The 72,089-nt window shown below is 41.8% G+C and overlaps 1 pseudogene; it reads left to right on the top strand.

The window, feature by feature from the left end:
- Positions 1 to 33,429: 33,429 nt before the first annotated feature.
- On the top strand, positions 33,430 to 58,247 carry LOC132487999 (RNA/RNP complex-1-interacting phosphatase-like; annotated as a pseudogene).
- The last annotated feature ends 13,842 nt before the right edge of the window (positions 58,248 to 72,089 follow it).

Raw genomic sequence — 72,089 nt, 5'->3', positions numbered from 1 at the left:
CTGTCTTCTGGGGGGACACTCAGTTAGAATATCTTGGAGTGAGATCCTGGCATGGGCATTTTTTAACAACTCCACAGGTCAGGGAACAAAGAGGTCAGAACCCCTCAAGGATGTTATTGGAGCAACGGGAACCAGGGATGTTCTGGGTGATGGTTCTGAACACTCCTCTCCAGCTCATGCCAGGGGTCTTCTATGAAGGTGTGTGGGAGGATCTTGCTGGCTTAAGGGCTGAATCTGAGAGGACAGGAAGGAAGGGAGAGACAAGAGGTAGAAAAATAGTAGGCTGTGTTCAGGGTATGGATCTTTAACAGTAGAGTCTGGAAGTGAAGGTCTCCTGGGGGTGACAAGGACTAACCAAAGAGGGCAGAGAGATCAAGGTCCTGGTGAAGATGGGGTCCATTTCCTAGGTCATCAAGCTGGTGGGTGGGGGACAGGTCTGGGTGGTGGGGGTTACTGGATGAGTGTAGAGGCTGGTTCCAAGCAGTTCATTCATAGTGGAAGCTGTTCTTTCAAAGGGCACATCAGGAGCCAGGCAGGAACCTGGCCAATCAATCTAGGGGAAAAGGATGGAGTACAGCCTTAGCATGGACCAGCATGTTGGAAAATCTGAGGAAATCTGAGAAGAGTCTTCAAACCTCAGAGAAGAAGGCATGAAGAAAATAAGGGATTTGGTAGGCAGGTCAGCATCCAGGAGGTCACTCAAGTAAACCAGTTCCCAGGGACAGGATGTACAGCTGTGTGAGTAATTCCAAGGGTGAGAATATTCATGTTGTCTTTGGTATTGTGCAGTACACAACCTGCACAACTGCATGTGGTGACACTCCTTGTAGTTCCCAGGACTGCAATTCTAGTCCCTACCTATTGGTAGGAATGAGGATTTAATAATCTCAGCAATAAGCCCATCCCCACTCCATACTCTTCAAGGCTGATCTCAGCCACTTTGCAAGGCTGGGGCCATGCTGGAGAACTGACTTCCTAAGGGGGCATTTGGGAGCTGAAAGGTAAAGAATTCTTCCTTTTCCTTCTTATCTCTGAGGGTGTGTAGCTAACCTTGTAAACCCAAAGACAGAACCAACTCTGTAATTTGCAGTGTCTAGTACAAAATAAAACTGTGGGGACCGTCACCCCCAAAGCAGAGGAAATGTCATTAAAGGTACTAAAATATAAAGATTTTTCTTTTCTTTAGCAGACTCTTGACTTGTCATAGTGGTTTTTATTTTTCATGTTGTTCTAAGTAAAGTTAAAACTTTACATTTTTAGCATGGATTTTACTAAATCATCTTCCTATAGTACAGTGCTCGTTTCAAATGTAGTAGCATTTAACTCTTATGTAGAACCACCAAAAATTACACAGTTTGTATTTTGTAGGCCCTATCTGCACATGTATTTGGTATTGCCCAGAACAGTGGAAACACTGCACAAAACAAATGCATCTGTTTTTATTCCATGCTCATTCTGCCAACATGCTCTACTGCATCCCCCTGATGAGTAAGGAAGGCTTGAAAGGAAGAGGAACTGTGGGGTGGGAGATCTCTGCCTTTCCTTCTATGTCATCATTTTCAATGTAAGTGATTGCCTAATAGAAGGAAGTCACATGAGTAAGATAGGGTTCCTTGGATGTTGCCCGTTCTTAGAATGCTATTGCCTTCTTTCTGCATTTGAGGCAAGTTTGGGTTTGAAAGGAAAGAGTGGCCCTGTGGGATTGTGAGTGTCCCTGCCCCTTTCCTCTGAGTCAGAGATGAAACACACTGACCTTGGGCTCACTTGGAGTCTCTCTGAAACTCCCACACATTGTGGGTCCACCGGGATTCTGTGCTTATGGGCACAGAGATCACTGTATCCAAAGGAGCAGCAAGGAAGGTGGATGCACATATTCACTTACAGAACACAAGTTCAAAGATAAGTTGGTAAGAATCTCAAGACAGCCACTGCAAAGCATCAGACCAAGTCCTGGGGTCTTTTGAGTGGTGGAGGGCCCTGAGTGACTGCACAGGTGGAACCCCTGGGAAGCCAGACCGTCCAGAGGCACTCAGTGCCCATCACCTGTCTGGTCCAGGACCGTCAGAATCACAGACATTCTCATGGGTCAGTTGCACCCCAGAGCCTGAATTTTTTTTTTCTGGGAATAGCAACAACATTTATCGGAAAAGCCTCGTTATCTTTTTAATAGACTTCTTTTTATTGGAGTATAGTTGATTTACAATGTTGTGTTAGTTTCAAGTATACAGCAAAGTGAATCAGTTATACATATACATATATCTACTCTTTAAAAAAAAAAGAGTGAATCATGTGCTTTTAAAGCCAAAGGTCACCTTGGTTATAATCTGAACCAAAAGTTTCCAAAGTGTTTTGTTCATTTGTTTTCATTTTTAAATGAGAGAACTTTTCCTTCAAACCAATTCCTACACTATCTTAGTCTATTCAGGCTGCTACAGCAAAAATACCATAGACTGGGTGGATTGTAAACAACAGAAATTTGTTTCTCATGGTCCTGGAGGCATGAAGTCTGAGATCAGGTGCCAGCATGGTCGGGTGAGGGTCTTCCTCTGGTCCCAGACTTTTCCCTGTATCCACACCAAGCAGAAAGGGGTAGGGAGCTCTGTGGGATCTCTTTTATAAGGGCACTAATCTCATTCATGAGAGACCCATCCTCATGATTAATTACCTCCCAAAGGCTCCACTTCCTAACACCACCACATTGGGTGTTAGAATTTCAACATATGAATTATGTGGGTGACAACTACATTTAGACCATAACTCACATCTATCCAATATATAAAATAGAGCAGGGTGGGGAAAACAGAGGCTGCCTCACTCACTCTCTCCCTGATCCCAGTTACCCCTGACACATGTGCATGACTCTGTGGATACAGCTACAGAGATACAAAACAAATCGAAACAAAACAAAAACTTATCTGATCCATGCAAATTTCTTATGTATAATATATAAAGAAATTTTAAACTCAAAGCAATTTGGTTAGGCTCTTAAAGCCATTTAGGGACCTGCTGCCTTTTACAGTTAGGTCTCCTACACGTGGTTCTCAAAGTAAGGTCCCAGGACCAGCAGAACCAGCCTCATCTTGTTAGAGATGTAAATACTTGGGCTTTTCCAGTCCTGTCACATCAGAAGCTCTGGGAACGGCAGGGGGCAGTAATCTGTTTTAACAAGCGCTCCAGGCAATTCAGATGCAGGCTCAAGTTTGAGAACCACTGGCTTCCATGTTCATTGTACTTGTGTAATTATCTCCAGGGTAGAAAACTGATTATCGGAGCCTGTCTGGTCCACTGAGGGAAGGTTCTGATATTGTTTTCTTTCTTATCCTGAGAACCAAGTCCTGTTACCTGTGAGGGTATAGGGTGAGGTGAGGAGAGACACAGACGGCCCTGGCTAAACACACACTGTGTGCCAGACCCCTAGAGATGCACTATCTCAGTAACCACCAGAGCAAACTCTGATGGTGGTCAATAGCATCTATCCAGGAGAGGAAACAAACACAATCTTTGGGCTTAACTTCAAATTGCTGGTGGAACTGGTGTGCCACCTCCCAATGCTCTAGTTTACTCAGAAATGTACCTTCTTCTGTGTGTTTCCAATGGTCCTCCTTCATCCCCTGCTGCTGCCGGCACCACCTTCACCACTAGCATGTGCCAGGCTCTCAGTCAAGCTTTCTGCCTGCAGATCTCACTGCTCCTCACCACTGACTCAATAACATGCCCATTTGTCAGAAAAGCAAACTGAAGTGAGGAGAGAGGAGAGGGCAAGCCAGTCAGGGATCAGGCATTCACAGCTCAGCAGTCGAATCCATTGGTTAGCTTCAGTTTCTACTTGTTTCACACTGTTCTGATGTTTTGATTCATATTGTTTGAAAATTGTAATATAGCACATTGTAAAATTTCAATTTTAATTAAAAATGTGCATAGTAAAAAGGATATAATTTTCCTCCCACTATTGACCCCAATTCCTCAGAATGCCTCCCATAGGAAACCACTTGAACCAATTTCTTATATAACCTTCAAGAGATAGCCTGTACCAGTACAATCAATACGAGTATCTGATCTGCCTTATTGCTGCACAGGAGTTGGTGTTCTGTAGGTATGGATTTTTGTATGCACATGGCAATGTAATTTGGAGCATGTCTTGTAGTAGTTGTATGTATCTGCATGTATATATCTATATGCATGTATATATGTATCTGCATGTATGCATCTGTATGCATGTATCTGCATGTATCTGTTTCAATCTGTATAACAGCAGCATTGCATTCCTATGCACCATCTTTATTTAAACAGTCCCCTAATGTTGGGCATTTAGGTTGTTTCTGGTCCTTTGTTATTGCAGACAGTTTTGTGATGGTTGGTCTTGTGTCTATGTCTGAGCACATATAAGTGTTTCTGCTTATTCCCTGGCCATTCTTCCCCTAAGAGATCAAGTCTAGTCTGCTAGATTCCTTCCACATTCCTTCTAGCATTCCATGGGGATAAGCTTTCCCTCATGTTTAAATATTGGCTCTTCAACTAAAACTTTCAATCCCTTGAAGACAAGCGTTTTATTTTTACCCACTTTGGGTGCCTACTTTTCCCTCTCTCTGGACACCTTCATCATCATGTGCAGGAAAGTTCAGAAAAAGAGCCCCTTTATCTGCACTGAAGCATCAGGGGTCAGTGCTGGTCTGTCATGGTGGCCACAGCTGTTTCTGACTGGGTGGAGGGGATCACACCACTGTTGCCCTTAGAGATGCTTAGATGCACAGCTGCTGAGACCACTAGCCATGAAAGTAGCCATTGTGCCAAGTGAGCCCCAAGAACAGGTCTTGGACAAGAGTGAAAAACAGCTGGACGAGTCCACGGCCACATCTCACATGTGGGCAGGGGAAAGTGAGGTCAATCCTGGCCAGCACCAGGAGAGAAGCTGTAGAAGGACACTGCACATGTCCTTTTGGGGAGGGGCTCAGTGCACACATTGCATTGGAATCAATTGTCGTCTAACCCTCTGAGAAAGCCTTGGTAGATAAAAGGCTTGCCAAATTGGAGGATGTTCTGGACTTTTTCCTACACTACTTTTGTGAGCTGACATTGGTAGTCAGGTGAGGGCTTGAGTCCCAACACCACTAAACCTGCACTTTAGAGACAGTCACTTCAGTGTGCTTCCCTACGTAACCCCCATGGAAAGTGGCAGGATGGGACCCATGTGCCTTCTCAAACAATCTCTCTATACACCTGCAGTGAGGATGTTGCGTAGATGCTGTGGGAGCTGAGGACCACATTCCTCACACTAAGTCTTCATGCCCACAAGTATGGCAGAACGTGGAGGTGGGTGGGTGTGGGTGCATGTGGACAGCCTCTCTGGCTGTTTTCAGCTTAGCTAGGGACCCTGATTTAAACACGAATATTTTCACTACAACATGCTTACGGAACCTGTTTTCTCATGTGGTGTCCACTTTGCTTCATCTCTCCAAGGTCTTGCCCACCGAATCTGTCCATGTTGTGTGCTTTCTTCACTCACGGGTTCAGATAGCCATCAATCATTCACTCTCTTAGCAGTGGGATAAGGAACTCTAGCTGTTGCAACAGACAAATCGCAAAATCTTGGTTTCAGTTCTTCAGTTCCCCAATGTGGGAGAAAGAGAGAGAGAGAGAGAGAGAGAGAGGCAGAGGGAGGGAGGGAATAAGGAAGGGAGGGAGACAGAGGTGGAGAAGGGATACTTTCTCTTAACTTCCTCAGACTGTGAGAGGAGCATCACTTCTGCTCACGTTTCCACTGGCGAGAGCTCCGTAACGGGGCCCTAATCATAAGGCAGCTGGGAAACTCCTTCCTGTGAGCCCAGGAGAGAAAACGATGTGATGGACACAGCATTAGTTTTACCACACTTTGCCTCTGCCGAGGGGCTTGGGAAAAAGCCATCACACTGAGTGCCTTCCCCGGCTCAGAGCGAGTCCTTCAAAGATCGTGTTTTTAAGCAACGTTGACTTCTGCGTGGGCTTTCCTTGTGAACCCATGACTGTTATGGATGGAAGAGAAGTGCAGTCATCACAGACAGCCCTTGCCTATGAAACCAGAGTAGCTATTTTGATTAATGTGGCCAGTTAAGCTAAACAAAGAGATTGGCCATTACTGGATAAAATCAGTCACTCCAGAAGCCCCAGGGAGACTTCTTCCTGGAATCAAAGCAAATTAAATCCACAGCTGTGGATGGAGGGGCTGTACAGAGAGACAAGTCCCTCACCCATTGCAGCGGGAGGAAAAATATGGATTCCATTTCGGGAAAGTAAATCGGCAATATATATCATTACCTTTAAATTTCCCATGGGGTCTGACATAAAGATCCCACCTCTACCCTAAGAATCCATTGCTAGAAACCCTGCAAATATTGGAGGAGAGTAGGGGAAGCATAAAGAGGTCCCCACACCTTCACTCAAGGTAGGAAAGTTTAAGAACTACTTAGCTGCGCAAGAAGCAGTTGAAAAAAAAAAGAAGCAGTTGCATGTTTTGTAGGATAGGCAACTCGTGGAAGACTACTCAGAACTTAAAATTATTTTTATGAAGACTTTTTTTATTACAAAGATTTTTCAAAAACATTAGGAAATCCTCTTGATGTGATAATAAATGGAAAATTGTACACATCATATGTTTATAGTCTGAGCACAGTTGCCTTGAACATAACATTATAGAAATAAGTATAATCACAATAATAAGAGCACTTACTGAAAATAAATCCTCCATGAATGAATCTCACTTAGTTCTCAGCCAAATCTAGGAAGTAGGTGGCTCTGTCCCCATCTGATGGTGAGGGAATAGAGGCTCAGACCGGAAAGCTCATTAACCCAACTGTGGAACTGATGTTGGCCTTGAGGTCTGTATCCAAAACCCACACTCTCAGTGAGGTAGTTCATCTGTGCAAATCCATTTGGATTCAAACATAGAAATTGGGGCTTCCCTGGTGGTGCAGTGGTTGAGAGTCCGCCTGCTGATGCAGGGGACACGGGTTCGTGCCCTGGTCCGGGAAGATCCCACATGCCGTGGAGCGGCTGGGCCCGTGAGCCTTGGCCGCTGAGCCTGCGCGTCCAGAGCCTGTGCTCCACAACGGAAGAGGCCACAATAGTGAGAGGTCTGCGTACCGCACACACACAAAAAATAAAAATAAAAAAAATAAAGAAATTGGAGGGATGAGTATCCCAACATTAATAAGGGTGGTTAATTCTATATTGCAGAAATGACAGTAATTTGGAGGTTTTCTTCATTATACTTTGTTTTCATCAATTTCTGCATCAAACATCCATTACTTTAAAAAATTATATATATATATATATATATATATATATATATATATATATATGTATGTATATATACACACATACATCCAGGTGACGCTTGAGCAACATGGATTTGAACTGTATGGGTCCACTTATACATGGATTTTTTTGAATTAAATTCTGTACTACAGTAGTACACAATCCGAGGTTGGTTGAATCCACAGATGAAGAACTATGGTCACAAGGGCTGACTAAAGTTATATGCAGATTTTCAACTGTGTTGAAAGTCAGTGCCCCTAACCCCATATGGTTCCAGAGTCGACTGTCTACCTTGCAACTTAAACAAGTGAGCTCACTCAAGAAATTGCAAACAAACCACTCTATGCACAAGGGAAAAATGGGCAAATGTACCCACCGAGTAAAAGTATGATTGGGTTGTGAGATGTGGTTATTTTCTCTCTACTGTTTTTCTATGTTCCATACTTTATGACTCACAACTTTTAGAGGAGAAAAAAAAAAAGAAGTAACCATGTTTACAAGCCTACATTAGTATTATGTCTACCAGATTTCAAGAGACAAACACGTCTCTCTACATTGGAAAAACAAGTCAAACGGCCATGCTGCAAAACGAAAGACAAGAGTTTTGATTCACCAGGAAGGAGACATGAGGACAGTGAACATGTTTGTAATGGAACTAAAATGATTCACAGCAGATGTGTATGTCCTGGACTCAGGGCTCCATAGCACGGCCGTGTCCTGCTGCCGTTAGGGCAACCTCAGAGCTAGCATCCTTGGAGGAGCGGGACAGGACTGAAGGGCTGTGTTGAAACTCTCCCAGGCTGAGTCTGGAGGGTGTGCCTTGCAGTTTGCTGTACCTCTGATATCAGGGCTCTATTTACTAGGGAGTTTTAAGACATAGCAAGTGAGCGAGAGAGAAAAACACAAAGAGATAGAGGGATATGACAAGACCGTCATTCACTTGTCAGATTGGACATGCTACCTCTTCTTTTCTTCTGGAGAATGTCTACCTGCACTCATTAGGATGAAATTTCAGAGCATTATGAACCAAGAAGCCAACGTTGTCTGCCCTGGGGCTCCTGGTCTCCTGGAGTTGGGGGACGGGGACATTTGTGTCTCTTGTTATTGTTGTTTCCTGTGTCTGATTAGGTGTCGGGACCTGGCTCATCTCTCTCTCTCTTTGTTATATATGTTCTATATTTTATTTGTTGAACATACAACAACTTTTAATATAGACAAAAGGGGAGAACTAACCCTTCTCACAGGCCTACCTAGTTCATTTTAGAAATAAGACGCTCTGATGATGGAGAGGCAGAGGATGACGTCTACCTCACCGGCCAGGCTGACTTGCCAATTATCTGCTCAGCACGTGCAGAAGTTACTCCTTTCGCAGATTGAGCCAAGAGCGCTGAAAGGTTTCAAGAGGTATCCTGACAGAAGCTGGGGTCTAGATCCAGGTGAGGGATTGCCTGGGGCACAGATGGCATCAAATCCTTCCTTGTGAGGCTCTTTGAAGAGCATGAGAGCAAGGCTCCGAGACCTAAGCATCCCAAACCCCAACACTCATCTCCTCTCCGTCCAGATGCCAACTATGCAGCCAGGAAGTGGCTTCTTTCTGATGGCGTGGAGTGGAATCCAGAGTGGTCCGAGGCAGCCTGATCAGGAGGGCAGAGGCAAGTTGCTGTAACTCAAGAGAAGCTCAGCCCTTCTTGGCCGAGGACTTTGGGACAGACATTTCCTCTCCTTGAGCCAGACCCGCCTCACTGAGAAAGTGGAGACCAAGAGATACGGCATCTATCCAGGGTCCTGATGCAGATAGGCTGCCTCGTAAACGTTAGGGCTCCTTCCTTCACTCCTCTCCTCACACTTCTCGGTTCCTGGGCTCTGGTAAATTTCCACCTGAGATAATATTTTCTCTGTCATCCCCAAAGTCTCCTTCTTAGCTGAAGTGGTACTAACATGAAATAGAGCTGGTCAAGTCTCCCGAATCATTAGTCTCACCCCTATCAAACCAACCTGGATTTGAGGCTGACTGAGGCTACGGTAAAATGCTCTCACATCTGAGAACAAGAGTATGGTGAGGCCGAAAAGATGCTCAGACTGGAAGTGAGAGGTTTGGTTTCCTTGTCTTGATGCCTTCTGGTAAGTTAGTTGCCCCTTCTTGGCCTCAGTCTCCACACCTGTAAAATGAGGGGCGTTTTGAAAAAGAAAATGAAGCCATGTGTGTGAATATGTTTTGCAAACCTTAGTGCATTCACTCTCATCTCTGTATGCTTGGGAAGTCCTTTTAGTACAGTTATTAATAGGTTTGAGTAATTTTTGAAGGACCAAAACGGCCAGTTTCCTCATCTTGATTATCTGGAATTTGACTAAAACAGTCAAATGCTTCTCCACTGTTTCAGGGCTACTTCCCTCCATGTGGACTTGGGACCAGCCTCTGACCTCTCCAAGGCTCCCTCTCTCCATCCATAAAATGACCAAATACTTCCCACTTCCCAGAAGACTCTAGGATGCCACAATACTCCCACTCATGTGGTAGTGTCGGGTAAACCCCAAAGCTCTCAACAATGTGTTAGTAATGAGTGTGGGTTACTATCCCTGAAGTGAACATGGATTTAGTAACTGGGGAATTAACCTAAGCACCTATGGGGCTCCTGACAGTAACACACAAGCTCTGTGATATTTGAGGGCCGGGCCAACTTTCTATCATTGCCGACACACAGCAGGTTTTCAAACAATAGGCATTTAAAAATTGTATGCATTTATAATATGAATTATCTGGTCAGACTAATTTGTTGCTCCTTCTAACTGGTCATGTTTTATATCAACTTTTCTACTTTGTAAAGTCTGCCTTAATTTCATTCTAATGTAGCAAGTCAATCGCAATATTTCATATACCTCAAGAAACCTTGGCCATTACAAATATATATATATATATATATATATATATATATATATATATATATATTTAAAAATATATATTTTTGTTTCAAGCTATTCCTGTATATGTTTTAAAAAGCAGAGATACTAACTCCCACTCAGCTGAGCATTGGGCTCCTTCACACAGGTGATATTGGTCCGGCTCTTTCAGCTGCTGAGACTGGTACATTTCACAATCTTGGCACTGAAAAATCATCTTTTCAAGAACATCAACAATAACTACAACCCACCTTGCTTTTATCTCTGCCTTTCATTCCTAAGAGAATTCCCAGAATTTGTTTTGATCAAAAACACGTACATAAATAAGTTATTTCCTCTTTCATGATTATTTTAGAGAAAGCCCCAAATTGAAATTGACCTGAAATACACACACACACACACACACACACACACACACACACACACGAGATGCTCTGTTTGAGATATCATAAAATAGGATCCTATATAATACAAAGTAAAGTTGACCCTTGAACAACATGGGGGTTAGGGCTGCAGACCCCCACGTGGTTGAAAATCCATGCTCTGCTATCTCTGCCTCAAAAACAAAGGAATTGATAAATGACTCACCCCAGGGTAAGATGCTGAAAACCGTTTGGATAGAATCAGGACTCATACTCTAGTTCTTTTGATTCCACATATTGTGATCTCTAATCAAACACAAACTTTCCCCCACCCTTAGGTAATTTAAAGATCTGTTAAATGAAGATACAGGTACTATGTTTATGGAAAAAATCCATGTATAAATGGACACACACAGTTCAAACTCGTGTTGTTCAAGGATTAAATGTATATCTAGGAAGATGCTCTATTTCCCAATAGCCAGGCACTGTCCTTAAAACAAGGGGACGAGCTCTCAGCTTTTTATTTTTATAGTCCTGTGTTTGTATCCTGATCTTACCAGTTATTCATGATTTAGGCAATTTACCATCATTTACTGATTTTAGGGTAATATTTTAAAAAATATTTTAACATCTGAAATGGAATGCATCTCACTACTGATGGCATCTTACAGTTAGAATTGTCAGTATGTTTTTCTCTCTTTGTGATACATAAAGTGATGTTGCATTTTACAATGCACTTAAATTCTATGAAATTCACTAGCTACCCTTTCTGAATTTCTATTTCAACCTTAGCAAAATTGCTAACATGAAGTTGTTGTGAGGATTAAAATCATTAATGAATTCAGTAGATACCTTAGTAGGGGCCTTCAAGAAAAGGCATACTGTTATTATTGCCACACTAGCTTATTAATAATAGCAATAATTTAAAGAACAAACATTCTGCTGGCAATACTTACTTCCATTGCATAGATGAGACTATTTAGGCTTAGAAGAGTTAGGTTATTCACCCGAGGCCAAGACTAAATTCAAGTACAGCCTCTGTCTGACTCCAAAGTTTGCATTCATCCCACTCAGGCTGCCTCATTAGATATAAATACTTTTTGCATTTCATGTTATCCACACACGAAATGTAACCTATTGTTCACAGGCCATCAATCTGTGCTCCTTCCCTGGCAAGGAAGGAGTAAGGTGTAGCCTCCAATACCCAAAGAATGCCTCCACTCCATTCTACTGACTCTGCATGGGCTCTAGAATGTGGGTATTTATTTCTAGATACCCCCAAGTCTTGTGATTATTTAATCACCTCAGACCCCTCCACTAATCACTCTAGGTTGCATTATGCGACCCAGCAAATTCTGTTCACTTTAATATACATGAGAAAGAGGGAGGGATATTTCTCACTGAAGGTTTTCTGGAAAATTCTGCTGTTATTGATTTTTTTCCCCTTAAATCTTATTCTTTAAATACTCCCCCTACCCCACCTCCCCCCACACACATGCACACACATATATATGATGAAAATGATTGCTCGGGCCATGTTTGTTCAACCTAACAAAAATATAGCATATTGACAACATTATCTGTCATTCCCACATTTCACCTGGATTAGAAAACTGATTTCAAAAGCCTGCGGATGACATCAGTTCACAGGGATATCTTTTATTCATGCACATTAAAATAAAGACAACCATATGCAAGGGTTTCTATAACTTGGGAAAGGAAAAAAAATATGAGACTTGCTTCAGCAAACTTGTTAAGCTTTGTGTGTGGGTGATGTGGTCCTGCCATCAGCTTTCCTGCATTGCTCTTATCTCTTATATTTTTAATGATCAGCACACATTCCAAGTCTTGTTGGGCTGGCAATGCCCTGAGAGGTCATCACTTTCCAGGGGAGAAAACCGAAGGTCCAGTAATTTAGGGACTTGTATGGGATCACATGTTACATTCTATATAAGATAAGACTCGAGCAAAACATATCTGTCTTGCGGTTCTCAGCTTGAATCCAGGTCCTGAAAGGGATGGATTGGGCAGCCATGGGGAAAATACTGCATCTGTTTAGACTTTTTTCTCTTCTGGGAAAAGGAGATCCTAGTATGGGCTTACAGGGTTATTGCAAGGAGTGCCTAAGATAACCTACATAGAGGTGCGGCCACAGTGCTGAGCACAGTTCTATAGAGCTAACTTGTTTGATTTCAATTTCTGTGTGTCTCATTTCCCCTGCTGCAGAAACAGTAGCATAAAGTGACACATTTGTGATAGATTTCAGGTTACTGCATAAACCATGAAAATATCTGAGTTGTCTCTTTCTGTTCTCTTTTATTGGACAAGAGTTATCTATTGCAGTTGAACTTCAGTTCATCTTCAGCAATCTTGGGAACCAAAGGCAGCACCTACCTTGCTCTCGGTCTGGGTGTAACGTGTCAAATCTGACAATTCGCTGTCTCAGTTCATTTCAGGAGGCAACTGGTCCTGTTCTAATCCTGTGACTTCCAGACACCAGAGTAAATGTTTCTGCCTCAGAGTCCTGGGTGGTCAGTAAGGCAGGTGTAACTCAGCCAAACTGGAAAACACACTTTGATGTTTTCCTTTTGGTCTCCTCCCTTCATTGGGGGTGGGGCGCGGACACACACCTTTGGCAGTTTTCCTCTGAGATGAGAATATTATGCTTTATTTTGATACTTGCGCTCCTTGATGATCCACTGGGCACACACAGTATCAGCGGATGCTTCAGGCTTATCTTTCTATCAGCCTGCTAGATGTTTCGACTCAGGTCAGGCATTCCAAATTGAACTTGAATACCATTTAAAATCCCTTTGGGGGGCTTCCCTGGTGGCGCAGTGGTTGAGAGTCTGCCTGCCGATGCAGGAGACACGGGTTCGTGCCCCGGTCCAGGAGGATCCCACATGCCCGTGAGCTGTGGCCGCTGAGCCTGCGCATCCAGAGCCTGTGCTCCGCAACGGGAGAGGCCACAACAGTGAGAGGCCCGCGTACAAAAAAAAAAAAAAAAAAAAAAAAAAAAAATCCCTTTGGGGGCCTGATTCCCTAGTCTGTTGAGCCAAAAATATGTAAAACAAGGCTGTTCACTGAGCTTGATAAAGTAGCTCATTTAGTCCTCATAGGAATTGTCATGGAGACAGTAAGATGTCCTGTTTATGGATGAGACAGAAGCTCTAGAATTTTCATTGCCTGATTAGGTCATACAGCTCATAAGTGGCAGTGATGGAATGAGAGCCCAGGTATAACTGATGTCCAGCCTGACCACACCATGCTACCCCCTACACCTCCACTTTTCAATACTGGAAGGAAGATACACTCCCTCAAGGGGCTGTGGCAAAGGACAGGACGCTGGACAGAAGACTCAACCCAGGGCGGAACCTCAAGAAATACTTTTTGTAGTGGCGACTTATTTATTGATTCACAGCTCCGAGGGGACTCTTCTCTTCACTTTGATGCCTGTTGAGATGGAAGGCTCAGAAGGAAGACCAGATGGGGAGGAGGCATAAGGAACTTCTCTCTGGATTCTTCTTGTTCCTTGTAGGTGTTGCTCCAGCAGCAGCCATTGGCTCCGGTCTCTATCTTTTTTTCCCACTTTCAGAAGTAGGCTTTTTATGACTCCTTAGACATAGAAAGAGTAGCCGAGCAGTGCCCAGTTGGCAGGGGTCTGAACACTACCGTCCTGGCGTCCTTTTAGATTCTTGGCTCTGGTATCCCCATCACTTCCTTTTGGTTCTCTGAGCTCCCAATTGTAACTGCTGCTGTACATATTACCTGGTTATTATTTCTGGGTAATATCAATTGTCTATCCACTCTTCAAGGTTTCTGGTTCTTCATATTAAATGCCCTCCGTTTGAAATACCTAGGGTGGTTTCCGTGTTCTTTGCTGGACACTGAATAATGTATATGTTGAAAGAGAGGAAGCTGAACAAGATTCACTTGGTCCCCTAAAGGAGCTTGCAGACCATGGGAGGGATGGGCCTCCATTCTATGCAATGTAGAAGGACGTGAACACTAAACAGAGGTGTGACCCAGGTGCAGTGGGAAAAGACAGGAAAAAGGTGATTTCTTGAGAGTGGAATTCTTTAATCACAGGGTTTGATTTGATTATTAAAAGATAATGAGGATCTTTCTGAGAAAAAAAGAACACAAATATAAGTTCTTATGGGGTCTCAGAAACAACTTATATTGGGTGATAATTTCTAAAGTTTCCTTAAACCAATTTTTGGAATGAGATGGAGTACATATCAATCCTTTAATAAATAACTTCCAAGTAAAAGCTAACATTTAAAGGGCACTTCATATGAGCCAGGTACCATACTGGGCTGCAACTTGCACAAACCCATTTCATGCTCACTCTGGCCCTCCAGTGTTTTAGAGGGAGAACAGCTGAAGCTTAAACAACTGGAGTAGCTGGTCCAGAAGGAACTCTGCATCCAGAGGCAGCATTATGTCACCTGCAAAGACAGGGGTGGATTGTCATCAGATGACCTGGATATAATTTCACCTGTGGCCTCTCAAAATAAGGTCACATTGTAAGGTACTGTAGGGTTAAAACTTTAACAGAAAATTGGGGGGAGACACAAATCAACCTATAGCACCCATCCAAGGAGCTTTCTTTTTTTAAATCTTGGGGTGGTAGCAAGAACTGGTCCTGCCTGACTATTCATCATTCCAAATCTTTCTGCCAACTTCCATCCACACCAGAGCTGTTGAAACTCAAATGCAAAACTTTGATATCTTAGTTCTGTAGGTCTGCTCTGATAGGTCTTCTCCAGTGCAGTGGCTGCCTTGCATCTGGTTGCTTGGGCTGGAGTGAGAGGCCTCAGAATACAGGAAGTATGTATGATACAAGTGTGTCTATGTGTGGTATACAGGAGTTGGGGGGGGGCATGTCAAATGATTTTTGAAAGTATTATCCTGCCAAATCAGCAACTGCCCATTCATTTTTCACTCTGTGCCAGACACTGTACTAAATGTTTTACTTTTTTTTTTTTTTGCATCTAGCTCTCGCAATAGACTTGTGCATTTGTAATATTAGCCCCATTTTACAGATGAGGAAACTGAGATTCAGAGAAAGACCTGAGATCAAATGCAAACCCAGGTCTAGTTGACCACCCACTGTTCTTTGTGAGTTCTGTTTCCCTCTACCCCTCTTCCCTGATGCTCAGGGAAGGTAGTAACAGTGCTGAATTCTTCGAACTTTGTGGTGAAGTGTCCCAAAGTCTCAGACTTAACTTCTGCTCTTTCAATAACATTCTCAAAAAAGAGGGAGTAGGAGGCAAGGGAGGAGCTAGGCTCTGATTTGAGCATGACTTTTACATCCCTCTAGTGTGCATGATATACCCTCACTCTGGTGGCATTTTCTTAATTCTTTGATCCTATTAATTTTCAGAAGACATCCTTGTGGCAGTCAGTACGATTCCCACCTCATGGATGAGCAAACCCAGGACACATCAAACACCCAGTGCCCCCAATTAATTAGTAGAGGGACTGGTATACACCTGTGTGAAATTAGGAAAGAAGAAAGAGGCTGCTACACTGCTCAGATCAGAAGTATATTTTACTTCCTGGAGGAGATGGGAGACTCAGAATGTTTGGGAGAAGACTAGGGCACTTGGGATTGCAGAGGACAGCTTTGGCTGGCTTCTAGCATTCCAGGGTAAGCCCGAGATCACTGCCCTGCCAGAGAGGTCCATAATCAAGATGTTTAGCTGTCATGTCAGCCATCTGTGCCTGATGAGGGTTTCACATTTCTCCTTTTCAGAACACACACACACACACACACGCATGCATGCATACACACGGAGTCTACCTTTAAGGGAATGATTTTGATGCACCTTCTAACTAACCAAAAGTAACATCTTGACAATTTTAATCGACGAATTATACACTCATGGTCATCTTGAAAAGTGCCCCTTTGGGGTCTTTATGTCTTGACAACTGTAAGAGTCTTCAGCTGGAAATTTGGGATACAGAGAGAGAATTTCAATGACCCTGACCTTGGGAAGTTGAGAGCCGTAATTTCCTTCCAAGGGGCCCGGAGGAGCAGAGAGGAGCCCTGGAAGGACGAGGGTGGCTGCCTCCAGGGCTGGAGTTGCTCTGCCCTGTGTCTGCCTGGAAACAATCAGGAAGAAGCCAGTGATCTGCACCAGAAGGAAAAGAGTAACGCAGATGCCACAAATGTGCGCATCTTAGAAATTTAAAATTGCCTGGCTTTGCTGCTTTCTTTCGTTTGTTTAGGCCCTTTAATTGGAGACTCTTTTGTTTCTTTTCCCTCCTCTCCTTTCCCCTCCCCTCTTCCCTCTTCTCCTTCCATTTCCTTTCTTTTTCTTTTCTTTTTTTTTTTTTTTTTTTTCTTTTTGCGGTATGTGGGCCTCTCACTGTTGTGGCCTCTCCCGTTGCGGAGCACAGGCTCCGGATGCGCAGGCCCAGCGGCCATGGCTCACGGGCCCAGCCGCTCCGCGGCATATCGGATCCTCCCAGACCGGGGCACGAACCCGTATCCCCTGCATCGGCAGGCGGACTCTTAACCACTGCGCCACCAGGGAGGCCCCCTCTTTTTCTTAACCTACAGGAACAAACATTCCATCTTTCAAACCCACAAGGGGTGTTGTTTTGCTAACACGTGCTGAGGACTTATTTAAGGACTGATGATCTGCAGTTATCATTTCGGCGAATTTTTCCATAAACTCGAGATATCATCCCCATTTTACAAATGCAAAGCCTGAGTCCCAGAGAAATAAAATCACTTGCCCAAGTTCACTCAACTAGGAAATCACAGCTCCCTGAATAGACCCAGCTCTGTCTGACTGTCGAGCCCTCCCTGTGACGGGGTGTCTCTTGTTCTGCTTGACCTTTCCCAGCCCAGGCCAGAGCTAGTGGAGGCTCTGCTGCGGATGGGGCCAGGCCACTCCATCTGGGTTTAACTAGGAGACCAGCAGTCTGGACAAAGTCATGAGGAGCGTTCAGGGGCAGCTCAGGCCTGACCTAGAACAAATGTCCAAAGCCAAAGCCAGCAGGTGGATGAGCTTGGATATGGGCTCCAAATGAAGGCTTTCTCTACCTGGTGGCCCTGGTTTTTTGTGCTTCCGGGTTTCTGGGAAGGCCTGGGAGCAGGCTGCACAGACCAAGGGGGGCTCTTATTTTTCTGGGAGCAGGAAGGAAGCAAAAGCTAAGAGGGTCTGGCAGGTGGGAAGACTCAGGTGGGCTCCATCATGGCCACGCAAAGTCCCATTGCCAATATTGACATAGAGATTCTCTCCAAGAGCCCATACCTCTGTTCTCAAGAGTGCAGGACCTCCACAGAGATAAGTCGGGCAATGATTAGCTCTCTCAGAACATCATCTCTCTAGGATTAAGTTGCTGGATCTATAAATTAAGCATCGTCACGATTACCTCGGAGGATCATTTTGAGAATTCAGTTGAAAACCTGTGCTAAGCCCCCCGCCCAGGGTCTCACTCATAAAAGTGATGATGCTTTTTTTCCTTTTTCTCTTCAACAGTGATGACCATGCCAAGTTTGTGCTAGGTTAGGGTTGCCAGATAGAATACAGATGCCCGGTTAATTTTGAATTTCAGATATTCAACAAAATATTTTAGCATAAGTATGCTCCTACTATGGCATGGGGCATACTTATACTTTAAAAACTCATTGTGGGCTTCCCTGGTGGCACAGTGGTTGAGAGTCCACCTGCTGATGCAGGGGACACGGGTTTGTGACCCAGTCCGGGAAGATCCCACATGCCGCAGAGCAGCTGGGCCTGTGAGCCATGGCAGCTGAGCCTGCATGTCCGGAGCCTGTGCTCCGCAATGGGAGAGGCCACAACAGTGAGAGGCCCGCGTACCGCAAAAAACAAACAAACAAACAACAACTCATTGTTTATCTGATTTTTCAAAGTTAACAAGGTGCCCTGATATAAATCTGTCTGCCCTTTCTAGGTGCTAGGGAGGCAAAAGTGGTGAATACAAGAGACGTTATTTTCACTGGTAAGGGGATGACACACAGTCTATTTTCCTTCTATCTAAGCCTTCTCTCTTCCTCCTGAATTCTCTTTCTTTTCCATTTTCCAGTTTCCATTTCCTCTTTCTTAATTTGTGAGTAAGCAGAGAACTTTCACAGCCACTGGCTTTCTTGCAGGGCTCCTGCTGTAGATGCTACTGCTCCCTGCTGCTTTGGCTTTGCCTGGTCAGCCCTGCCACAGGCTGTATCTCTCCCTTAGAAATGGCCAGCTGCATGCCCCTGACAGTTCATCATTAAGGCCAGTTCTTCTCCTGTCCTTTGGTGACTGTGGCTCTGAAGGACAGGCCATCTTGACTCCCCACATGTCCTCAGGACCAAGACCTGGGGAAGGTCCTACAAATTCCAAAAGGACCCACTGAAGGTTGGTGTGTGGGCTGCCAGAGGATGCTAGGTGAGGTGGGCTGAGGAATGGTCCCCCGAAGATGGCCCCAACCTAATTCCAAGAACCTGTGAATGTTCCCTTACGTGGCGAAAGGGATTTTGCAGATGTGATTAAGAGAAGGATCTTGAGATGGGGAGATGATGCTGGGGGGATTAAATGTAATCTTGATGATCCTTATAAGAGAGAAAGAGGCAAGAAAGTCAAAAGAGGTAGAAGGGGATGTGATGATGGAAGCCGAGGTTGAAGGTGGATGAAAGGGGCCACTAACCACTGAGTACAGGTCACCACTGGAAGCCAGAAAAGGCCAAAACAGTGGATTCTCCCCTGAAGGCCCCATAAGGAACACCAGCCTGCTGACACTTTCATTTTAGACTTCTGATCTCCAGAACCATAAGGGAATACATCTGTGTTGTTTTAAGCCACTAAGTTTTGGGTAATTTGTTAGACCAGCTGCAGGACAGTAATCCACTTGGGACTTCCGGAAGAAAGACAGCATCCAGACGAGGCTCTGTCCATGTTGGGCTGTGTGAAGGCAAGTGCTGTTCCTGGGACATGCCATCCACCACGTCAGCCCTCTGCTCAGCTTGGGGGCCAGGCAGATCCTGAACCTGGATTCACAATGTGTCAGATCCCAGGCAGTTGAGATGGAGGCAATGCCTGTGCGGGGTTATTCCTGATGCTGGTCCCGTCCACAGTGGTATCTCTGTTACTCTAGTATCCATTGATACTCACAGCACAACTTTCTAGTCTATGAGTCTCAGAGAGGTGAAGAAAGAGACCTGGAGTCACACAGTAAGCCAGGGGTCCAGGGGAAGTTTAATCCCAGGTCCGGAACGTTCATTACAGCCGCACATTGGTGGCATGCTGCTTCCCCCAAGCCGTTCAGCTATCACCTCCCTTGCAGCTGAAAGGCAGTTTCTGCCAAAGACTGCCACGTTTACATTTTGAGCTGCAGCTCAAGACCCCAGATTTTGCTCCAGGCCCCTGGGAACGAACGCTCCTGCGGTTTTCCTTGACTGGGGAAACTCACATGGAATGAGAGCCATGGGGCCCTGGCCCTGGAGAAAGAAAACTTTTTGATGTGACCTTGACCCCATGCCCGCAAACTGGGAAGCTCATTCAGCCATCTGACCCCACTTTTCCTCCCTGAAGAAAGAGGTCAGTGTTCGCTGGCTGCAGAACCAGAAATGCCTTTGACGTGCACTGAACTTCAGCTAATAATCAGATCCAGGCTCGCGGGGCAGGGGGTGGAATGACATGGTCGTTTTGACTTAAAAGAAACATTTTAACTTCACATTTGCCAAGTTAAAGAGAAAACCTCAGATCGCTTTTCCCCCAACACCCCTCTCCCCAAGCACCACCCTCACTCCGTCTATCTTTAATTTTGATTTGTAATATATAGGAAACCTAACCCATGGCTGTCACGCTGAGTGTCATTTGGCTTCAGACTCAAACCACTGTGCAGTTTGGCCCCTGCTGGAGGGAGGCTGGATTGCAGGGGTGGCACTGATACTCTCTGGGTCCCCACTGATCGGCAGCTGTTGAGTTTGTCAGAGCGCTGCCCAAACCGTGCTTGGCTCAGACCTGGGTGAGTCATCCCCTTCCTATGGGGAGCCTGGTGGCTTCTGTATGGGCCTGGGGAGACAATGGGAGAAAACAGGGCTCATGCAAAGCTAAACCTTTTCTGCATTGCATGGTAGGTGTCATTGCTCAGGGCACCTCCCAAGTTACATGCTGTTCTACACTTTTTCCTCTCTGCCTGGTAGATCCTTCTCAACCTTCCTGTCTCCGTGTAATATTATCATTGATGGATTGGAGTAATGGAACCAATTTGTCAAAGCCCATCCTGTGTTCAGGCTCTTTGGAACCCTCCCACACTGTCTCTGGCTGGGCCATGTGTCTGGCTTTGGTGAATGAAATAATAGCACATATGTTGCAGACAAAGGCCTAAATTGAAGACCTATTAAGTGCTTGGCATTCGGGCTTGCCCTCTTGGAACTTTGTGCTTGACATGGAAACAGGCTTGGAGTAACCTGCTGGAGGGGAGGAGATGGAAGACAGAAAGGTCCCAGTCACCCCACACAAGGTCAACATACACCAGCCATGTCGGGTCAGCACACCTGTGTCCCCAGAATCATGAGCAAGCAAGCTCAGCCCAGCCCAGAAGAAGTGCTGGCTTTGCCAGCCCAATCTGTGAACCTAAAGACGTGTGAGCTAAGTGGCTGTTATCTTAAGTCAAAAAGTTCTGAGTTGGTTTCTTATACAGCAAATCTAGATGATACACTTAGCCTAAGGCATTTACAATGACTTGCCAGGCTGGGTCATTTGTCTCTCTTCTGTACTGTTCCACATTTGTACACTTTTTTGCACACTTATCTGGCTCTCCAATTAAACTGGGAGCTCCATCAGAGCAAGCCCTGTATGTCTACAGATCACCGTTGAAATCCCGTGGTCTCCAGCAGGGCATGGCACATGGTAGTTGTTCAATAAACATTTGTCAAATCAGTCAACAACTGAATAAGGAAATCAGATCTAGTTTTGAGCCCCAAATCTTCCAGTATTGCTTTGTCATTTTCACTCATGCTACTTAACTGCACTGGGCCTCAGTTTCTGCAACTATGAAACGGGGCTAACAATAGTCCTAGTGTCGCCTGGAGGGATAAAGGTGATATGTATAGCTGCCTAAGGTTGTCCCAGACCAACACTCAGGGGTGGCTGGGAGCACATCCCAACAAAGGCACTCTCAATGTTTTCTATGGGCTTGTCAATGTCATGTAATTCTCACAATAGATTCCTTTGGTCGCAATTTGCCAGCAGTGATTGTATATTCAAAGTGGAAAGTTTGGCCTTGAGACTGATCCCTGAACATATTGGTGTTTTGGTGCCTTTTGCTTTTCTTTCTACTTTGGGGAGATGTGGAACCCCAGAAGCCCACCCTACCAACACATCAACTGCTTCTCCTCCACCCCCTTAGATGTTCCTTTTATAGAGAAAAGTATCAAATAAATAAGAGAGAATCATGGAGAAGAAAAGGAGCCTTGAACACATATGTCATTCATTTACTCCAGAAAGAGGGACTGGGGTGAGCAAAGACCCAGAGCAAGAGGGATCCTAGACTTATTTTAAAAGCTGAAATTAAATACGATTGGAGCTGAGGATGAGAGAGACCATTCTGGGATCTGAAGCCAGAGAGTTGGGCAGGGGATAGATCACCCAGGGCCTCATAGGTCATGTTAAATATTTTTCACTTTCTCCTTAGAGCTGTGGAGAGCTAATAAAAGGTTGTATAAAGATCCGTTTTAGTCCAAGTTTAAATCTGGCTCATGTGGCAGAGCCAGTGACCAGAACGCTTAAGAACAACTGCCACTAAGTCTCATGTTGTTTTGTGTCCCTGATCCGCTGTGGACAGTGTGAGCCATTTGAACTATTCTGTGTGGGCTGTTTGCAACACATGCAGTCGTTTGCGAATGATTCATGGGAGCCTCAGAGTGCATGTAAGACGGGAGTAACAATGACAAAATCGGCGCTGCAGGAAGGACTGCAGATGGCACTTTCTGGACCTGCCCTGTGATATCACTGTTCTAAATGCTTTGTAAGTATTACCCATGAATCCATCTTGCTGACCTTAGACAGTGTGTGTGTGTGTGTGTGTGTGTGTGTGTGTGTGTACACGAATGTGTGCGAGTGTGCTGGGCGCTGCTCCAAGAGCAGTGTATGCATGAACTCATCTAACTCTCAAAACAATCCCAGGAGTTATTGACAGTTGTTACCCTTGTAACACTGACTTGGAAACGAAGCCCAAGAGAAGGTCAGCATTTTGCCAAGGTCACTGTTTGCAACGCTGAGATTTGGACCTCAGCAATCTGCCTCAGGAGCCTGTGCCCTTAGCCCCTAGGAGCATCACCTGAGCAGGAATTAACACGGCCACTCCCATTTTGCATAGAAGGGATGTATGTACACAGTCTTAGGGCTGGTCCATGGTGGAGCTGAGATTTGAACCCAGGGAGGTTGAAGGCAGACCAGGCTCTTGGTCACCACTGTATGTACTACTTTCATCATCAACATTTGCATGAACATATACAGGGGTGAATGTCTCATGCATGTGTGTATATGTAGTATGTATTAGATTCTTTATTTTTCTGTATTTTATTTAGGTCCCTTGGAAAAACTCAATAGTGGAAGCTGTTACCATTTGCTGCCTGCAATAAGCCAGGAAGGACTGGAGTTAGAACCTGAATAGAAGATGTCACTTTCTGGTTCTTCCTAAAAAAAATTCACAAGCCTAGTAAGTTACAGAACTAGGCAAAACTCAACCCTAAGTGTACTACCCTCTCCTGTTTCTCCTATAGAAAAAAAAAAAACAGGAAAAGAAAAACTTGACTATCTACATATTAGGGCAGCTCTGTTGCTTTGCAAATTGGATTTTTTAAATATTCATAATAAACATTCTGCAGTGATCTACAACTCAGATTAGGGCTGCATGAAAATGAGGCACGGACGCATCATCAGTTGAGCAGCCAACAGGAGCAGTTGTGCAGCTGAGAGGTTCCTCCCACGTGCAGGGCAGGGTGACCTTTCCTGAGTCACCAATTTACCACCTGGGTTTGCACAATAAGCTGTCAATGTTGCATCTAACCCTGCTTTCTCTCAGGCATATCCATAGGTACATAGGCGCTTTCTCAAGTGCTGAGAAGTGCGCAGAGTAGCAGTGGGGTGCCTCTTTTTCCCAGACTCACAAAAGGAGGTTTGACAGTTCAGGCTTTCTTGGGAGGTCAGAGGGCTGACCTGGGGGGGGTGATTGTTTCTATGCGATGTCAGAGGTTAACTCTAGTTTTTTAAAGGGATGTTAATTGAACTACAAATCAGGCATGATCCTAGGGAGAGGGATGCACAGGGAGACCATGCTTATCTCTTGCCTCAAGGAATTTGGGCTGAGCTGGGGAAACTGACACAAAGGGAGGGGAGGTCACAGACCAACACATACCCCCAGCAACTTGGCAGCAGGCCAGGCATCAAGGGTCATGCATGCAAAGCCACGAAAGGACCCCAGAGGATCTTGGGGTTTGGGGGGGATGTTCTATTTTCTGTCCCTGCAGGAGGGCAGAGATACTTGGTTTTAAGTCTAAGAGTCTCAGCGGGCAATTATATTTTGCGGAGAAGAGACTACAGAGTCATCATTTGGGAACTTGCTCCTAAGTCCCCAGAGCTTCCTGAGACGGGGTTAGAGGACCATTGCTCTGCCAGAGGAGATGTCGTAGTAGAAGGAACAGAGGACAGGAAGGTTCTCCTTTGTTTTGTCTCTTAGAATTCTCCTGGAATCACTAGTCCCTTTTTTGATACAAAATTAAAACTTGAAAAAAATTTTTTGTTTAGTACAAAATGGGATAGAATTTAATGTCCCTAGCCACAAGGGACCAGTTCCACTGAGAAGTGAACAGTGGGGACTCAATTTTGAAAACATTTGGGGAAAGGGAAAATTGGCTTTCTGTTAATTGGCAAATGTTCCAGTGGGGCTGTTTTTGTTGGAATGTGTTATGTTGTATGTACACATATATGGACCAGAGTGTCTGCTGAGTTTATAAAGTTAAAAGCTGGTTGATAAAATCCTGATTTTTGTTACTTTATCACAATAAAAGCCCACTGGAACTTAAAAAAAAAAAAAAGAATTCTCCTGGAAATCTTGAGAGGGGAGTGCTATCACTGGTCCCATCATCACAGTGGTGAAACAGGTCCTTTTTTAATGGGAGGCTTCTCAGCTGAAGCAGGATTCAGCAAGAGCCTGGGTGGTTTCAGAACCTTCCTTCATTTCTCTCTCCATCAAAAGTCTCCATAAAAGACTCAGTAGGGTCCAGGAGCTGCAGTAGCAGCTTCACCATATCCCTTCCGAGTGGGGTCCTTTGCATCTACAGCCCCCTTTGTGTTGCCATGGTGAAGCCTCAGCTTCCAGCCCCCTGGAAACTTTGCACATGATGGGGCTCCTTCCTTTGGGGGTCTGTGGGGCAGCTCTGGGGCTCTCAGGGACCAGCAGAGAGCTGCTTTTTCCTGTCCCACTGGTTTCTGGGGCTCTCCCCTAACAAGACCCACAGTAGTTTGGCCTACTTTGGAGGTGAACAACCCAACAGACCCACGATGAGAGGAAGTGATAAGGGCAGCTGCCTCCGGGGCCCACGGCTTCCTCGTCTGCGGGAACCCAGGTTCTCACGGTGCCTGCAGGGCCCTGGCAGCTGGGCTGCAGCTCTGCCTTTCACAGTCAGCCAGCTTGGGGCGGCTGCCCTCTCCATGTCTGAGCCCTAGGTGACAGTGGCAGGTAAAACAGAAAGGCCGCTGAGGACTGGTCTCTCCAGGCTGGCTTCCGAGAGGGACTTTACTGCCATCAGTACAGGAGCTAACGGCCTCCATGTGGTCTTCCTGCCCACATCCAGGGGGTCCTCCTTCCCCTTAGAGGGCCAAGTGCCCTGAGCATGGACAGAAAGGGACCAAAACCATTGCATTTCTCAAGACTTTGCCAAATGCTGGGTTCTCGTCTGAACACATCGGGGAACAGTCTTTCAAATACTTTGCACAACTCATAGCTAAAGCAGAGTTTCTCACCCTTGGCTCTATTGACATTGGGGCTCCAAGAATTCTTTATTGTGGGGCTGCCCTGAGCATTGCAGGATGTTTAGCTGCATCCTTCGCCTCCACCCACTGGATTCCAGTAGCATCCTCACCCCCAGCTGTGACAACCAATCAGGTCTTCAGACATTACCCGATGTCCCCGGCTGAGAACCACCAGGGTATAAATGAGGGACATCAGCTCACTGAGCACCATGCAGAAAGGATTTGTCTAAGACCCCACAGCTGAGACAAGAGTCAATCCAGGGTGTTTTGTTATTTTTACTTTGCTTTTCACACCACGTGCTACTTGAGTTCAGGAAATCCTAACCTCTCTGAGTTGACGCCCTGAACTGTAAATGATATCACAGTTCTGTGCCTCTAGGGTGATCTCTGAGATCAAATAGGAAAATGGGTCCTCGATGTGCAAATGTAGGCGATGGGGCTGGGTTTGTGGTAGGTCCCTTTTCTTGCAATAGAAATATTCTTCTGAAAGAAAACATGTGCCCGTGAGAACACAGCAGCTCTTAACCTTGCCTGCATGTTAGAATCCCCTGGCAGCTTTGATGACTACTGGGCCCCGGGGCAAGAGGGGCTGGTTTAATGGGTCCGGGTGGAACTTGGCATCAGCAGATCTTAAGAACTCCCCAGGTAACCCAATGCTCAGCCAGGGTTGAGAAGGGCTCAGAATCCCGTCTAAAAACCAAAGTGGCTCCAATGTCAAGTCCACCTGTTTCACATTTTAGGCAGGAAGGAGGAAGTCCAGTGAGAGGGAGACAAGGGAAATCTGTTCAGCTGTCACTTTCGGTGGGAATGTTTGACACAGATGATGCCGAGGAGGAGATAACTAGCCTAGATCTTGACTGCACTTTCTTTAGAATTTTCAAGTACTGACCTGAAATATTTACAAGTGAAACATAACTGAGTCCACTGCTGCTTAAAGGTAAGTGAAAAGAGATGAAGTGTGAACTTTAGGGCAGGTACTGTATGTAATTAAATACTTTATATGTTTTCTTCAAATAAAGGCATGAAGAATTTTATTAAGTGGTGACTAGGCAGAAAATGAGGGATGGGGCTTCTTTTTCCCTTCTCCCCTCCCCTCCTCCCCTCTCCCTTCTTCTCCTCCTCCCCTCCCCCTCCTTCCCCTCTCCCTCCTCCTCCTCCCCCATCTCGCCGTTCCCCCCTACTTTTCTCGTCCTCTTTCTCCCCTCCCCCTCCCCCTTCTTCCCCTCCCCTTTCTCCTCCTTCCCTCCCCCTTCTTCCCCTCTCCCTCCCCCTCCTCCCCCCATCTCCCCCGGTTCCCCTCCTACTTTTCTCGTCCTCTTTCTCCCCTCCCCCCTTCTTCCCCTCCCCTTTCTCCTCCTTCCCTCCCCCTTCTTCCCCTCTCCCTCCCCCTCCTCCCCCCATCTCCCCCGGTTCCCCTCTTACTTTTCTCGTCCTCTTTCTCCCCTCCCCCTCCCCCTTCTTCCCCTCCCCTTTCTCCTCCTCCCCTCCCCTTTCTCCTCCTCCCCTCCCCTTCCTTCCCCTCTCCCTCCTCCTCCTCCCTCCATCTCCCCCGGTTCCCCTCCTACTTTTCTCGTCCTCTTTCTCCCCTCTCCCTCCCCTCCTCTGCCCCTCCCCCTCCGACTCTTCTGTTCCTCTTCCTCCTCCTCCTCCCTCTTCACTTTTTGTTCGTCTCTTTTAACACCCATTTGCTTCTTTTGGCTTATTGTCCATCTAGAAAATACAAAATAAAGCTGCTTTTAATATCAGCAGCCAGTGTTGCCCACTGCAGCCCCCCTCTAGTTCTTTAATACATACGCACTGAGAGTTTACTAAATTAGAACCTATTAGAGAGCATTTGGTATCATGCTCCTCTCATTTGATAATAAAAGCATGTTTCTATAACCTCAAATAATTCTTGGAAACTTTATTTGATACCTACATACTCATTTCTCTTGTGTCTGAATCTCTCTATCACAATTTATTTCCCTCTGTTCATCAGCTCTATTGTTCCCATATTCATAAAGAAAATACTACTTTAAATAAAGTTGCAGTAAGCGTCCTTCTTGATTTCCTCTGGAAACATTCCTGGAGGTAAAATTATTTGGACAAAATTGGATATTGGTGATGTCATGCTTCATGATGATTACAGATTGCTCTTTATAAAAGGACGGACAAATTTAGATGTTAACCCCCTCGGTGTGAGAAACTGAATCATCCATCTTCAGCAACCCAGATTGATATCATTCAAATATTGACAATTAATTGTTGAAAAATAGTACCTGATTTTTTTTTCTTTTTTTGTTCAATTTGCCTCTTGGATTATTAGTGGTGATAAATATTAGTGGAGATACATGTTTATTAATTTCTTAGACATCTTTTTGTTTGTAGATTTTTGTGTGAGTGTATTTTCTGTTTACTCTCTTTGCCTGGTTATATATTGGAATGCCTTTCTCTTAATTTATAACACCTCTTTCTAGATTAAAGGTTAATATTATTTCCCAGTTTGTGTATACCTTTTACATTTTTGTTTGCTTTAGACAATATTTATTATTTCTTTTCTCTCTGACATTTAAGAGAAAAAATATACTCATGGGGAAAACAAATATAGAAACATAAACTACAAAACAAAATATGTTTGAGTTCCACCAGAAATAATCACTATTACATTTTGGTGCAGCTCCAGCTACTGACAGGAATATAACCTTTTCTATTTTAGAATTGGAATTACATAGTAGATGTCATATTATAGTCTGTTTTTTGGGCATTTTCTTTGTTCACTCAATAGTCCTGTAAGACATGATATTTAATGGCTATCAACTCTTCCATTATATGTATGCAGTATATCACTTCACACAGTTCTCATTTGTCGGGGATTCCAAATACTTCAAAATGTTATGTAGAATAAATACTGCTGCAGTGAGCACTCTTCCACATACTGAGCTCATCTAAATATTTCCCTTGGTTGTAGTCCTAGGAGTGGAATTGTTAGGTCCACGATCTGCCCATTTTGCAGACTATGATTAAAAAAGACTAAATTGTCTTTAAACAGAGTTGGACAGAATCACCCTTTCACCTAAAGTTTATGAGGGCAGAAAAGCCTCATGAAAGGTGATAGAAATAGAGCTAAGAAGTTTTTGCACACTATGTGCTTCCTAGGTGTTCATTTAGTCCCATTTTTTCTTTCCTTCAAGATGAACTCCTACACTATTGGTGGGAATGTAAACTGGTACAGCCACTATGGAGAACAATATGGAGGTTCTTTAAAAAACTAAAAATAGAGCTACCATAAGATCCAGCAATTCCACGCTTGGGCATGTATCTGGAAAAGATGAAAACTCTAATTCAAACAGATAGATGCACCCCAATGTTCATAGCGATATTATTTACAATAGCCAAGACTTGGAAGCAACCTAAATGTCCATTGACAGATGAATTGATAAAGGAGATGTGATGTATATATATATATATATATATATATATATATATATATATAGAGAGAGAGAGAGAGAGAGAGAGAGAGAGAGAGAATGGAATATTACTCAGCCATAAAAACAAATGAAATAATGCCATTTTCAGCAACATGGATGGACCTAGAGATTATCATACTAAGTGAAGTAAATTAGACAGAGAAAGACAAATATTATATAATACTGCTTGTATGTGGATTCTAAAAAGAATGATACAAATGAACTTATTTACAAAAGAGAAATAGACTCACGGACATAGAAAAATAACTGATGGTTACCAAAGGGGAAAATTGTGGGAGAAGGATAAATTAGGAGTTTGAGATTAACATACACACACTACTATATATAAAATAGATAACCAACAAGGACCTATGGTACAGCACAGGGAACTCTACTCAATATTCTGCTATAACTTATATGGAAAAATAATCGGAAAATTATATATATATATATATATATATGTATGTATGTATATATATACATATATATATGTATGTATATGTATAACTGAATCATTTTGCTGTATACCTGAAACTAACACAGCAGTGTAAATCAACTACACTTCAATTAAAAAAAAGAAAAAGATGAACTTCTGAACTCTTTTGAGGTTTCTAATCAAGCCTTTTGACATTACAAAGCTATTATTTGTAACTGTTTATTTTGTGGAGTGCATGACTCTGTGGGGTATTGGTAGTTTAAACAACATGCAGGCTGACGTCTTTCCCCCCAGACCACTGTGGCTTTCCCTCTAGTTCTCTCTGTTAATCACGTTTTTGTAATTTCTTTACGGGCATCACACATAGTGACAAGTCCCACACTGTGTCTGTCAGGGCCAGTTAGGGGGGACGAGAGCTGATATTTTTCAAAGCGACAGGACAGTGTGGTGCTAGGACCAAGGTGTTCTGGGAGCAACATCATTCTGGGGGAGCCTGGGCATGTGGTTGGTTGGCAGGAGGAATGTTTGGGGTATCTTGATGCTCTGGTCAGCAGCGGCAAGAGTGCTGAGTGTACTTATGCAGAGGGTGCAGGTAGCAGCCAAAATAGTCTTTTACTGAAAGGAAGGATTGTAGAGTCAGAGGCAGGAGTCTTACAGAATGAGATGTAAATTATTCTAAATATTAGCAACGATGCCCATCATAATGCTTGCTATAATCTAGGCTGATGGTTGACAAACTAAGGGTGTCAGGCTAATTCTGTCTGTTTATCTAAATAAAGTTTTATTGGAATGCGTCCATGCCTACTTGTTTGCATACCTGTCTATGGCTGCTTTCACATTCTAAGTGTGGAGCTGAGTAGTTGTGACAGAGGCCAGATGATCCACTAAGATGAAAAGTGTGTTGTCCAACTGTTGGTCACTCAACCCTTCTGGACCAGGACTCCCTGAGAGCAGGGTCATGCCTTGCTCATTCTTCTATAGCCAGCACTATGAACCACAGGGAAGGTGCTCGAACAAAGCATAAAAGAAGGAGGTGCCATAGACAGTGGGGACATTGGCTGTGCAACAAGGTAGGAAGAGCAGCAGCCAGGGGACAGACACACCAGGGCTGGAATCCTGATTCTGACCATGACTCATGGTGTTACCTTGGGCAAGTCACTTCACCTCTCCTTCTCACCCTCTCCTCTCCTTTATCATTGGAAACATGACAGGAAAAACTTCCTTGCAGGGTCATCTTAAAGCTTAGTAAGAAAGCAACATAAACAGAGTTTCTCTGTACCTTAAGTTTGGAAGACATAGACATTTTTAGCTTATTTGCTTTTTATTCTCAAAATTTGGAGAGATGCATATTTTATCAATACAAACGGCAGAGGATGAGTGAAGTTGTCCTCCTGCTTGGAGGGACGACTGGATGTACAGAATGGGAGATGGCGAGATTGCAAAGTACTGTGATCCAAAGAGAGAAAAGGACACAACTAGTGTGACCTGAGCCCCTACAGCCTGGCTGGGCAATAGGTTGTGTTAATTCGCTATGAAGACTTGGCTGGGGAAGTATCATCATCTCTCTTAAAACAGGTAAGTGAGATTTAGAGAGTTAAAGAATTCAGGTGTGGGCTTCCCTGGTGGCGCAGTGGTTGAGAGTCTGCCTGCCGATGCAGGGGACACGGGTTCGTGCCCCGGTCCGGGAAGATCCCACATGCCATGGAGCAGCTAGGCCCATGAGCCATGGCCGCTGAGCCTGTGTGTCCAGAGCCTGTGCTCCACAAAGGGAGAGGCCACAGCAGTGAGAGGCCCGCTTACCACACACACACACACAAAAAGAATTCAGGTGCTCACAAAGGCACAAAAGAAAGATAAAATGGGCAAGAGGACTGTGGATTTGTAAGATGAAGGAAAGAAATAGGAGAAAGAGAGAGAGAAAGAGAAGACAGAGGAGAGAGAGAGATAAAGAGAGAGAGAGAGAAAGAGAGAGGGAGGGAGGTAGAGAGACAAAGATAAACACAGGTACAGGTACAGATTTTACCTCCATGTTTTCCAAATCCACTTTGGCCTCGAAGGATGTTTGATGAGCCAGAAACACTTCTGCAGCTGCAAACGTGAAAGTGGTTGACACGTGAAAGGGGAAAACACGCACTTTTCTCACCCTAGTCCTGATCAAAGTCAGAAAGCAGAGAACTGTGCAAAAAAAATCCATTCTAGTTACACATCAATAATTATCAGTTAATATGTAAAGTGCTTAATATGAACATGGTTATACGTATTCTACATATATTAACACATTTAATCCTCATAGCAACCCTAAGAAGTTGGTACTATTCCTATGCCCATTTTATGGAGGAGGAAATTGAGACACAGAGAGGTTAAGCCACTGGCCACTGTCACACAGTACTGGAGCAGGAAGCAGGGTATGCTCTGGCTCCAGGGACCATACTCTTAATCGTTATGAAAGAGGACGATCTTGGGTAAACCAGACACCTCACTTGTAAAATGGAGCTTACGATACCCAATACACAGGCTATGTAGCCCAAATGTATATATTCATTCAATCAATAAATATTTAGAGAATACATTCCATGTGCTGGAGAGCATATAGATTACCTAGAACTTGGTGAATTTAGATAACTATGAAAACTTTGAGCAGACAGAGTCGCATAGGAGCATGATTCGGCTAGCTGGATTTTAGTCCTTTTTGATTCCTTGACTGGGCACCTTTGTGTGGTGTACAACCTGCCCAGCTGCACATGGTCAGCCTGGAAGAGAGTAGGCTAGGACTCCCTAGAAGGGAACCAGATAAATGCATTTTCTACTTTTGTGGGACTTAGGTATGTTACACATGCATTTTAAAAGTTTTGCAAACTCTAAAGCATGGAATAAACGTAAAACACACCCATTATTATTGTCATTTTTATCACTGATCAACCTCATTATTAGCCATGATGACATTAACAAGCCACACAGCTAGCAGGTAGTGCTGGCAAATATTTAATAATTAGCCTCCAGACAAAAAAAAAAAAAAAAGAAACAGAGCCCTGATTTGTGTCTTTTTCCAATTTCTGTGGTATAAATACTCCTACCGTGGCCCATTTCAAGCTCTCTACTTGATGTCACTGAGCCCGGATTCCAGAAGGAATGAGCACCACCATCTCTCGTGAGCGGGAAGGAGGAGCTCCAGCCCGTCCTAGAGGATAGGGATGGATGAGGGAACCATTACAGCCTGCTTTGGTGGGGAGGGGCGGGCAGGACAGGAAGAAGGAGGTGACAGAGAGTATCACATAATTTGTATTTCAGCTCAGTTCTGTTGGACTCAAAAGTCATAATTTTTCCCACCCACTGGGGCTCTGAAAAACTTCCTTGTGGATGCTGTGTCTCTATCAGAGGGCTTTGGGCTTTTGGGCCATAGATGCTACTGCCAACTTGGGAATCAGTGATTCAGTGCAGCAGCTGCTTCTTGTGCATTGTGTATACTCACAGCTCTGTGCTGGGCCCCATGGGTGACCCCCAGGGAAGAAGATTCAGGATGTCACAGCCCGTGAGGAACTGAGGGTACAGTGAGAGGCAGACATGCCCATGTTCTGCAGGGTTACCTGTTCTGCTGATGACAGCACAAGGCAGGCGGTTGCACTGGGCAGAGGCATGTGTGTGTGTGTGTGTGTGATGGCATAATGAGGTCCAAACTGGGGCATCAGTGAAGGCTTCCTGGAGGAGGCATTGGGGGGCTGGGCCTGGAGGAAGAGAAAGACCAGACGTTCTCCCTGGAGGCTGGAGAATCTGCCCTTGTCTGCTTGAACAGAGTTAAGAGTAGGCTCAAATGTGCCTTCAGCACAGTCAGAATTACAGACCCTGCTCTGAGTTCTCTAAAGCCTGTCATCCTCTGACTATGTGATCCTCCCCTTGCAAAACCCCCTGGCCTTCTCCTCGTCTGCCACGTGCCCTGGGCCTGCTTTTGCACATTCTGTTTCCTACCCCTACAACGAGCTTTCCCCACATCATCATGCAAGATGCCGTTCACTCTTCAAAATGCAGGTAAGTCAGGTCAGTGCTTTGGAAACAACTTGTAACCTTCTCAACCTGGGTCATACATCCATTCTCTGTTTTCTCCTAATAAGCTGTGGGTTCCTCTGCTTTAGCATTTCACCTGTTTATTCGTTTAACACATGTTTAGGGGACCCTCGGTATAGTATAGTATTCATAACAGTAAATTTTTTTGAGCGTTAACTCTGTTCCGAGCACTGCCTCCACCGACGTTTAATCTCTGCAATAACTATGAGATGCGTTATTATTATGTAAGTTTCCTGGGTGAAGAAATGAAAACATAAACAACATCATTAGCTGTTTGGTGAGATGCGACTAGGGTTTGAATCCAGATGCGGGGTGGGAGGTGTAAATGATACTGCCTTTTGTGACTTGTCATGTCATTGGCAGAGGCTCCAAGGAGCACACAAGGCAGATGCAGCCAAAGCCTTCTAGGATATCAGTCTAGGAGGGGAGACAGGTGCGAAGCAGAAGACACAAAATAAACACATCACTCTATGATGAAAAGGAGGGAAGTAAACCTCTCTGTGTCTCACTTTTCTCATCTGGAAAAGGGGGATAACATGAGTAGAGTCTTCGTATTCTTGTGTAAGGATAAAACAAGATAATCTGTGTAATGCACCTGGCATAGAACCTGCAACTAACAAGCCCTCTATCAATACACATCAGCTATGCTTGTTACATTTTATCTTTGCTACCCTCTTAGAGGAGCAATGCCCACAGGAAATACGTGGATGGATTAGAAGCTAGAAGAATACAGTGCATTCATCCTAAGTGACCTTGGTGTATTATATGAGAAAGGGTTTTAATATTCCTACCCTTGCGAAGCCCCCAGAGGATGAAATGTTTTTTGGAGAGCAGACCCCCAAGCCTTCCACTCGCCCTCAGCCTCTGAGATAGTTAATGGTGGCAGTTTGGCAGGGTTCATCCCTATGCCACAAACATTTGTCACACAGCCACTTGTGGCTGGAAATGTGCAAATACAATAATGCACATGATCCGACAGAGTGGTGGAAATCTCTATCTAAAGCAGCTGTTTGGGTACCAGCTGCTTGGTAACAAATACATCTTTAATGAAATCAAACAATCCTGCAGGACTTTTATTGATTGAGAACAATTGTTTTTAAATACAGTCTAGTAGCCGGGACTGTTAAGTCTTTTTCCTTCAATTAGGTCAGTTGGTTTGAATTAGAGACACTTGGCTATTAGCTAAGAAAATAAATCCTATTACCATTCAGCATTAAATCCCTCCTCTTCCTTCTGCTTACACTGAGGCATGGCAGAGCCACCTGGCTAAAGAGATTTTTGAGGGTAGTCCAGCTGTTTGCAGGGAAGGGAGTCTTACAGGAAACCAAAGTCCAACAAACTACCAAATGGGAGCCCATCTCAACCCACAATGTGCAATGAGGGGTGGGGAATGGTGGGAACTCATCCAAGTTTCTCACACAGAGTCTGACAACTTATACAGTGTCTATCCTGACACTAGATGTCACTTCCAAAACCGGATTTCACAGCAGGGCCATAGGAAGGCCCTGCAAACGCCTTTGTAGGAAGGTGTTCCATTTACCATAGAACGTGTCTTGATGAAAGGAACCACCATCCATCCTGTCACTCAAATGAGAAACCTGGGAATTATCCATGGACTCTCTCCTTTCCTACCCCTCATATCAAATGGGTCCCCAAACTCTGAATTCTATAGCCTGCATCTCTTTTCAATCTGCCCTTTCTGTCCATTTTTACATCCTTAGGGAGGGACCTTGTCATGATTTCTTACCTAGATTAATGCTTTCATGTCCTTAATAGACTTCTCTACCTTAATCTCCCTCCTACCCACCAGTCCTGGAAAGCAGGAGGTATCAGTTTGCTGAGCTGCCATGACAAATAGCACAGACTAGGAGGCTTGAACAACAGATATTTATTATCTCACAGTCCTGGAGGTCCAAGATCAAGGTGTCAGTAGGGGTGGTTTATTCCAAGGTCTCTCTCCTTGGCTTACAGATCTTGGCTTACCTTCTCCCTGTTCCCCTAAGTCTGTGTGTTGTCTGTGTGCTAATTGTCTTTTCTTGAAAGAACACCAGTCAGGTTGGGTTGGGGCCCACCCCAGTGATCTCTTTTCACATTTATCACCTCTGTAAAGGATGTATCTCCAAATACAGTCATATTTTGAGGTTAGGACTCAAGCTATGAATTCTGAAGGGACACATTTCAGACTAAAACAGGGAGATTCTTAAGTCAAAAACATAAGCGGTCCACTCTACTGCATAAACCCTTTGATAGTTCCCTGTGGCCTTCAGGGTAAAGTCAAGTTCCTGAGCTCCGCCGAGGAGGCCTTCATATTCTGAGACCCTTATTATCCTTCAGCCCATCTCTTCTCCCTACCCTAAAGTTGGATTTCTATTTCTGTGCCAGGTGCCATTCTAAAAGCTTATGGATACTAACTAATTTCCTCCTTTCAGAACTGAGATGCAGAAAGAGAGTCAGTGGCCAACACTCCAATGGGAAATCCACTGGGCAACCCCCATGTGTTAATTACCTCTCCATCCTCCATACCTAGCACAGGGTGTAGCACCAAGTCATTGATCAATGACAGATTGTTCAATGAAATAGTTTCAAACCAGTGTTTGGCCTTCTACACAGCTATGTGTACCAAAACCTATGTGGGACCAATGAAAGCAGGTCCCTTTGCTATTCCATAGCAGGTGCCTGCAAATGACCACCATGTCCTGAGACCGAAAATGCCTGTTTACATCAGAGGGAGACACTGTCCCGTAGACAGAGTTCATACTCAGCTTAGCACCAAGAGGCTAAGAACACCAGGCTGGGAGGGAAAATGGGAATGCAGAGGCTTTAAATGCCCTGATAGGAAGAAAAGGCAGCTTCCCTTTATGGAGAAGAAAAACAGGATGTCTGGGTAGATCTTCAAAGTGGTGAGTGCGCAGCACACAGATTAAATTACTGATGGAAGATTTTCTGCATTTGAGCTTACTTTCCCACCTTTTAGGATCCAGACAATGGCATTTTGGGACTGGAAACCTGATGAGGCTCAAGCTGGAAGGGTTCCTCCTTCACAGAGCTGTTGTAAGAGTCTTTGGCCTCCCTGAGAGCTGAGCTTGGGATTGTGATGAGAATGTTTTCAGCATTTGGTGGTTTGGGGAATAATGCTGATCTTATCAGTCTTCTTTATCTTATTAATTCTTTCAACTCTTAAATTGTAAGAGGTTCATAAGAGAATTGATTTTAAACTAAGACACCCTTTGGAGAAACCACACTTATCTTAGTGGGAGATGAACCAGGCTTGTAGCTGCGTAAGGAACCCCAAGTCCCCCGAGAATCAAGGACTCCTCTGATCCAGCCTGAAAAGCATAAGAAATCAGGGAAGAGATTCCTGACACTTTAACCTAAGCATATTGAACTTTAGACTTTTAACTCAGAAAGGCCAAAACTCCCATGATCTTTTTAAGTAAAGAAATCTTTCTTTTCTCTTTTTCCTTTTTTTTTTTTTTGGCCTCACCGTGTGTGGCATGTAGTATCTTAGTTCCTCAACCAGGGATTGAACCTGTGTCCCCTGCGGTGGAAGCGCAGAGCCCTAAACACTGGACAGTCAGGACTTCTAAATATATCTTTCATTTCTTTGAGATTCAACTTGCTGGGAGATTTCATTTTCAAACTATACCTTCCCAGCAAGACCTTGAAATCGGGAGGGGCTTATATTGGAGTTTGGGCAGCTTGAATACTGGTGTTTGATAAGTGGAGTGTCCTGTTCCTGTTTCCTTATGTCTCACTACAGACTCTCTGATGGAGGTGCAGCCTGGCTGGAGATCACTCAGGACAGGAAGAGAGAAACTAGTCAAGTTCAGACTCAGTGGAAGAAGTCTTGTTGTTGACCCTTCAGAGCCTTCTGGCGGCAAAATCTAAACTGTTCCCCAGGGGTCCTGGGAGCCACGCAGAGGAGCAGGGGTTAGTATCAGGCCATGCATGTGGGCATGGCCAATAAGATACCCTTTCCTTCTGTTGACCTCCTTCCATGGGCAGCAGCATCACAAGGTTGATTTTCAAGCCCACTATGTTGGGAACATGCTCATCTAGGGTAAATCACGGTGATTTCTCTCCCCTCCTGTATTACTTTCCAAGTGGATGAAGCCTGTTAATGTCTCTCTCCTGGCTTCCTGCTTTCTCTTTCCTGATGGGTAAATGTGAGAATGATTAGCATGAAGCAGACTTGTTCCCAGCTCCCCAGAAGCAGTTTCTCCAAAGCCTCTCATCATGGATGTGTGAGCCCCAGCCCAGCAGGGCATGTGGATGGTGGTGAAAGTGGGCCCCTTTCTGAGCTTCTCTTAGGAGACCCTTTTACTCTGAACTCTGTCCTCTGTCTGAGCTTGATCATAATAAAAGAGGTATGTCGGCTTTGATCTGTGTTATCCCTTGTCGTGTTTCTCCACTTGTTCTGAATCTAAGGAGGACGAAGTGGCTGCTTTTCACTGAGCAGAGACCTCAGAGACCTCAGCCCGGTGTCTGTTCCACTGCAGTTTTCATGGACTCCTAGCACACTCGCGGAGGGTAGGCATCGGGAGGCCCATGTGGCAAAGGAAGGAAGACCCCTCGAGGTTCCCCCTTCCCAGAGCAGCTCTCTTTGTTGGGAACCACCCACTCTGTTGTCTGTGTCCTCTTACCCGTCCATGAAAATAGCTACCACCATCATTAGGTGTTGGTACCACTCTACATATGTGTTATATCCTTTAATCTTCAAAATAATGCTGGTTGGGCCCCTCAGGAGATGGAGCATCAGAGTTGATAGACAACTTGGTTCCCAAACAGGTGAAGTTGGGACTCAATCCAGGTTGGATTTCAAAGCTCGTAGCTTGTTCCATCAGAGGCCAGGGCCGCCTCTCCTTCCTGGGACCAGAATCAGCAGACTCAGTCTCCATCTCTGTCTTTGCCACTTAGATCGTGAAGCCTGGCATGGTCCCTGAACTTCCGAGGCTCAGAAGTTCATGAAAGGAGGCAGCCTGACCCTCTCTCATGGATCTTCCAGAGGTCCAAACGTGATCATGAATATCACACAACATTTTAATCACAAAATCAGAACTGAGCGATATCTTATGGCTTTCAAGGCAAGCAAAGACACTAATTGGAGAGAACCCCTTTTTCCCCTTTCAGTTTTTCATTTCAATGCTCCTAAAAGCTTTGGTATCACAGATGCCTCCTCCAAGCCTTTAGAAGTTCAACTTGAATTAGGATTTGACAAAGAAGTCCTTTGCTACTGTTTTTCTTCTTCCTTAAGATTAAAAGAAAAGTCTAAATAGATGGCCTTCTGCTTAGCATAGTGCATTTTCCATATAAGCAGACTGACTGCTCCGTCAGACTGAGCACAGGCCCAAGCTCCTGGGCTGCTGACAGCTGAGCTGCTCCCCAGACTGTGCCCCTCAGAGCCCACCTGCTGTTCCCACCGCTCAAGCCAGGGAGGCCCAACACAGCCATGGGGGCTTTGTCTCCTATCAGCTGCTCCATCTTTGCTTAGCTTCAAACCTCTTTCACTTTGTTCTCCATCTTCCCTGCGTCTCTTACTTGAAGTCTTTTATTCTGGACCCCACCCTGTGCCCCCCAACTTCCCTCACCAGCTCTCACGGCCCATAGGCAGTGTTTCACATGGGGTCCCAAAGAGGCCGTTGGAGGCCAGCTGTGCAAGGCCTCATCCACCCCAGATCTTGCCAAGAGAATCTAGCTGTCAAAGAGCCCGTCTCATGTCCCTCTTGCCTCCAAACCCTTGCTCAGGCTGTTGTCCTTCCTAGAATTGACTCCCCTTCGGGCTGTCCTGCCACTTGTCCAAACCTCACCCTCAAAAGCTTAGGAGACCCTCAAAGCAAGCTCTTCCTTGAAGACCTTTAGGTTTCCCCAAGACAGAAAGAATCTTTTCTCCTCTGTGTTCCCACCACATTTGATCCATGATTCTACAACCACATCCTTCTCAGCCACTGCTCATCCTCATTTGTGTGATAGCCCATCTCCCAGTAGAGTATGAATTTCCCAAAGGCAGGGACCACATGGTATTGGAATAGATGCCTCCAGCCCCTTCACTTCAGGTCCCAGCATGGTGCCTGGAACATGGCAGGACTCAATGAACCACTTGAAATGGTCTACATTAAATGCCTGACTGGGGCCAACCCACGTCTGGAGAAGTACCACCTGGTGGCTCTTTGGGCTCTGCCACTGGGATGCAGGGTGACCTTGGAAAACTTTAAATTTACTGAAACTCTCAAAGTTGATCTCCACGTCTGTAAAGGAGGCTAATAACTGCTGTGGATTCTTGCAAAGAAAATGTGATAATAAATGAGGAATTGTTCAGTACACAGTCCAGTCTCAGAGAATGCTGTCCATCACAGGACCTACTTGTAAGGCATTGTCTGATTAGTTTCTTTTTTTTTTTAAATTTATTGAAGGATAGTTGACTTACAATATTGCATTAGTTTCAGGTGCACAGCATAGTGATTCATTTTTTTTCAGATTATGTTCCATTATATGTTATTAAAAGACATTGGGTATATTTCCTTGTGACATACAGTAAATCCTTGGTGCCTATTTATTTTATGTATATTTTATGTATAGTTTGTATTTGTATTTGTTAATCCCATACTCATTTGTCCCTTTCCCTCCCTTAATTCATTTTTAGATTCTAAACTTTTGAAAACAGGATTTTTTGGTCCTCTATTTTTAGTTGTCTTCCCTGTTTTATGTTATCTATTCAAGAACTTGAAACTTTTCTCTGGACAAATATATTAGGAGGAAAAAAATGTACAATGGTCTGAAATGACTTAAATTATTCTTAGTTACCATAATATATGCATAATATAAAAGTTACCATCTTAACTATTTTTAAGTGGCATTAAATACATTCACATTATTGTGTAACCATCACCACTGTTCATCTCCAGGCTTTTTTCATTTTGCAAAACATTAAACATTAACTCCATTAAAACAATATCTCTCCATAACCCCTGCCAAGACCCTGGCACTCACCATTCTACTTTCTGATTCTATGAATTCGCCTATTCTAGGTTCTTCATGTAAGTGGAATTAGATAGTATTTGTCCTTTTGTGACAGGTTTATTTCATTTAGCATAGTGTCCTCAAGGTTCATGCATGTTGTAGCCTGTGTCAGAGTTTCAATTGTTTTTTTGGCTGACTAGTATTCCACTGTACGTATAGACCACATTTTGTTTATCCATTCATTTGTCAATAAATATTTGGGTTGCTTCCACTGAAATTATTTTTGGATTGATAGAGATTCATAGAAGTAATTTTCAGGAATCCTCTCCCCTTCTCCCCAATAAGAGAGGAATAAGATTGACCTTGGTTTGCATTTCAGCTTGGTTTTTACTATATCGGTATCTTTGGGTCATAATATCTTACCCACACTGAACTTCAGTCGTTTAATTTCTACTTGGGGATGAGGATGCCTACCTGACCAGGTGACTACAAGAGACTGAGGGCAGCTGTTGTGTTCATCCTGGGCCCCGATGTGCTAGGTAAGTGGCATCTGCTATTTTTAGCTTTCTGGGCAATTATAACATGCCCAGGCTCTGGGCCCTTCCCTTTGTGGGGAACTCCATCACTCAGGAAGGACTTTCTTGACTCTTGAGGAGCAACATTCGCTCTTCACCTTCATTACTGGGGTCTGCAAACACTTTAGATAATGTGCCTAGGAAGCCATGTGGGTTATGGATTCACTTCTTTGGTGCCATGTTTAATATTGTTTTCTGTGCATCAAAAGGAAAACTGAACATGCTTTGACACATGCATTGCAAAGCTGTCTTGTTACCACTTTATTTTAAGTTTCTGAAATGTCTCCTGGTCGGCCAATGTCTTTGAATTTAGCAAATACTTCCCGAGAGTGCACACCCTGGGTTGGGTGTCTTGTCATGATACGGTGCAGAGTGATGAATTGGACCGAGCCTCTGTCCTCCAAGAACTCACTATGTAAGAGGGGGGCATCCCCAACAGCAGTATTACCTCTACAGTACACGACAGAATGAGTTACAAAGCCCCATCCTTCGTTTGCTGTGTATGTGGTATTAAATTTCAGGATGTGAAATGAGAAGACCTATGCTTCACCGTGGCTGCATGACTTTTGGGAAGGGACTCAATGTCCTTGAGCCTTGGTTTCTTCAGTTGTCAAGTGGAGATATACCTACCTTAAAAGGCTGTAGTGCCAAGAATAAAAAGGAATGGATTATTGGTGCATGCAACATGAAACATCCCATGTGCATGACGCTAAGTGAAAGAAACCAGACTCGAAAGGCAACATACTATATGGTTCCACATATACGATACTTTTGAAAAAGCAAAGCTTTAGGGAATGAAATCAGATCAGTGAATGCCAGGGGTTTGGGCTGGGGGTTGAGGAAACACTGGCAGGTCGAAATATTCTCTATCCTGATTGTGTTGGCGGTTAATGGCCGGCTACTTTTGTCAAATTCTTAGGACAGTGTAACTTAAAAGGGTGACTTTTACTGAATGCAAATTTTACCCTAATAAATAAGTAAACAAGTAAACAAAATGATTGCAAAAGACTAAATGAGATGATGTCTGTGAAAGAGCCTGTTGTAATGCCCAGCACCCAGTGGGTGCCCTGGAGGAAGTGTTTTTCATCTATTCAAAGCAAAAAAAAAGAGGATTCTCTCTGAAGTAGAAAGACCCAAGTTCAATGCCAGCTCTTCCATGTATTAGCTTTGCAACTTTGGACAATTTGCTTAAACTATCTGAAGTTCTTTATTCAGAAAATGAAAATAAAATTGTAATGTTGCAAGGTGGGAGCTTGTGAGAATCCAGTTGTATAATGTAAAGACCTAAACTCAGGGTGTGTTATGTAGAAAGTTTTACTTTATTTCTTTAAACACTCTAACACTGTGCTTATTGTGTACTAGCCACACTCCTGAAGACTGCATAGGTACTAACTGATTTAATCCTTATCATGGATCCATTTTACAGATGAGGAAACTGATCATAGGAAGGCTAAGTATTGGGTTCCGGGCAACATCTGGGATGGAGTCCAGAGCTCTCCCTCTCATCACTAGTCAATTCTGCCTGTTTGATTGACTACTCATTTACCATCAGCCATCTTGATGCAGGAAACCACTTCTGAACCATCCTACGCGTTAAAAGTCTTACCCAGAGAAGCAAGTCTTTCATTCTTTTCAGTGAAGTTCCTTTTATAATTGTTTCCAGATGACGCAACTGGCTCTCAGATGTGCTGAGTGGCTTATGGAGGCAACCGAGCTAAGACTTGATCCCAAACCTTCTGTCTCCAGAGCTGAGATTTTCCTTCTCAGCATCAGTGTCTATATAAATCCTGCCTTCCTCATCCACTTTGCAGCTAGAAATAAGCTCCCAGGCAAAGGTTTCTACGTGAGAACCTAAATAAGCCCTTTCAAATACTGCTGTCAGGAGTGTGAATTGCTAAGGCTTTTCCTGAGGACAATTTGGTGATGTGTGTCAAAAATGCCTTAAAAATGGACTTTCCCTTTGACTTACAATTTTAATTCTAAGGATTTTTCGTAAAGAAATAATCACAGATAGGCAAAGGTCTATATACAAGCAATTCCATTACATTTTTTTGCACTGCTGAAATTCTGGGAGCACATTAAGTACCCCCCAGTAATGGAATAGTTAACTCATTTATGAAGCAGCCATAAAATGGAATACTAAGCAGCTGTTAAAAATCATGTTTTAGAAGGTTACTTAATGACATGGAACATGTTCATGGTGTTTTTTCAGAGAAAAATCAGGATTAAAATAAAATTTGCGTATATGGCCATAGGAAAGAAGACTAGAATAAGCTACATGAATAAAATAAAATATGTGAAAAAGTTTATAGACCTATCAAGGTGAGAAGATTATGGAAGAATTTATTTCTGGCTCTTGGCTTTCCTATATTTCCTAAATTATATATCTATTTGTGTTTGGGAACACAACAAATGTCATTACAGCTTTTTAATTTTAATTAATTTAATTTATTTATTTTGGGCTGCATTGGGTCTTCGTTGCTCCGCGTGGGCTTTCTCTAGTAGCGGCGAGTGGGGGCCATTCTTCATTGAGGTGCACGGGCTTCTCATCATGGTGGCTTCTCTTGTTGTGGATGGCACGTGAGCTCTAGGCATGTGGGCTTCAGTAGTTGTGGCACACAGGCTTAGCTGCTCCACGGCATGTGGGATCTTCCCGGACCAGGGCTCGAACCCGTGTCCCCTTCATTGGCAGGCAGATTTCTTAACCACTGAGCCATCAGGGAAGCCCCATTACAACTTTTAAAAGCATGAAAGTGTCTCTTAATCCCTTGAGGATGAAAATATAAGTAGGTCATGTTGGGTTCTCTATGGTAGGTCAACACATATAGTGACTTTGTTCCCCAAACACAGTGGATCCTTTGGGAACTTGACCTCTCTCCATGTAGACTACACACAAAGGTAATATTGGATAGCACCTCAGTGCTCTGTAAACCCTCGATAGCACAGGAGAATAGAAGTTTAAGGTGGTTGGAAGGGAGCTCTGGGTATCACCTGCCCACTGGTCCCTAGTACAGGAATCTCCAAGATTTCAGCCTTGACAAGAGGCCCCCTAGCCTTCTCCTGAGCTCTCTCAGGGTCGGGGAGCCCCTGTGAGTCAGTGAGGGCTTTCTCACTGCTGTACCGCTCAGGCTGACTGGCGCTTCCACTGAGACAAAATCCAGGACTGCGGCCTCCAAGGGTCATATAGCAGGAATCAGCTCCTTTGCATAAGTGACAGCCCTCCCAGTGTGGGAGGACAGGCCATGTGTCCTCTGAACCATACCTTTTCAGACAGGCGTGTGAAAAAGACTAGGGGGCTTTAGTCATTATGAGCCAGCAGCATTGGTCAACAGACCCAACCCAACTGTGAAGAGCTTCTTCCCTCAGGAAACTCTCTTAACACCTCAGCAGACAAAAGATTCCCCCATCTGACTCCTACAGCAGCCTGTCTTTCAACATGGAGTGATGATGGAGTCACTTTCCTCAGCACTCTGTGACCTTCTCAAGTCAAGGGACCTTTTTCAAGTCTTCTCTGCATACCCAGTGCTTATCAGGGGCATGTGTATCCATGCATTCATGGGACCACACAGCACATATTAATCTAGTACCTGCACTGAGCCAGGCACTGCAGTAACTCGGAGTCTACAGCTGTAAACAAAACAGATAGGAGCCTTCCCAGGAGGGAGTTCATAGTTCTGGAGAAAGTCAGAATATAAATAGCTGATAAATAGGTACATGATAGATAGATAAAAAGGGATTGGATGGATGACTTGGATGGATGGATGGGTGGATTGGATGGATGGATTAGATTGCATGAATAGATGGATTGGATGGATGTATTGGATAGATATATTGGATATATGGATGGATTGGATGGATGGATTGGATGGATAGATTGATAGATAGATAAATCAATAAATGGCAGGTACCAGCTAGTTTACACTATAATACATACTATGAAAAGACAGAAGATGGGGGCTCTAAGAGGAGATATAGTGAGTGTGAGAATAATGTAGCAGTTAGGAGCAAAGATCCAGCTCCATCTCTTACTTAGCTGTGTGAACAGAGGCAAGTTTTTTTTTTTTTTTTTTATCACTGTGCCTCAGTTTCTTCATAAGTCAAGTTAGGATTCGTTTATTTCTCTGGTGATGCTTAAAGCATGCAGGCACAAGCAAGTGTTGGTTGTTATTTTTATTGTTAAGATATGTGGGTATTGAGGACATGGGGAGGGGGAAGGGTAAGCTGGGACGAAGTGAGAGAGTGTCATGGACATATATACACTACCAAATGTAAAACAGATAGCTAGTGGGAAGCAGCCACATAGCACAGGGAGATCAGCTGGGTGCTTTATGACCACCTAGATGGGTGGGATAGGGAGGGTGGGAGGGAGATGCAAGAGGGAAGAGATATGGGGATATATGTATATGTATAGCTGATTCACTTTGTTATAAAGCAGAAACTAGCACACCATTGTAAAGCAATTATAGTCCAATAAAGATGTAAAAAAAAAAAAAGATATGTGGGTATGGGTGGGTGTGGTGTCAGGGAAGATCTTTCTGGGGGAATGACTCCTGAGACTTTAAGCATGGGTAAGAAATGGCCAGAAGAGCATGGGGAGTGGGGAATGGGGAAGAGTTTGAATGAAGTATCCAAGGTGATAAATGGCCTGGAACCAAAGGCCAGGAGACCTAGTGTGTGAGAACAGAGGAGAGATAACCCAGAACACCTGGGAAGTCAGCTGGTCTGCTCCTACAGGGCCTTGCATGTCACCTCCATTGGTTTAAGTGTGTTGGGATGTAAGGGAGTGACACGTTTTACTTTTTAGTTTCTCTGGCTGCTCAGTGGGAAGGAGGGAGGCTGGGCAGGCCTCAGGAAGTGATGGAGAAGTGGTATGGAGGCAGAGCTGATGCTATTGCCTGTGAAACCTTGTAAGAATGAGGAAACTACAGTGCACACACGTACAAACACACACACAACTTCTTGTCCATGGGCAGACACAGATTGGGTACCAGCAAATAATACATGGTGACTGGACACAAACTGGATTTAGTCTGTTCCAGGACCCCTTTTCAGGAGCCTTTATTAAAGAAACAATTATTTATGACACTTGCTAAAGATGGTAAAGCACAGCATTCAGGACCATCCTGATTGGTGTAGGGATGATGGTGATAGTTTTGTAGTGGAAGAAAGAGAATGGGCTCAATTCTAGATACAGCATGGCCAGGTGGGAATTTATAGCCAAGGAACAAGGTAAGTGTCAGTAGATGGAAAATTACAGGAGAAACATAAGGGGTAGGAGAGGATTCTGGCTAAACCTAGTTAGAAGGAATCTTGCTGAAGACAGGTTGAAGTGATCAGACATCACCTGGAGGATGATGGAGGAACCTGATCAGATTTTGAGGGGGATCAGATATCAAGAGTAGGGGTTTCTTGCTAAATTGACTTAGCAGAGTTCTAGCTAAAATTGGATTTTACAAGGAAGGGCCCAGATGGGCCTAAGAGAAGTTTCAGGATCCTGAATCAAGTTTGGTCAAGCAAAAGAACATTGTCACCTTGTACACATATGCATACAATATTCCTGTTCAAATAAGTGTGTGGCAGAGAAGCTGAATGACATTTCCTTCATAGAACAGATGAATGAATGAGTCTGTGGCTGGGTTTGCAGGAAGATGGTGTCCAGGAGAGAAAGGGTGATTTTTCTGTTCTCACTGGAGTTGAACAGAATGGAATATGCATTCTTAGGCTTCAAAGCATAGGAGAATGTTGACTCTGCAGCTTTTTTCGGAACACGAGCAGTGAGATGAGAGAATGGCAGACAGCAGTGGGGGAGGTAGAGCCTTGAGAAAGTAGTTCAGATACCAGGGTCACTCTTCTCAAACATTTGAAGGCCTGCTACTGGGAAACAAAGGTCAGCTGGTGTAGCAAGGCTTTGATGAGGAGATGAAGGGCCAATGGACAAAGCCAACAAATACGTGAATATATATTCAACATCCTTAGTCATTAAGGAAGCACAAATCAAAACCACAAGAAGCTATTACTTCACACCTATTAGGACGGCTAGAATTAAAAAGATGAACAACAGCTAGTGTAGGAGATGATGTGGAGTAATTGGAACCCTCATGCCTTGATGGTGGGAATATGGAGCGGAGTGATGAAAATGTTTTGGAATTAGATACTGGTGATGGTTGCACTACTTTGACTTTGTCAATGTACTAAAAATTAATGAATGATACACTTTAAAAGGGTAAGTTTTATGGTGTGTAAATTATGTCAATAAAGCTGTCATTAATTAATTTTTTAAAAAATTATTTTATACTGGAGTATAGTTGATTTACAATGTTGTGTTAGTTTCAGTTGCACAGCAAAGTTATTCAGTTATACATATACATATATCTTTTCTTTTTCAGATTCTTTTCCCATATAGGTTATTATAGAGTATTGAGTAGAAAAAAATACAAAACAATTATGGGGAAAAGACTAGTTTGCACTTAGAAGAGAGAGCCAAAATCACTTTAAACATATTACCTAAACTAGAGGATATTCTGGGTAGAAGGCTACATGGAGCCACATATTTTCCAGGCCATGCCATTTGCTGTCCCACCAGTAGAACAAGGAATTGACTCTCACTGGGTTTACACACTGTTGGTATGTGTTTTGCTGGGTTAAACAGGTCCTGGTGAGGCTTGGACACAGGACAACTAGAATGAAGACTCCATTGGACAAGTCATGTTCTCAGTTCTTGAGGGTCTAAGCTTGACCTCCAGAACAAATCTGTCTCTATACCATGACCACTGGGCTCTCACCTAAAGAATGAGGAAGAAAAAGGACACTTGAGTTGGAGCTAACTGATGTTGAGCCTTTAAGGCATTTGGGGGTGCTGAGGCTGTCAGCCCTCAGTCATCGTGGCTTCTGAGTCAGGCAAATGACATGATCAAAATGACCCTAATCTCTCCGTAATTAATTGAGGATCTATAAAAATAGCATAATTGGCAAAGTGTCGTAAATTAGCATACTAATACGGTGACCCTCGCTAAGAAGCAGAATGGATTTACATGTGGGTGTTGTGCTGGGACCCATGGCTGAAAGGCAGATCTGGTGCAGGAGGTATCTGAGCTGCATTATCCCGTAGTCGGGCTGCTTTCTTCCAAGGCAAGGATTAGTGCTAATAATTTCTCCCCAGGGAAGCACTATCTAAATCCAGGTTTTTTGCAGAGTCTGTAAATACAGCTAGAGTCCTATTGGGGAGCAGAGTGGAGAGGCACAAGTACGTAGGTCAATCCAAGTCTTTTGTGCACTAACAATGATAGAGAACATCGAAGTTTCCATGTCGCTTAAGCAGTTGTTCTGTTTGTATTGACCAAGTAAGCTAGAAATCCAGGAGGGAGGTGATTTAAAGTATTAGAAGCCAGCGAGACTTCTGGAGCAAAAAAAAAAAAAAAAAAAAAAAGAAAAGTGTGTTTTCACATAGAGTTGGGTGATTCTGAGTAATAGAAGGAAGCTTCTGCACCTTTCTCAGCTTGCCTGGTTGTAACTGGACCTGAGAGCTCTCTCCAACCTTTGTGGCAGCATGTTTGGCCATCACCTACTTTGAGAAACGGATATTCACAAATGGTCATGTTTTAAACGCATCCTCTGATCCAGCTTATTACAAGGACATGTTATTTATGGAAGAGGTCCTGTCTGTAAAACTGCATGGTAGAAAGGAAACATCGTAGGCTGTGGCAAGGGGACTTGGACTCTAGACCCAGGCTGGCAACCCACTTTCTGTGCAGATTGAGGCCAGTGACTTCACCTCCTTTACACATGGCACCATATTTAAAATGAGGAAGAGGTTTCTAGGACCCCTTCTACATTAATAATATAAAGTATCTCAAAAGTCATGTCTGAATACCTTGGGGAGGGATGATGTAAAGACGATTTGCAAATCTACTAATAAATAAAGGCTTACTGATGAAAGGAATGTACATTTAGTCTATGCCTAAAGTGCCAGGTTCTCTGTCATGTGCTTTTTCATGGAATCCTCAAAACCATCATGATTTTGGCTGTCATTTCTATCTTTGCATCTAAATCAGTTGGAGCTCACAGAGTTTGCAACTTATCTAAGTTTTTTGGCATCTAGCAAGTAGCAAATGTGGGTCTTTATTCTAAAAAGTTAATAGTAGTAGGTAACATGCATCAAAACTTCTTTTATGTGTTTGTTATTGTTATTATTAATTCACTGAATCTTTTCAACAACATCATGAGATAGGAAGTTTGGTAATTTTACAGATGAGCAAAGTGTTGCTCAGAGTAGGTCAATAGCTTTTTCAAGGTCAATGGGTTAATAAAAAGTTATGAAGAAATATTGCTTTCTGATTGCATGAGTGGATGGATGGATGGATAGATGGATGGATGGATGGTTGAAACAATGAGGAAATTAACTAGACAAGTTTCTGATGAGGCTTGGACAGATAAACCACCCAAAACCCATGGTGGCCAACACCCACTGAGGGGTGATATGATCATGTGCCTCTTCTGTTTCAAAGTCTTAAATGATTCCACATTGTCTGGAAATAAAAAAACTAATAAAAAAGATTCTTCTAAATGGTATATAATAATACTCCTACCATTTATTGTTCATGTAGTATATGCTACAAAGAATTAAGTATTTTCTGCACAAGTTGTCTCATTTAATTCTCACAGCTGCACTGTAGAGTAGTAGTATTTATTTTTTGATTTCACAGTAAAGAAACTAAAGGTCATAGAAGCTAACTAATTTAGGCATACACATGGGAATGGGTGGCCACATAATTTATCATCCTAACTGGGATCATTCTGTTAGTGAGAGGGAGGTGTGCTGATAATTTGGGGGGTACAACAGGTATAAAAAGGGCTGTTGCACACCTACTGGAGGTATTGTCTTTGTAACTTGGCAGTGGAAAACCTGGGGTGTAAAAACTTTCTCATCCCAGAGTCCATGTTTTCAACTTCTACCCTCCCAGCCTTGCTAAGTCTTCTCTCCACCATTTGCTCCAGGCTGAGCAGCTCTCACCAGTTCCCACAGGGCTGCTTCCATGCCGCCATGTTTGATGTGAGCCGTTGCATTCTACGCTGACTTGAACTACTCATGAGATTCTCCTCCTTTGCATATTCCTCTGTCTGGTATGCCCTCCTCCTCTTCTTTGACAAATTCCCATTCAGTCTTCAAAACTCCTTCTGTCTGCACTTACCCTGGGAAGACTTCTGTCAATATTGACTTCCCTCTCTCCAATCCCATAATCTTTCTTTGCTGTTCATATCCCTTTTTCCTTCTTTCCCACTCAGTTATGATGTTTCAAGGGCAGACACTCATTGTTGTAACTCCAGGGTCCAGTATGGAACTCACCATTGAATGGGACTAATAATTTTTAAGAAAGGAGGGAAAATCGGAGGAAAAGAAGAAGTATGAATACTTGTGGTTCTAATGGAAATTGAAGATGGATCATTCATTCATTCATTCAACTATTCAATCAACGTTTATTGAGCACCTATCATATTCTAGGTGCTGGAATTTCACTGGTGGATAAGGTACGTGTTTCCTAAAAGGGGACAGACAATACATAAACAACCAAATATCAGTCATGAGATTTATGTACCATAAAGGTGTGGCTAAGCATCCTGCAGAAATAGAGAAATCAACAGAATACATTTCAGATACAAGAACACTTGCCCTTTACCTGATAGCCTGAATTTTATAGATGACATTGTGTCACATCCTCAAGGAAAACTTCCCAGTGGAGTTCAACCCTCTTTTTGTAAGATCATTTTGAGGAAGTTAAGATGGGTATTATTGTACCCAATTTGCAGATTCAAAGACAGGAAATGAGAGCAATAAATAGATGGTTCCTAGGTGGTAGAGATTGTGCAAAGGGAGCTGGGATGTGAACTCAGATCTTCTGCTACCATGATTTTCCTAGAAACTCTGATTAATTGGAACAGACTCTACCTGAAAAGTGATTAATGATATCATTTTAAGAATCTCATTTATAGTATTAGAATATACTGATATATAAATGTATCAGTTTTCTGTGGCTGCTGTAACAAATGACAACAGACTTGCTGACTCAAAACAACAGAAAGTGATTCTCTCACAGTTTTGGAAGTCAGAGGTCTGAAATCAGTACTACTGAGCTGAAATGCTCCTTCTGGAAGTTCTGGGAACAATCCTTTCCTTACCTCTTCCAGCTTCTCGTGGCTGCCAGTGTTACTTGGCTTGTGGTCACATCACTCCAACCTTCAAGACCAGTATCTTCAAATCTCCTTCGGCTCTGTCTTCACACTGCCTTCTCCTCTATGTGTGTAGTTAAATCTCCTTCTGCCTCCTTCTTATAAGGACACTTTTGATTGCATTTAAGTCCTTTTCAGGTAATCCAGAATAATCTTCCCATCTCAAGATCCTTAGTTGAATCACATCTACAAAGACCCCCCTCTTTGTCATATAAAGTAACATATTTACTGGTTCCAGAGATTAGGACATGGACTTATTCTGAGGGACCATTTTTCAGCCCACCACAAAAACTAACTCCTAATTATACTATACTACGACTTGGTAGGTGATAAAGATATTAAGCTATATTTTATCCAATGCTTATACCACCTGGGAGACACCACCTATGATGGCTACAGGCTCTGAAATGGAAGGGAGAGTTTTCAAATCTAGTCTTCTTAAGCTCTGGACTCAGACTTTTTCCACCCCTTTCCATTGAAGGAGTTTTATTAAAACAGTAGTTTTATTTTTATTTCCCCCCTTTTTTCCTGGACCAAAGTCTCTCATGAGTAAAGCATCCCCATTTGCAAAATAAGAAACTTTCCCTCTGGCTACCTGTTCCTTGAATGGAAAGCTGTATTTTTTATTTTGCCCAAGTTTGGGCTCTGTAATAGCAAACTCTGTGTTCTGTTTGTGCAAATTATCCCTGTTGACAGTGACGGGGAAACAGTCTTCTTCCAAGAGAGTTAATAGGTCCCAGTACCAGGGACAGCATCTCTTTGCCACTTTCCCCAGGAGCAATAGGACTGATTTTTTTATTAGCCCAATGAAGTGCTGGCAAAGGAGGGATCCTTCTCAGTTCTCTTCACCTGGGAATTTCTGGTTCCTGGAGCCTATGTGTGTCTAGTCTTCAGTCAATTAACATAAAGTTCAGCTGAAGGGGTGTGGGGACCCAATTTCTCAGTTCCAGGGTGTTCCAACCTGCTTCAGTCTAATTCCATTGCTATCCTCATTCCAATCAATGCATTTTGTCAAACATAAAGTCAAAGTCAGGTTGCCTTGTTCTGTGAATGATGATTGCTAAATAACATTAACAGTTAAAAGATGCTAATGTTCCCCCAAACGGTCAGGTCTCTGTCTCTTTCTCTTTTTGCTGTCCTTTTCATCTTACTGATAGTGTGTGAAAGGTGAAGTCTTTCTCCACCCCAGCTCAAACTTAATACACTGCCAGCCAGTTATTTGTCCCAGCTCCCCAGAGACATCTGAAATTGATTTCAGAGGCTGAACACTCGAATTAGATATTTAAAGCAACGAAGATGAATTTGAAGATAAATCTACCCTGTTGAGGGTCAGAGGACAACTGATGAAATATTTTTTTTTATTCTTAGCCCATAACATGATTCTTATTCAGCTTGTCATTTTCTGGAATCAATATGCAAATTAAAGAAATGTAGCATTGAGTACCTACCTGTAAGGACTGTGTATCGTCAAGTGTCTATCTAGGTTTGCCTTGAAGCCAAAGTATGTATTTGGCAAGTTGAGTTTGGAACACTGAGGTCTGATGGATTCATGTTGCTTCTAGAACTCCAGCTTCACCTAACTTGTACTGAATTTAATTTCATACCAGCAATGTTATTTCACTTGCTTATGAGTCACAAACAATTGATTTTGTGCAAGTTTGGGAATCTTACAGGGTGCGATACAGCAAGATGCCCTCTTTTAAACTTTTTTTAAATTAAAAACTATGTTTACAGATTTGTTCATTAGAGACAAAAAAATTCGGAAATAAATGTCCACAAAAATACATCATGGACCAGAGGCAGAGTCTGGATATGAAATACAAGGCAGTCAAGGAAAATAAAATGTGGAGCTCTCTTCATGTATTCCCAGAATTTCCTTTGACTTTATTTCATTTTATTCTAGTCTATATATTAAACATGTGCATGGTCATAACTTCTTTCTGGAGAACTGCCTTGTCCTAGATATTTTACTCTTTTTGATGTGAAAATAATTGTAAATTGCAATATTGGTCTGAGAGGTTGTAAAGGAAGGCTTTAGTCTTCCAGTAGAACAAGGCAGTCCTTAAAGATGTAACACCAACTTTCTGCTGAGAGAAAGACTTTTATTTTTCAAGGCAGAGATATGGGATTATGGGGAGAGAGGATTAGAATTTTGCCTTGACCTTTCTACTCCTGAATGAGACCAGTAGAATTAACTTAACCTCCTGAGATGTATGATTTGTTTACTGCTCCTTAAAGTCTACCTGCTTAAATTCCGCAATTAATTATGGAGAGACTGAAAGTTTAGGTGGGTGATGAGAACATGAGATACCCCCAATCAGATTCAGGTTAACTCAACTGTGAATGTTAACTAGAGGAAGTGGATACAGAATGCCATTTTAAATTGTGCTACATAAAGGTAATTCCTGAAGTTTTTAGAGTGGAATTGCAGAGGATTTTGGAGGCAAACAGTCAATATTTTTATTCTAGGTTCTTTCACATCCTGAGTGGCTTTAGGCTGACAAATTAATGTCTACATTATTAGTAAAGATAAGCTAGACTATGCTTCAGTAACAAATAAGTCCAAAATCCTGGAGGCTTAATAGATTTGTTGCTTGTCATACAATATGTCTATTGGGGGTATGTCTCACATCTTCACTGAGGAAACAGGCTCACAAGGGGTTCTCCCATTTGGAGCCACACTGTCAGAAAGAGTGGCTTCCCTAGTTGCCATAAAAGAGGAAAGAAATGAAAAATTGCATGCCATTTCCTCCCTGCCTGGGCCTGGATATGATGCAAGTCACTTTTGCTCACAGTCCATAGGTCTAACTACAAAAGGGTTGGAAGATGTAACAGAACTGAAGGAATGCTTGATGCATGTCACTGTCTCTATGCCTCAGTCTCCCAATTATGCAAAAAAGAAGATAACAATACCTACCACAAAAGGTTTCTCTGAAAATTAGTGATAAAAATGTTGAAGCATCTACTAGGTGCATAGTAAAATTGAGTTATTAATATTGCAACAAAAGACAACTCCAGTGTGGTTCTACTTGTAGAAGTACCTCAATGAATTTGGTTCTACAGTAACATTAGATGAGGACGACAAGTCTTATTTCATCAAATTCTTTCGAAGTTATCAAGAACTTTCTAGGTGTCAGGCACTGTGCTTGGAGCTGCAGACTATACAAAGGGAATTAAGATTCAGCTGCCCCAAAACAGGAACTATTGTTAGTCCAGGAAATGTAAAAATAAGACAAGTGCCCACATAACAGATTATGAAAACAATTAAAGTATATGGAATGTTGCTTAACATCATTAGCTATTAGGGAAATACAAATCAAAACTATGAGATAATACTTCACACTCACTAGGATGGCTATAATAAATAACTAAATTACATATATATGTATGTGTGTATATATACACACACACACATACACAGAAAATAACATGTTGATAAGGATAAGGGGAGATTGAATCCTGTACTCACTACTGGTGAGAATTTAACATAGAGTTACCATATGAACAAGTAATTCCATTCTAAGACATACCCAAGAGAATAGAAAATATATGTCCACAAAAAAACTTGTTCATGAATGTTCATAATAGCATTATTCATAATAGTCAAAACATGGAAACAACCCAAATGTTCATCAGCTGATGACTGGATAAACACAATGTGGATAAATGCAATATCTGTATCATGGGATATAATTTGGCTAGAAAAAGATGAAGTTCTAGTACATGCTACAGCAAGGGTGAAACTTGAAAACATCATGCTAAGTGAAAGAAAGAAAGTAGATTTGTGGTTGCCAGGGACTGAGAGGATAGGAGTGACTGTCAGTGGTTATGGCGTTAATTTCTGGGGTGATGAAAATGTTCTGGACTCAGATGGTGGTGATGGTTGCATAACTCTTATGAATATATTAAAACTATTGACTTGTATAATTTAAAAGTGTGAATTTTATGGTATGTGAATTGTATCTCAATAAAAATTATATGAGAAAAAATAAGAATTTAAAGGAGGGGGTGTTGTCTGGTTTGGAGAATCTGGTAAGTCTTCATCTGAGGTCAGCCTAAAAGGATAGCAATGATTTTGCAGAGGAACATGAAAGGTATGCAAGGGAAAGGTAAAGTATATGAACACAACTGAGGAAACACCTTTTAGGGGTTTTTGCTTGTTTGGTCCTCCCAATTATCTGCATAGGGACAGGACCTTACAAACCATATTTGAATTTCATGATTTCTTATCCATGGTCATAGATGACTGGACCAAAGTAGCCCCATGACTCAAGCTGGGCCAGCTAGATTCTCTCTGTCAAGTTTCTGTTCATAAGACCTGAGATTTCCAGACACTGAGAGGTAGAACCTGAGTCCCAGTGATGGCAGAGAGCTAGATGGAAGGTGGTCTTCAACACATGTTCAGGCTGGCTGTCCTGAGTCTCCTCTTTTGTGTCCCAGTTGCTCAGCATTTCTATGGATCCCATAGAGCCCTCTCCAATAAATTCCTATGTTTTGCTTGGGCAAGTTTAAGCTTGCTTCTGTTACTTCAACCAGAAAAAAACCAAACAGTGTGTTCAGCAAACAGTAAAAAAAATCAGTCTGACCACAGCTTACAAGGAGATGAATGTGGAAAAGTCAGCTGGGATCTTCTTCTACAGCCTTCTTGGAAACCAGGCTGAAGAGTAAACATTTAATCAGGGGAGTACTTTAAGGCTTTATGACAATGAGATGTCTTATAGACACCATTTAGGAAAATTGATCTGGCACCAATGAGTTAGAATATACAGATTCTCCTCAGTATTGTTTCCCCCTTTCAGTGACCATGTATAGACAGAAGAAGTTCAGTTATGTATGTTGAATTATAAATCAGAAAACAGCAATTGATTTCCATATTAGAACATTTCTGGTTTAACTCATTGTGGAGTTTTAAGTCCAACCTCATCAGTATGTATCCCATGTATCCCTTCCTATGTTCAAAGCACCATGCTGACTATTTACAATTGCAAGGCATGAAAATGACATTGACAGATGAATTGACAGATGTCCATCAACAGATGAACAGGTAAAGAAGATAAGATAAATACATATATATGTGTATATATATACATAGATATACACACAATAGAATATTACTCAACCATAAAAAAGAATGAAATATTGCCATTTGAAGCAACATAGATAGACCTAGAGATTATCATACTAAGTGAAGAAAGTCAGATGGAGAAAGACAAATATTATATGATATCACTTACACGTGGCATCTAAAAAATAATACAAATGAATCTATTTACAAAACAAAAACACACTCACAGACATAGAAAACAAACTTATGTTTACCAAAAGAGAAAGGGGGGGGATAAATTAGGAGTCTGGAATTAACAGATACACACTACTTTATATAAAATAAATAAGAAACCAGGATCTACTGTATAACACAGGAATAATATTCAATATCTTGTAATAATCTATAATGGACAATAATCTGAGATAGATAGATAGATAGATAGATAGATATACACATATATACACACATTCAGTTATATACATATATAATTGGATATAAATATCACTTTGTTGTACACCTGAAACTAACACAACATTGTAAATCAACGCTTCAATTAAAAAAAAAACAGTGCTGAAATACAACAATGATTGTGATTGGGTCTGTGCCTCCAAGGAGCTCTCAGATGAGAGTTTACACATGCTCTAGACCATCACTAATATTGTGGAATGCCCATTACAGGAATGTCTCCATGGTAGAAGGCATGGGATTACACAGTGTTTAGTTATTATACTTGTGATCTCAATTCACTGAGTTCTTATCCTTAAGCAGGATGGTTGGCCTATGTGAAGAGGAGGGGACTCTTCCTTGGATCCTCAGCTTTCTGGAGTTTGCACAACTCTTGTTGGAGACACAAAGGCCTGAGTACCCTGTGATTTGATATTTTAATGGAAATTAAGAAAGGAACTAAATTTGATAAACAGCTTAGTTATAAAAGAGAACTTAGCATTTAGTCTAAATATCCATTCAAAGTAAATATGTGTGACCTCCAAGATTTAAATTCAGACATTTTTTCTTATTTTCTTCCTTCTGTCTTTCTTCTTTTTTTGCTTTCCTTCTAAATAAAGTAAGATGAGTTCCTCCTGCTTTTAACATGTGAGTAGAGTTGAGATATTCTTGGCCTTTAAGCCATGGCAGACATTTTTCATCAGAAATATCTCTTTGTCTAATGTGTTTCTTCACTCTGTATGGAGTAAATTCAAAATGAAATGTTGTGTTAATACCATGACTTCTTTCTGTGGGCTTTGGGAAATGCAGAGTGGTGCAGCTAAATGCACGTTTCAACTCCTGAAACAAAATAAATGGTATGTAAAACTCCACCCAAAATCTCTCCACATTTACTCATTAAGAAGTTTTCCAGCATCATGCCCGCGGGCACTGGGGTCAATGTCGTGGCTTTTCCGGACATTCGTTGGCCACGAGGAAGGGCGGAAAGGACGTCCGGGAAAGGTGGAAAGACTATCTCCCAGTTGAATAGCGGATACCTGGGACTCGTTTCATTGCTTTCAAAGTTCCTTTAAAAAAAGTTTTGAAAAGAATCTTACTCCAGAAGAATGTTTTTCCCCCTTGGATCTCTTTTAACAAAATCCAAGAACAGAACGAAGAACTTGGGCTGATGATTGACTTAACATATACTCGCCGCTATTATTAGCCAGAGGACTTACCAGAAACTATTCCTTATCTCAAAATTTGTACAATTGGGCATCAGGTGCTAGATGATGACACTATTTTTAAATTCCAATGTGCTATTAATGGGTTTCTGAAAGAAAATAAAGATAATGACAGACTTATTGGTGTCCACTGTACCCATGGTTTAAACAGGATGGGCTACCACATCTGCAGATATTTGATTGATGTAGAAGGCATGTGGCCAGATGATGCAATTGGATACTGGTGTTTTATCTTTACAAGTTCCCCATCATTCCATAAGAAAGCTGCTCTTCTTCTGGTTTCATAAGAGATGGTGAACAGTGGTAAAATATCCAGTTTACCTAAATTTCTAGAGTACACTTCAGGGAGTGAATGATGGGGTGGGATGTTGGGGCAGAGTGAGAGATACAGATTCTGGTGAGACTGAGAGTCATTCACAAACATTACTGGGCTGTGGTGAAGGAGAACAAAAATAAACCAGGTTCCTGCTGGTGGACAGGAAGCCAAAATGAAGAAGAATGGTGCGTAGCTGGGCAGTGTAATTAGGCCCATAAGTGCTGTGTCTTCTGATAGTAATTATGAACAGAAACCAAATAATAATTACTAATAACATGTAGGTTACAAATCCTTGAGAGCTGAGGCAGAGAGAAGGAAAGATGGCATTATACCTTGTCTCTGGTTCATTGAGTTTCCCAGGCTGGGTTGTGACCAATCTTGGGTGAAATCATAACTAAATCATTTTTGCTAAGGTGATCAGCTTTCATGGGGTCCTTTCTCTGCACTCTGTCCAATGATAAAGCCCACTGTTTTATGCCTCCTGGAAAACAGTTATTTCCAAACAGTATAAGTGAAGCATTGATGAAAGAGCCACGAAGAACATGTTTCCACATGGCCTCGCACCTCCTTTACAAAGTGCTTTAAAACATTTTTTATCCAAAAATCAATAAAAGAAAAGGATTGGGATCAAATCCCGTACAGAGGTAGTGTAAGAAAAAAGAGAATAAGGAGCAGAATAGCAACTCTTCAGACAATAAAATCAAGTTGGAAAAGACAGGTCCACAAAACAGATAAAAACTGTAGCCTATTATTTCAAAGTGGGCTAAAAGATGTTAGGAAAAACAATGGAAAAGATGAAAGAACATGGATCAAGGAGGGAATGGGAAGTTACTGTTTAATGGCTATAGAGTCTTTGTTTGGGATGGTGAAAAAGTTCTGGAAATGGTAAATGCTGATAAATGCCACCTATGGGTGTTTGGTTTTAGTTGATCTTCTTCCATGAAAGGGTTTGGAGAGATTCAGAAACTATGCTGCTGCTTCCATCTTTCTGAGGTCCTGCTCAATCTTTTGACATAATTATTTTGAATTTGGATAGTGGTGATGGTTGCACAGCATTGTGAATGTATTTAATGTCACTTAATTGTATACTTGAAAATGGTTGAAATACTAAATTTTGTTTTATGTATATTTTACCATAATAAAAAAAAAGATGAACAAACAGCATAAACCAGAATTAGGTAAGATGATAGAACTCAGGACAGAATTCAAAGTAAAAGAAAAAAAATTCAAAAAAAAAAAAAAAGAAGTTTTCCAGATAAACTCTCAGAAGGTTCTCACATGTATCGGCTCAGAAGCCACACAAGCAGAGAGAGCGGAGTATGAAGGGCACTGGTGTGACAACCACCAGAAGACTTCCCCAGGTCTGGAGTTTGTGCCAGGCTCTACACACACACTACACTGTGCCTGGGTGTGTTAGCTGTCAAAGTTTGGTTCCTATCAAAGCACTCTTTGAGACATGGATTAGGTACAAGTATTTACTTGGGAAATGACCCAGGAAATACACTGTGGGTGTGAGAACAGGAGGCAAGAAAAGAAGAGCTCCAGTAAAAAGTGTGTTAGTGATCAGATTATCACTGCAGGCAACTGGGATGCACAGCTCTCAGGAGCCTCTGAGAGGCATATTGCAGGTGCTCCAAAAATGTTTTCTGGAATTTTGAAGGCAGATTTGATGATTATGGAAAATGATAGAACTTGTAGAACATAAAATATCTGTGGTAGTATAAAAAGAAACAGTACTATGTGCTTTTTTAGTTTTAGTCCATGGCTTCTACCCATGAGTAATTTTTAACCCATTCACTGATCACTGAAGGCAGTGGTTCTCAATAGTAAATTTAAGTAAGCTGGTTTTTCAAAGAATATACAAAGGGACCACTTATTTTAAGGTAGCTGTATCCCAGATATAGAAAGCAAATTTATGATTACCAAAGGGGATAGGGGGAGGAGGGATAAATTAGGAGTATGGGATTAACAGATACATGCTTCTATATATAAAATAAGGTAACCAACAAGGACCTACTGTATAGCACAGGGAAGTATACTCAGTATTTCGTAATAACCTATAAGGGAAAAGAATCTGAAAAAGGATACACACACACACACACATATAACTGAATCACTTTGCTGTACACCTGAAACTAACAAAATATTGTAAATCAACTATATTTCCATTTAAAAAAGATAAGTGTATCCAAGACATTGGAAATCAGTTATTAATTGAAATACTCAAAGAAGAGATCAGAGAAAGCATATAACAGAGCACATCTCACACCACGAGAATGGAGCATCTAATGTGAGTATCCAGCTGTTTGTTATTTCTGCTTTCCATCACTACCCTGGAGAATGATCTTTTCCCAACACATGTCTGATCTTGCCATCTCTCACTTAACCATCTGCAGCAACTCCATCCCACCCATGAGACGGGACTCAGACACCTTGTCCAAGCCATCAGGGCTCGGGCTCCGGCTCATGATTCTGGTTCCACCTCCTTTCTCCTCGACACACCCACAACTTGACTTACACCACTCCTAATTACCTAAGCTTATCCTAGTGTTTTACCCTAAGTTTATACTTGCTGTTCCCTCTCCAAGAAATATTTCTTCCTCTTACCTGTGCTTATTCTCACTACAGGTCTTCCTCAGCTTACAATGGGGTTACTTCCTGATACCCATTGTAAGTTGGAAAAGTCACAGGTGAAAATGCATTTAATACATCTAATTTACCGAACATCATCATAACTTAGACTAACCCTCCTTCAACGTACTTGGAACATATTGAGTATCTTATGTAATTTGTTGAATATTGTACTAAAAATGAAAAACAATGATTGTATGGGTACAGAATGGGTGTAAGAGTATGGGTTGTTTGCCTTTGTGATTGTGTGGCTGACTGGGAGCTGTGGCATGCTGTTACTGCCCAGCATCAGGAGAGAGTCATCCTACCACAAACTGCTAGCCCAGGAAAGTATCAAAATTCAAAATTCAAAGTACAATTCCTACTGAATGCATATCACTTTCATTCCACTGTTAAGTCAAAATATGGTAAGTTGAACCACCATCTGTATATACTTTGTTTATATTTGTGTTATAGTATTGCCCCAATTTCAAAACCTAGTTTATTTAGACTGTTATACTTACTGGACTATACAGACTACGTTTTTTTAAAATTCATCTTTGCCCCTTGAGCCTATCACCATATATAGTATATATTAGTAGGTAGGTGCTCAGAGAACTTCTATAGGAAGAAAAAAATGAATGAATAGATGGATAGATGGATGTATGTATGGATAGGTAGATGGGTTGATAATGTTATCCCTCAGATCTATAGTCATAGATTAAAAGTGCAGGCACAAATTAAAAGTTCATTAAGTGTGTCTTTGTGGTTTTCATTCAGGAAATTGTGTTTGTATTTAGTCCCAAAAGACAAGGAGGAAGACATCTTGCCCCAACTGAAGAGTTTCTGAAATATGTGTATCTCAACCTGTCCTTATTATATCTTCTAAACGTGTATCACCAATATGGCAGCCACTATCAATATGTGGCTATTGAGAATTTGAAATGCAGCTACTTGGATTGAAGACATGAATTTTTAATTTTATTTGATTGTAATTAATTTTAATTTTTATTTAAAAAAACATACTTTATTTAGTTAATGGAAAACTTTATGCTTGAAACAACTTGAATATGGAAATCAACTTTTCCAACTGCAAATTTTATTAAATCTAAATACAGATAAGGTATTTTTGATAAAAATTTAGCACCTGAAAGTATAAAATACATGCTGAATTTCAAAGACTCAGAGCTAAAAAAATTAAACAATATCTTGTCAATAACTTATATGTTATTTACAAGTTGAAAAGCTCACATGTTGGATGTACTGACTTGAGTAAAACATATATATCACTAAAATTAATTTCTCAGGTTTTATTTTATTCATTTTAATGTGGATACTAGGAAATTTTGAATTGTTTATGTGGTTTGCATTTTATTTCTCCTGCACAGGGCAGCTCTAGATCAGCACATGGCAGATGCTGGATCTTATCTATTCCCACCTGGATAGTATTGATCAGCCTCAGTTTGAACTTTCCCCATGAAAATTATCTTCAGTGAACCAAGATAAACAAAAAAAAGCACTAGTGTTATGGATATCTAAGATATCCATAACTAAAATACTTAAAAAACATATTTTTTTGGCTAATTATTTATTGACTTTCAGCTCAAAAAACAGCTACTAAGCTCTGCTCTGAAATTCTGGGGCTGGGACCTTACAAACCTCATTTCCTGAACTCTCTGGTCATTTGGCTGCTGGTAAGCTTTGGCCAATAGAGGGAGGTTGGAAGGTGGGAGAGAGGAAGATAGAACTTCCTCTCTGTCTTCCTGTTCCTGTCAACCTCATCCCCAAAGCAGTAGTTTTTTTCCAGCCTCGAGATATTTTCAGCACTCCCAGAAACAATCCCCAGTGCCTGCTCTAGGACACCAACACAACAAAACACCAGTCAATCCACAGAAATCTGAACACCAGCTCTTTCTTTTTTTATTCTGAGCTTTGAGGTGGCAACTACTCTTATAGTTTTTATTGCAGAGTTATCTCAGCTTTTGCTTTGTGCTCTTTCATTTTTCAATACTTGGGTAATTACTTAAATCCCCTCTTGAAATTTATAACTTTGTTCTGCTTTCCTGATGAGAACCTGAATAGTACACATGCATTTGTAAATGCAAAGCACACTTAAAAATAACTTAAACATCAAAGGATAAATCATAGTAACAACCTGAAAATAATTAAGATGAAATTATAATGAACATACTATAATCAAAATTTGTGAGGTGCAGCTAAATCTAGATTTAAAGGGAAAATTAATAGCCTTAATCACCTTTATTAGATAAAAGAAAAACAAAATCAGTGACCTAAGGGTAAAAATGAAGAAATTTTTTAAAAAAACATAAAAGCAAACCTTGAAAACAAGAAAAATGGTATCAAAAAGTAGGAGAAGAAATAAATTAATAAAATTAAACAAACAATAGAGAAAAATGAACAAAATCAAAACCAAACTCTTTACAAATAATATAGTTATATCTGGTGACATAGATCAAACAAAGAGAGAAAAGCTATAAAAAGAAAAACACACACAAAAAAGAATTTGGAATATAAGGGAACACAACCACAGGTAGAGAAGAGATAGACATGATAAGAGGAAACGATGAATAACTTAACATAATAAATTTGAAAAACATATAAATGGGAAAATAGTTGGAAATATTAAATTTGTAAAACATGTTTTATGAACATAGACAACCCAAATAGAAATAAAGTAATTTAATGGCCAAATAATGATTACCTAAAAGAAGAAAAGGAACTGTATCTTACATGGAAGTTCATGTCAGGGAAGATTTAGTTTTTTCTTTCTCCTATTTGATCAACAGAAGAGAAAAAGTGAGAGAATGTTCCAAACTTTACTTTGTGAGTCTGGAATAACCTTGTCACCAAAACTAGAGACAGACACTATGAGAAAAGAAAATTATGGCAATTTCACTTGTGAATAAATATAATTTCTGAGTATAAGTGAAATAATCTGAAATAAAATACTACAAAATGAATTAAGCAATGTGTAAAATAATCAATTTGTGATTAACCCAGAAACATAAGGGTAATTTTAAATTAAAAGACAAATTAATATAGTTTACCATATTAACAGAATAAAGGAGTAAAACTATGTTGACAATGATGCAGAGCTACTGATTAAATTCAAAAAATATAATTTAAAAAATCTCTTAGCGGGCCTCCCTGGTGGCGCAAGTGGTTGAGAGTCCGCCTGCCGATGCAGGGGATACGGGTTCGTGCCCCGGTCTGGGAGGATCCCACATGCCGCGGAGCGGCTGGGCCCGTGAGCCATGGCCACTGAGCCTGCGCGTCCGGAGCCTGTGCTCCGCAATGGGGGAGGCCACGACAGTGAGAGGCCCGCGTACAGCAAAAAAAAAAAAAAAAAAAAAAAAAAATCTCTTAGCAAAGTGAATCAGCTATACATATACTTATATCCCCATATATCCTTCCTCTTGCATCTCCCTCCCACCCTCCCATAAAGCAGAAACTAACACACCTCTGTAAAGAAATTATACTCCAATAAAATGTTAAAAATAAATAAAAATAAATAAATTTAAAAAATAAAATAAAATAAAAAAACCCTTAGCAAACTAGAAATTAATTCTGTAAATTTCAAAGACCAAGAGTGTACTCACTAGTAACACATTTGTATTCCATTAGTAGTTAAATAAAAGACTAGTGGCTCCCATGTCACTACCCAGTCCAGCACTGTGTTGGACTAACTAGAACAGAAAGTAAGACAAATCAATGAAAGCACAAGGATTGTAAGGGAAGAGACTAAATCAGCATTATTAACAAAACTAATAAGAGGATTTCAGCAAGTTGGCTGGATACATGTCTGATTTATTCAATGAATTATATTTCTATAAAGAGGCATGATTACAAAAGTTTTTAATACCATTTATAATAGCAACACAAAATGCAAAGCATCATATAATAAATCTAACTAAAATTTTGCAGTTCTATAGGAACTATTACTTTCACAATCTTAACTATGACTACATGTGTGTGCATGTATGTGTGCATACCATGTTCATGTTGCAATGAGGCAATGATGTTAAGATGTCAAGTCTACCCAATTCAACCTATGAATTCAATTCTATTTTGATCAAAATCTCAATGGGAATTTTACAGAGCTTGAGACAACTCATTCTACAATTCCCTAAGTCAAGTTCATTTTCTAACGTACCCAAGACATATTCATCTTACTTTTTCTACTCTTACCTTCCTTCATCTCTTCAGAACTATATGCTCCTTGGACAGTGCTCTCTCTTAACCAAATAGATCTCTCTTTGGCAGATTTCCCCTCCAGTGAGGCTCGATGAAGATCTTCTTGGTCATCCACATTAATGACAATATTCTGAGTGTATAAGTCCTCATAGGAGGGATGCTTGGTGGCCCATGCTTCCTAGTGGTGTCCACCTGCCAGGCCAGCAGCTGCAGCAGCAGTTGCTGCATGATAGTACAAAGGGCAAGATCTATGTGGTAGGACTTAACCTCTCAGATGTGAATATTTACTATAAATTTATCCTAACAATGAGAGGATGTTAACGGGCACAGGGAGTAAATAAAGACCAATGGAACAGAACAGAAAATCCGGAACCTGACCCATGTATATATGGAAACTTGATATATGGTATAGGTGGAAATAAAGATTAGCAAGTGTTTTATTTCAGAAAATGCCAGCTGCCCTACCAGATAAATCTTACAATATTTTCACACAATAGAAACTCATTTCTAACTTCATGAGAAGCCCTGATTGGCAGGTGCCTCTTCTAAAAGCTGTAATTCAAGGACCTGTATTTTCAATCTTGTGATGTCAGTATCTTCCACTTACGGTATCCCTGTCCACCTCAATCAAGCAACACAAGCTAGCGAAGAAACAAACATGGAGTACCACTTGCAGGAGTCTTTTTGTGAGTCTGGCTTGGAAGTGTGCACATCATGCCCATCCATAGTCCTCTGGCTAGAACTCAGTCCTACTGAGCCATCAAACTTCAAGGGTGGTGACTGGGGGAAAGAAGTCCAACTTGCTAGAAGGAGGAAGAGAAACCAAGTTTGATGAATAACATATAAGTCCCTGCCACAGATTGGAAATAATGGCTTATTTGATGAATGGCCCAAGGTAATAGGTTTTGCTTTGAGAATAAGAGAAAATGAGAGTTCTACTTAAGACCATTCACAAAAGTGCATTCTAAATGTGTGAAAGACCTAACTGTAAAAGCAAAACCTCAGAAGACAATGAAAGACATCTTTATGGTCTTAAGCAAGGGGTTTGCATTTTGTTTTCTTTTAAATACAGAACACCTAAATCTCAAATCAAAATGTAAAGACATAACTAAATTTTACTAAATTTACTAATGACACCATAAAAAATTGAAAATGTAGAGCAATAAATATAACCAAGAAGACATCAATATTCAGAACAAGAATATCTATAAAACAATAAGAAAAATAGAAGTAATCATAGAGAAAAACTTGGCAAAGATATGAATAAGCAATTCAGCAAGGAGGAAATCTGGGGTGTTGAAGACGCCAAAAGATGTACATCATCACTATAAATTGGAGGGACAAAATATGGCGAGAATGTCAATTTTTCTTTCTTTCTTTATAAGAAATACATATTATAATTCTGTACTTCCTTAAAATTTCGGTTCAGTATTCCCTTTTTTTTATAACAAATTTAATCAGTTATACATATACATATGTTCTCATATCCCCTCCCTTTTGCGTCTCCCTCCCACCCTCCCTATCCCACCCCTCCAGGCAGTCAAAAAACACTGAGCTGATCTCCCTGTGCTATGCGGCTGCTTCCCACTAGCTATCTACCTTACGTTTGGTAGTGTATATATGTCTATGCCGCTCTTTCACTTTGTCACAGCTTACCCTTCCCACTCCCCATATCCTCAAGTCCATTCTCTAGTAGGTCTGTGTCTTTATTCCTGTCTTATCCCTATGTTCTTCATGACATTTTTTTTTCTTAAATTCCATATATATGTGTCAGCATACAGTATTTGTCTTTCTCTTTCTGACTTACTTCACTCTGTATGACAGACTCTAGGTCCATCCACCTCATTACAAATAGCTCAATTTCATTTCTTTTTATGGCTGAGTAATATTCCATTGTATATATGTGCCACATCTTCTTTACCCATTCATCTGATGATGGACACTTAGGTTGTTTCCATCTCTGGGCTATTGTAAATAGGGCTGCTATGAACATTTTGGTACATGTCTTTTTTTGAATTATGGTTTTCTCAGGGTATATGCCCAGTAGTGGGATTGCTGGGTCATATGGTAGCTCTATTTGTAGCTTTTTAAGGAACCTCCATACCGTTCTCCATAGTGGCTGTACCAATTCACATTCCCACCAGCAGTGCAAGAGTGTTCCTTTTTTTCCACACCCTCTCCAGCATTTATTGTTTCTAGATTTTTTGATGATGGCCATTCTGACTGGTGTGAGATGATATCTCATTGTAGTTTTGATTTGCATTTCTCTAATGAGCAAAGATGTTGAGCATCCTTTCATGTGTTTGTTGGCAGTCTGTATATCTTCTGTGAAGAAATGTCTATTTAGGTCTTCTGCCCATTTTTGGATTGGGTTGTTTGTTTTTTTGTTATTGAGCTGCATGAGCTACTTATAAATTTTGGAGATTAATCCTTTGTCAGTTGCTTCATTTGCAAATATTTTCTCCCATTCTGAGGGTTGTCTTTTGGTCTTGTTTATGGTTTCCTTTGCTGTGCAAAAGCTTTTAAGTTTCATTAGGTCCCATGTGTTTATTTTTGTCTTTATTTCCATTTCTCTAGGAGGTGGGTCAAAAAGGATCTTGCTGTGATTTATGTCATAGAGTGTTCTGCCTATGTTTTCCTCTAAGAGTTTGATAGTGTCTGGCCTTACATTTAGGTCTTTAATCCATTTTGAGCTTATTTTTGTGTATGGTGTTAGGGAGTGATCTAATCTCATACTTTTACATGTCCCTATCCAGTTTTCCCAGCACCACTTATTGAAGAGACTGTCCTTTCTCCACTGCACATTCCTGCCTCCTTTATCAAAGATAAGGTGAACATATGTCCGTGGGTTTATCTCTGGGCTTTCTATCCTGTTCCATTGATCTATCTTTCTGTTTTTGTGCCAGTACCATACTGTCTTGATTACTGTAGCTTTGTAGTATAGTCTGAAGTCAGGGAGCCTGATTCCTCCAGCTCCATTTTTCGTTCTCAAGATTGCTTTGGCTATTCGGGGTCTTTTGTGTTTCCATACAAATTGTGAAATTTTTTGTTCTACTTCTGTGAAAAATGCCAGTGGTAGTTTGATAGGGATTGCATTGAATCTGTAGATTGCTTTGGGTAGTAGAGTCATTTTCACAATGTTGATTCTTCCAATCCAAGAACATGGTACATCTCTCCATCTATTTGTATCATCTTTAATTTCTTTCATCAGTGTCTTATAATTTTCTGCATACAGGTCTTTTGTCTCCTTAGGTAGGTTTATTCCTAGATATTTTATTCTTTTTGTCGCAATGGTAAATGGGAGTGTTTCCTTGATTTCACTTTCAGATTTTTCATCATTAGTATATAGGAATGCCAGAGATTTCTGTGCATTATTTTTGTATTCTGCAACTTTACCAAATTCATTGATTAGCTCTAGTAGTTTTCTGGTAGCATCTTTAGGATTCTCTATGTATAGTATCATGTCATCTGCAAACAGTGACAGCTTTGCTTCTTCTCTTCTGATTTGGATTCCTTTTATTTCCTTTTCTTCTCTGATTGCTGTGGCTAAAACTTCCAAAACTATGTTGAATAAGAGTGGTGAGAGTGGGCAGCCTTGTCTTGTTCCTGATCTTAGTGGAAATGGTTTCAGTTTTTCACCATTGAGGATGATGCTGGCTGTGGGTTTGTCATATATGGCCTTTATTATTTTGAGGACAGTTCCCTCTATGCCTACTTTCTGCAGGGTTTTTATCATAAATGGGTGTTGAATTTTGTCAAAAGCTTTCTCTGCATCTATTGAGATGATCATATGGTTTTTCTCCTTCAATTTGTTAATATGGTGTATCACGTTGATTGATTTGCGTATATTGAAGAATCCTTGCATTCGTGGAATAAACCCCACTTGATCATGGTGTATGATCCTTTTAATGTGCTGTTGGATTCTGTTTGCTAGTATTTTGTTGAGGATTTTTGCATCTATGTTCATCAGTGATATTGGCCTGTAGTTTTCTTTCTTTGTGACATCCTTGTCTGGTTTTGGTATCAAGGTGATGGTGGCCTCGTAGAATGAGTTTGGGAGTGTTCCTCCCTCTGCTATATTTTGGAAGAGTTTGAGAAGGATAGGTGTTAGCTCTTCTCTAAATGCTTGATAGAATTCACCTGTGAAGCCATCTGGGCCTGGGCTTTTGTTTGTTGGAAGATGTTTTATCACAGTTTCAATTTCAGTGCTTGTGATTGGTCTGTTCATATATTCTATTTCTTCCTGATTCAGTCTTGGCAGGTTGTGCATTTCTAAGAATTTGTCCATTTCTTCCAGGTTGTCCATTTTATTGGCATAGAGTTGCTTGTAGTAATCTCTCATGATCTTTTGTATTTCTGCAGTGTCAGTTGTTACTTCTCCTTTTTCATTTCTAATTCTATTGATTTGAGTCTTCTCCCTTTTTTTCTTGATGAGTCTGGCTAATGGTTTATCAATTTTGTTTATCTTCTCAAAGAACCAGCTTTTAGTTTTATTGATCTTTGCTATCATTTCCTTCATTTCTTTTACATTTATTTCTGATCTGATTTTTATGATTTCTTTCCTTCTGCTAACTTTGGGATGTTTTTGTTCTTCCTTCTCTAATTGCTTTAGGTGCAAGGCTAGGTTGTTTATTCGAAATGTTTCCTGTTTCTTAAGGTGGGATTGTATTGCTATAAACTTCCCTCTTAGAACTGCTTTTGCTGCATCCCATAGGTTTTGGGTCGTCGTGTCTCCATTGTCATTTGTTTCTAGGTATTTTTTAATTTCCCCTTTGATTTCTTCAGTGATCACTTTGTTATTAAGTAGTGTATTGTTCAGCCTCCATGTGTTTGTATTTTTTACAGCTCTTTTCCTGTAATTGATATCTAGTCTCATAGCGTTGTGGTCGGAAAAGATACTTGATACAATTTCAATTTTCTTAAATTTACCAAGGCTTGATTTGTGACCCAAGATATGATCTATCCTGGAGAATGTTCCATGAGCACTTGAGAAAAATGTGTATTCTGTTGTTTTTGGATGGAATGTCCTATAAATATCAATTAAGTCCATCTTGTTTAATGTATCATTTAAAGCTTGTGTTTCCTTATTTATTTTCATTTTGGATGATCTGTCCATTGGTGAAAGTGGGGTGTTAAAGTCCCCTACTATCATTGTGTTACTGTCGATTTCTCCTTTTATGGCTGTTAGTATTTACCTTATGTATTGAGGTGCTCCTATGTTTGGTGCATAAATATTTACAATTGTTATATCTTCTTCTTGGATCAATCCCTTGATCATTATGTAGTGTCCTTCTTTGTCTCTTCTAGTAGTCTTTATTTTAAAGTCTATTTTGTCTGATATGAGAATTGCTACTCTAGCTTTCTTTTGGTTTCCATTTGCATGGAATATCTTTTTCCATCCCCTTCTTTCAGTCTGTATGTGTCTCTAGGTCTGAAGTGGGTCTCTTGTAGACAGCATATAGATGGGTCTTGTTTTTGTATCCATTCAGCCAATCTGTGTCTTTTGGTGGGAGCATTTAGTCCATTTACGTTTAAGGTAATTATCGATATGTATGTTCCTATTCCCATTTTCTTAATTGTTTTGGGTTCGTTATTGTAGGTCTTTTCCTTCTGTTGTGTTTCTTGCCTAGAGAAGTTCCTTTAGCATTTGTTGTAAAGCTGGTTTGGTGGTGCTGAACTCTCTCAGCTTTTGCTTGTCTGTAAACGTTTTAATTTCTCCATCAAATCTGAATGAGATCCTTGCTGGGTAGAGTCATCTTGGTTGCAGGTTTTTCTCCTTCATCACTTTAATTATGTCCTGCCACTCCCTTCTGGCTTGTAGAGTTTCTGCTGAGAGATCAGCTGTTATCCTGATGGGGATTCCCTTGTGTGTTATTTGTTGTTTTTGCCTTGCTGCTTTTAATATGATTTCTTTGTGTTTAATTTTTGAGTTTGATTAATATGTGTCTTGGTGTATTTCTCCTTGGATTTATTCTGTATGGGACTCTCTGTGCCTCCTGGACTTGATTAACTATTTCCTTTCCCATATTAGGGAAGTTTTCAACTATAATCTCTTCAAATATTTTCTCAGTCCCTTTCTTTTTCTCTTCTTCTCCTGGAACCCCTATAATTCGAATGTTGTTGCGTTTAATGTTGTCCCAGAGGTCTCTGAGACTGTCCTCTGTTCTTTTCATTCTTTTTTCTTTATTTTGCTCTGCATCAGTTATTTCCACTATTTTATCTTCCACCTCACTTATCCGTTCTTCTGCCTCAGTTATTCTGCTATTGATCCCATCTAGAGTATTTTTCATTTCATTTATTGTGTTTTTAATTGATGCTTGATTCATCTTTAGTTCTTCTAGGTCCTTGTTAACTGTTTCTTGCATTTTGCCTATTCTATTTCCAAGATTTTGGATCTGGGAAATAGAATCTTGGATCATCTTTACCATCATTATTCTGAATTCTTTTTCAGATAGACTGCCTATTACCTCTTCATTTGTTAGGTCTGGTGGGTTTTTATCTTGCTCCTTCTCCTGCTGTGTGTTTTTCTGTCTTCTCATTTTGCTTATGTTACTGTGTTTGGGGTCTCCTTTTTGCAGGCTGCAGGTTCATAGTTCCCGTTGTTTTTGGTGTCTGTCCCCAGTGGCTAAGGTTGGTTTAGTGGGTTGTGTAGGCTTCCTGGTGGAGGGGACTAGGGCCTGTGTTCTGGTGGGTGAGGCTGGATCTTGTCTTTCTGGTGGGCAGGTCCACGTCTGGTGGTGTGTTTTGGGGTGTCTGCGGACTTTTTATGATTTTAGGCCACCTCTCTGCTAATGGGTGGCGTTGTGTTCCTGTCTTGCTAGTTGTTTGGCATAGGGTGTCCAGCACTGTAGCTTGCTGGTCGTTGAGTGAAGCTGGGTGCTGGTGTTGAGATGGAGATCTCTGGAAGATTTTCGCCGTTTGATATTATGTGGAGCTGGGAGGTCTCTTGTGGACCAGTGTCCTGAAGTTGGCTCTCCCACCTCAGAGG

The sequence above is a fragment of the Mesoplodon densirostris genome, chromosome 4 (genome assembly GCF_025265405.1).
Source record: "Mesoplodon densirostris isolate mMesDen1 chromosome 4, mMesDen1 primary haplotype, whole genome shotgun sequence".
Classification (NCBI taxonomy): domain Eukaryota; kingdom Metazoa; phylum Chordata; class Mammalia; order Artiodactyla; family Ziphiidae; genus Mesoplodon; species Mesoplodon densirostris.
This window is presented reverse-complemented; position numbering and strand designations above follow the sequence as displayed.